General features: G+C 33.1%; 4 protein-coding genes across 6 annotated transcripts; 2 read left to right on the top strand and 2 right to left on the bottom strand.

Annotated features, from left to right (window-relative positions):
- Nucleotides 1–13,183: 13,183 nt before the first annotated feature.
- On the bottom strand, nt 13,184–29,465 carry LOC125828230 (phosphoglucomutase, chloroplastic). Its single transcript, XM_049507544.1, has 22 exons — nt 29,107–29,465; nt 28,957–29,022; nt 28,276–28,320; nt 28,093–28,185; nt 27,935–27,987; nt 27,465–27,516; nt 27,321–27,389; nt 27,027–27,095; nt 26,703–26,825; nt 26,564–26,616; nt 19,719–19,797; nt 19,566–19,630; nt 19,418–19,485; nt 15,599–15,717; nt 15,446–15,520; nt 15,251–15,366; nt 14,671–14,812; nt 14,443–14,524; nt 14,318–14,364; nt 14,160–14,237; nt 13,733–13,838; nt 13,184–13,655 (listed from the first exon to the last, which is right to left on the bottom strand). The coding sequence occupies exons 1-22, from the start codon at nt 29,335–29,337 to the stop codon at nt 13,588–13,590; spliced, it is 1,899 nt and encodes a 632-aa protein (XP_049363501.1). The 5' UTR covers nt 29,338–29,465; the 3' UTR covers nt 13,184–13,587.
- Nucleotides 29,466–39,728: 10,263 nt separating this feature from the next.
- On the top strand, nt 39,729–44,590 carry LOC125828282 (probable fructokinase-7). The gene is made up of 7 exons (XM_049507593.1): nt 39,729–40,104; nt 40,721–40,938; nt 42,002–42,214; nt 42,308–42,505; nt 42,584–42,724; nt 43,024–43,140; nt 43,863–44,590. Exons 1-7 carry the CDS (start codon nt 40,083–40,085, stop codon nt 43,995–43,997), a joined length of 1,044 nt encoding a protein of 347 aa, XP_049363550.1. The 5' UTR covers nt 39,729–40,082; the 3' UTR covers nt 43,998–44,590.
- A 1,042-nt stretch (nt 44,591–45,632) lies between these two features.
- LOC125828310 (uncharacterized) lies at nt 45,633–54,935 on the top strand. Of its 3 annotated transcripts, none has more exons than XM_049507622.1 (8): nt 45,633–45,887; nt 45,986–46,017; nt 47,049–47,146; nt 47,232–47,314; nt 50,045–50,122; nt 50,205–50,303; nt 51,440–51,749; nt 54,755–54,935. In XM_049507622.1, exons 1-7 carry the CDS (start codon nt 45,774–45,776, stop codon nt 51,722–51,724), a joined length of 789 nt encoding a protein of 262 aa, XP_049363579.1. In that variant the 5' UTR covers nt 45,633–45,773; the 3' UTR covers nt 51,725–51,749; nt 54,755–54,935. The 3 variants fall into 3 exon arrangements, with proteins under 3 accessions (XP_049363579.1, XP_049363581.1, XP_049363580.1); XM_049507624.1 differs by lacking the exon at nt 54,755–54,935 and adding an exon at nt 52,842–52,859; XM_049507623.1 differs by lacking the exon at nt 54,755–54,935 and having other exon boundaries at nt 51,440–51,891.
- Nucleotides 54,936–62,814: 7,879 nt separating this feature from the next.
- LOC125828233 (uncharacterized) lies at nt 62,815–65,924 on the bottom strand. The gene is made up of 4 exons (XM_049507549.1): nt 65,645–65,924; nt 65,377–65,498; nt 63,957–65,153; nt 62,815–63,630 (listed from the first exon to the last, which is right to left on the bottom strand). Exons 1-4 carry the CDS (start codon nt 65,922–65,924, stop codon nt 63,031–63,033), a joined length of 2,199 nt encoding a protein of 732 aa, XP_049363506.1. The 3' UTR covers nt 62,815–63,030.
- Nucleotides 65,925–72,089: the final 6,165 nt, after the last annotated feature.

Genomic DNA, 72,089 nt, shown 5'->3' with positions numbered 1-72,089 from the left:
GAATGTATGGTGGATGACGATGTGTTGGTGATAGTTAGTGACAATACTGGTGATGATGGTATAGGTATTGGCGGTAGGGATTGATCGCAATAGTGATAGTGAAGGTGGCGTCGACAGTGATACGATAGTGATGACAGAAGAATGTATGATGGTTAACAATGTGTTGATGATAATTGATGGTGGTGCTAATTATGATGATGAAGTTGGTTGGTAGTAAAAATTTACTACAATGGTGGCTGTAATTGATTGTGGTGGTGAAATAACCAAAAACTAATAAAGTAAATAAAAATACTTCTAAAAAGCTTTGTTTTAAGAGATAACTAGTATATTTCTCTGTGTTTTGCGTGGTTACAAGAAAAAATTAAATATTTTTTTCAATAATTAATATTAATGAATACCCTAATTATAAGCAGTGTAATAAAGAGAGAAATATATATTAAGTTATGATATTGAGATGGTATATTCAGAAAAACTGTTATTGAGATGCTCTGAAGCTGCAATTTCAACTTAAATTGCTCATAAAAAGGAGAAAAACACAAAAGTTAATATAAAAGGTTACAATTAATCGACCACTTAATTATCATAACTTCATAATAAATACAATAATATTGTAGCAATAATATTGGTTTAATAAATAATATTAAGTTTACTTGTTCATAAATTAGTGGCTTTCTTCATTTATAAATGTCTTTATAATAAAAATAAATAAATATTTTTAAGACAATTGAGGGAGTCTGGGAGAGGAAAATACTTGAGTTATATTTCAACATAGTTAAACATGAAATTTAAAAATTAGAGAGATATTCTTGCTTTTTGTCTCCAATATTTGATGCCCATACTAACTACTGAGGCTCATCTAATATGTATTTGTATCTTGTAAAATTCATTAATATTAGAGATCTCATATCTAAGCTCTTATTCTTATACGTGTATTTTTTAAGAGAGTATTGCAAGAAGAAAGAATTAAATTGTAATAGTGAAATATTAATTATTGTGGAGGTTATATTTTTGTAATAAAAAATTAAAATACATAAAGTAAAATGAGATGTATATTTTATTAAAATATAAGTCATGATATCATATAGCGACTTGACATAATGTTTATCTACTTCCATCTTATAGATATTATTAAATTAAATAGTGACAAAGAATTAAATTTTCGAAAAAAATACATACATATAGCTTCGAAAATGTAGAAAAGATATCAAGAGATGGATAAGTTTTTTTCTTCAAAGTAGATAGATATGTTGGGGTATCTGCAAACTTAGTAAAACCAAGAGCCTGAAGTAGTAGGATATATATATATTGTTTAGAAATAACTAAAATAGAAGGTGTCATAAACACATACTATATAATAAAATAATATTATAATATATGTTCCTTAGCTGCTTCTTTTTATTTTAATTAATTAATTAATATTCCTTTATCCACAACAGCATTCATCACTATACTTTAATGTCATTGTTTTGTTGGTACATATACTTGTGGTTGGCCCAATTGTCAAAATTCTACTAAGCTTTCTTCTCTTTGTTCTTTCTTTTACAGGCAAAATTAAAGCTACTTCTGTTCTAAGTGCCCGCCAGACAGATCAATCAAGAATCTCAACCATATCCCATTGAGGGGCCAACATTACAACTTAAAAGGTATCACACAACTCAAGTAAATGTTCTTTCTACGTTTAAGATTGCACATCTGAATTGTACGTAATAATAATAATATGATATGGGACTTTAATATTATCAAAACCAAAAATCCATAGATAACCACATGCAGTACATTCTCAATTAATTGAAGAAACTTAACAGAGTTTAGACCAGAGTGGACTCCAAATCACACACAAATGACTAGTGATCCTTAAACTAATTAATACTACTAGTAGATTTTGCATACTTAGTCAAAATCTACTTAATAAGACTTCAACACTTGCTAATTATACTACATCAAAAATAACAATTAATTAGCGATAATAACTTAATTGCCACCATATATATAGAACGGTTGAAATCTCAGATTGTATGCTTAACAATATAACAATAATAGTTTTTTTAATGGTAATATATATTGGTGTATATATAAATTGGTGTATATGCATTTTATTATTAAAAATAAAATATTAAGTGCATAAGTTAGTGGGTATAAATTGTGGTAGAAGATGACTATTAGTTCTTGTAACTTATATGATCATTAATTCTTGAAACTCTCATGGTCATTAGTTTCTTGTAACTTATGTAACATCTATCACATTTATCTTCTACTCACTGATTGTATGGAAGACTTCTTCACCTATAAATAGTGGTGTTTCTTTCTTTGTGAAGTGAAGTAAGAAAAATATTAAGTGTGAAAAATATTGTAATGGACAGTAGTGAAAGAGAGTGTTGAGACAAAGAAAATATTATAAATTTTCAACTATATATATATATATATATATATATATATATATATATAGTCGTTAAAATAGATTTTTGTTATAATGTAAAGCATACAATCTGAGATTTCAACCGTACTAATTAAGCATACAATCATTCAAATAATTAAACCAATCAACCATACAAATCTAATTAACAAGCAAAAAGCAAAGATGATGGCTATGCCCCTCTACTTAAAGTAAAAGAAGTTCAACACGTGCATTGTTTCCTCAATTTAACACATCATATATCATCAGTACATTTTTGTATTTTGGAGGAAGTAGACAAATCACTAAACAATTTATAGTGATAAATAATTAGATTCTTTTTTTTTCTTCTTTTAAGTTGATCAGAAATGCATTTAGCATAATGCAAAAAGGATCAAATCAAATAATTCACAAGAATTTAAAGAGTATCATTAGTAGATCAGCACAAATCTTCAAATCTTTTGGTCGTTTATCGTCCATTAAAGCACGTCAACTTTAATCAAACATAAATTAACAACTGACAAAGCCATCCATCGACTGTTAATTAATTTTGGAATAAAATCAAGATTATATTTTATGCTTATGGTGTCTAGGTCAGCTTTCACACACCTCGACTAATTCCACGGGATACTTGTCATCTCCAACCAGCAATAGGTACCAGGTAACTCTGTTCACCAAGGCTAGGACAAATGGAAAGAATCACCTACTGTTTTTTATCTCCGCTAAATTTTGAACGTGAGACTTCAGGATTCTTAAACATTTCATTGACCACTAGGTCACACCCTTGGATGCCACACATAAAAGTTGACTAGACCAATTAGTTGAATACAATCGCCAAAAAGCATGTGACAACTTAATTAACCCCTAAAATTCCATCCACATGGCAGTTGATCCATTAATATCGAAGTGTGCTATGATAAAGAGTTGGTGATAGTTCAAGTAGAAAATACCAACACATGATAGTGCAGATAGAAAATTCACCAAAAAAATGATATTTCAAGTATGTTTTTTATCATTACCTTTTTTTAAAAAAATAAAAAATTGTTCCTTAGTTGATATGGGGAAATTAAAACATATCTAGTTCCATTATCGTGCATGATTCTGAAAAAAGAGCAACATACAAAACTTAGGTAAAGGAAGGGGAGGTACAAAGTTCCATCAAAGGAGGCAAGTAACATGATGGTGGAATGGTCACAATGTCATCAAGACAAAATGGTAGGGCAAATTAATTAGTTTTCTACAAGAACAAAATCCCATGAAATTGACAGACTCTGCAAGGTTGGATCTTTAATGTTACAACTATACCTCTCATATATATATATATATATATAACTTCAAACTCATCAACTAATTATATTATGTATTTGCAGACAAATACAATTTCCTCTCTTTATACTAAAAGATTGCTTGGTTTTTTATCTACCCTTGTATACGTTCCACATTATAATTCATTGGTGGGTCTGCTGAGGGATGTTGATTTTATAAAAATGGGGAGCAAAGACAATCTTATCTTATTTTATAGTGTTGGATTTTTTTTTGGGATTACTGGGGTTGAGTTGGCTACATGCATGGGCAATTGTTTCAAAAGTTTGTCCTCATTAATTTGCTAGAGAATCATTCGAACTCATGTAATGGATTCAAAAAATATGATTTAGATATTTGACTAAATGAACTAATAAAAATTCGGATAGCAAAAATGACTTATTTCAAGATCAGATGATTCACCTTTTGTCCTCTTGTTAAGGACAGTGCGAACATATCAAATACAAGGGAAACATCCCACATTACTAGCTAGAATGTCATCTAAAGATTAAATTTGTAACGTAAAATAAATTTTGAACCCCTTAGGCTTTAGCTATGACAAACACTGGAATATTTCCTTTTATATCAAAGGTGATTCAACCGTTGTTATATATTATATAAAATAAAAAAGAATATTTTTACCTTATTTGCACAAAATATACTTTTCGTCGAAGATCATGATTCAAATGAATCCCCTTGCCTCCATCCCAGATCAGACCCAATTTGTTCGCAATCCTTAATTCAACTTCTCAACAACCTAATTCAAAAATGACTATAGTTTGGGCTTAATTAGAGATTTATAGCTATAGTTTGTTGAAGGTATATTTTAGAAGGAGGAGAGAAGCGAGCGAGACTGACAGAGGAAGGAAAGAGGCAGGCGATAGAGGGGCCAAAGAGAGCCGAGAGGCGACAAATATACAATTGTATTTGTATATCTGATGGCTAATTATATACATATAACCAGTATGTATATGCATTAACTCACAATTGTATAATTGTATATGATCATACAAATAGCCTATGATCAATAATTGTATATCATTGATACAAATCATTTGTATCAAGTGTATTAATGAATACAATTTATCAACAAATACAATTGTATCAATGTTATATCAAGTTTAAGTGTATTAACAAAATATAATTTGTATCAACGAATACAATTGTGTATTTGTATTTGTTGCCGTGTGTGTTTGCATTTATTTTCTACCATTTGTTACCTTGAAAAAGTTACCATTTGTATCATTGAAATATATCATTTGTATTTTGAATCGTAGACAAGACAAGGATCTGTATCATTGAAATATCTCATTTGTATTTTGCACCACTAAAAAGTATAAGTACAGTTTACAGCTATCATTTGTATTTGTATCAATGATTCTTGATATTGGCATTTGTATCATAGATTGTTACCAGTGCATTTGTATTGCAGAGTGAGGAGGCAAGCAAGAGAGAGGGCAGAGAGAGGAGAGAAGTGAGCAAGAGAGGGCAGAGAGAGAGGAGAGAGACGAGTGAGAGTGCAGAAAGAAGAGAGAAAAAATTGCTATAAAATCCTAACTATAGCTACAAATTATAATTAACCACATATTTATCTTACTACGTACGTAAATTTTCCAAAATATTCCAATTTACAAATCCAATTGAACTTTCTTAATGCTTACTACGCAACTTCAAAAGTAACAACATATTCAGTTAATTTCACGAGTAAAATATAAAAGAACAATATCAAATATGTATATATATCTTATTCCTACCTTAATATTTTCAAATTCCAATAGACCCTCAACTAAAAAAATAACAATTATATTTATGCAATTTTAATTTAGTTAAATTCTTGCACATTTTTAGAGATATCAAAGATGCTCAACATTATAATTATAGATGTTCTGAAATATTATCAAATCTATCAAAGTAATGCAGAGGGTCCACGAGATCATGAATAACTTTTTTCTACCATCATTATATTCACAAATCACCGGTAACAATCACTAATTAATCATCTTTAATATCACCATCACTATCACTATTTTTAAAAACAAGCAGTTAAGATTAAGAAAGGACTGCTTTAAAGGTATAAACATTAATAACTAAAAACAAGCGGTTACACCCCCAATGAGTTTAATTATAAAAGTACACAATTAAATATATAATACATTCTTAGATTATCTATACATATTATAAATTTTTATTTTTTTTTAAAGTTGTTGGTGCACTACGGTAACATCTCGCAACTAGAAAGAACTAGAAGGAAGTTTAAAATCTGGAAATAGTCATTTTTGGAAAGTATAAGGAAATCTGGAAAATGTTAAGCAAGTTAAAGTGAGTTTTTGGTCAACTTCAAATGACCATAACTCCTAGATCAGGATGATTTAGGAGTATTTCCAGATATTGTTGGAGATCTCTTGGAATTATCTTTCCAAGGCCGCCAAGTTTGCGCAATTCCGAGTTCGGATGAGTGAGTTATTCCCTTTGGAAGTTGGGCTGTTGGATTAAGGAAATGTCCAATCCGGGTTTTGGATGGGTAAATTAGTCTTTTCCTTACCTAATTTTTCTAATTCGTTTCTAGGAGTTAATTGGGGTAAAACAAGATTTTAGTCAATTTAGAAAAGTTAGAGTTCACGCTAGGGCTTGGAGAAAAGAGAAATGAGGAGAAAAGAGGAGAAATCAAGAATCGCCAAGAAACGTTCGAGCTTTGTGTGTGGATTTCGTTGGGGGTGATCCCTACAAGGTATGTGAGATCACATAGCGTTGGGTCAGTTCACCCACGCGCCAACTATAATTTAATTCAGTGAATTAAAGTCTTTGAAAGTTTAGAAATTGAGTTCGTGATGAACATTGTTGAAGTTTCGTTTGAATTTCTTGTGGGTTGCGTTGTTGATGGTTCTTGCAATTTGATTCATGTTTCCGGGTGAAATTTTGATTTGAATCTATCATATATTTAGAATATAAATAAATCTAAGTGTTTGGGAAAAGAACCATTGAAGTTCAGAAGGTTTAGAGTTGAAAAACGGAGAAGAAAAGTCGTCAAACACCTGGGGAAGGGGGTGGGGCGTTGCGCCAGCCAGCGCGCCCCAAAAGGGGCTCTGAAGTTTACCCCTTGGGGCGACGCACCAGCCAGCACGCCCCAGCAGGTCCTTTGAAGTTTGAGGGCTGGCGCCCCGCGCCTCTCAGAGCGCCAGGGACGCCAGTTCTCCCTATTCGTTCCTCACCTTTTCGTACTTGTTCCTTAGCAATGTACCTATGTTTTCTAGTTGATTCCAACACTCTAAGGTATACCTAAACATCATGAAATCACCCATAAACATGAGATCATGAACCTTGAATCCATAATCCAATTCAAGGAAAGTTAAGAGTCAAGTCAAGAGAAGTTCTTAGAGTTTTCCAAAAATCTTTTGCAAACGTTTTAACTTTGTTTTAAGACTTAAGTTTTTGAGTTCAGTAAAGAGTAAAATTGAAGTTCATTTCTTCAAAAGTATATGGGGACTAAGTATTCCCAAAGAGATTAAAAATGTTTTCACATTTAGATAAGAACGGAAACTGAGATTTCCAAAGAGCCTTCGGGCTTGTTTTCAGAAAAGTAACCGCTTTCTAAATGAAGCAAGAGGGGAAACTTTGATTTCCAATATAGCCTTTGAGCTAAGTTTTTGAGCACTAATCTCAAATCACAGAAGAAGTATGTTTTTAAACATAAGAGCTAGTATATTTTGAGAGTAGTATTGAGCACCGAATTGGGGGCGAGCATGAGTTCAGATAACTCACGTCTCCATAAAACCATGTAGCCACCATGGGTAGAAAAGGGTCATACTTTTTAGATGAACCCTTTTCACAATAGACTAGTGGATCCACTTAGTAGTTCAGGTTCTATACCTTTGGCTGGGTCTAGGATGCGCTGGCAGCGTGAGGTAGATCGTTGTATCATCACTATAGCTCTTATGTGATGATTGTCAGTTAGAGAAACTCCCACAAAAGTTATTGTATTTTTATATACATCAGTTTATTGTATTTTTACATGCATTTCAGAGTTATGTTGTATCCTTGTATATACATAGAGTTGACATCATATTTTTAAATAACTTTTCTTTATATTGCACTTGTTTTAAATTGCTTTATATTGAAATGAGTTCAGTTAAGTATTCATGAGTTGAGAAGAGTCAAGGTAAGTGTTTCTTTCAAATTCTCTTTCCAGCATATGTTGTTTTAGCATTCCAACTAGCATACTCGTACATTCAATGTACTGATGTCAGTTGGCCTGCATCATCTTATGATACAGACACAGGTAACTAGGATCGGCATTCCAGCGTATCGTTGATCCAGTGAGCAGTTCAGAGTCAGTCGGTGAGCCTCTTTGCATTCCGGAGGATCTATGTTCATTGCTTTCTAGTTAGTTCATTAGGATATTGTGGGGTTTGTCCCAACATCCATCTCAGTTGTTTTAAAGGCTTCATAGACAGTCAGATGTTAGTCCTTTAAGTCTTTTCATTATCATTTCCTATTGTTAAGACTTGGGTTGCCACTTTTGGCCAAGTTGAATGTTTAATCTTTAAAACATTCTCAGTTATTTTATTATTCAGTTCAGTTAAGTTCATTGATCATTATAGATATGAATATTGTCTTCCGCTGAGTTAAGTAAGTCAGGCCAAGGGTTCGCTTGGTCCAGCAATGGTCTTCGAGTGCTAGTCCCGCCCAGGGTGTAGGCTCGGTGCGTGACAACTACCCCCTCATAGCATCATATGAGTCCGCCTCTGCCTCACTACCACTTATTATCTCCATCATTAATTATAATTATACTAGTTGTTAAAGATGTGTTTTGCACGTATATCCTATATTTATTGTATGCAAGGACGGCTTTACATGTAAAATGTGGGGTATGTGAATTCTCTATGTAAAATAATGTTTTTATGTATACATTTTCTCTCAAATTAATATAATAATATATGTTGACATCATACTATAAAATGGCTAAATGGTGCACTTGATTGAATATTGAGTTATTTACCTAAAAGACTAGCAATCAATTCTCACTAAAGATGTTTTTTTCCTTCTCTTTTTTGTGGTGCTATAGAAACCATTGAACATACCTTTCTGGAATGTTACATGGTTAGACAATTCTGGTTTGAGATGGGACTAAACATGCATCATATTGCCAACACTCAAACTCACTGGCTGCAAAATGTTCATGATCTTAATGTCCCCATTCATCAATCGCCTTTACATTGGATAGATTTATTCCCTTTCGCCCTTTGGCATATCTGGCTACAACGAAATCAACAAGTTTTTCAAAATAATGCTAATCCCCCTTATATATTATCCCTTCCCATGATTCTTATGCGAGCCACTGAATTCAAATACATGACTGATTCTTCTATAACCTCCCCAAACAGAATAGACATTAAAATCCACTGGTTTCCTCTAACCACTAATGCCTTTAAGCTGAATGTCGATGAAGCTTTCTATAAAGATAACCAGATGGGGGGAATAGGTGGAGTAATCAGAGACTCCCATGGTAATTGAGTGGTTGGTTTCAGGAAAAAAATATATGCTCTCACTCATGTTATGGCGGAATTGAAAGCTCTTGAAACAAGTTTACAACTTGCTCTTGGCAGGTGCATCATTCCCATTGAAGTGGAAACTGACTCCATAGAGTTAATTAAATTTTTACACCATACGCAACCTATTTGTGGATTCCTACAGGTTTCTATTGAGGAGGTTGGGGAATCCAGTACTACGCCATAACTTCCGACAGGGGAATAAGTTTGCAGACTTTTTGTCTAAGGAAGGAAGCAGGCTAAATACTACTACTGAAACTGCTATCCTTGAAACCACTCCACCAGGTGCTACACCTATTTTGCAAGCTGATAAAGACGGAGTAGTAACTAATAGGCAACTATTTGTATCTACCTCTACTAAACTAGCAATGTTTGGGAATCAAAATGTTCTTAGTAACGATGTAACTAGTACTGATGCTATTACTACTTTAGATGATAGAGATGCTACTATATCTACTAACTAATGTTGTAATGTTCTAATTTATATATATAAATTATCTCCGTTTCTACCAAAAAATATTGTTTTTTATGAAATTTTAGATATCTTATATGTTTTCATCAAAATCTATTTATAATTTAATGATGTTTAAGTAAATAAATAAAAAAACTTAATAGTCCCTAAAGTTGACCTAATCATCCCAGATTTACTTGAAGAAGACATCCAATCAACAATCCCTACTATCAACCATCCCAATTAGCATTGTCGTTCTTACCACGAATACCATCGTCAATCACCTCACCACACATGATCTTCAGTCATTACCATCAACTGTCAACTATTAATATCAACCAACTCTATCACAACAATCATAATCAATTGTTATCATCACACCAGTTAAAGGTGTACATGGATCGAATTGGTTTAAAATTTTTAAATATCAAATTAAATTATTTGTGTCGAACCTTTAATCTATAAAACAAATCGATAAGATGGAGTTGCTCGGATGGTGAGTATCCCTCACTTCCAATCCGAAGGCTGTGAGGTTGAAGCTCAAAATACTTGTGAGATGCAATTAGGGGCAAATATAGGTGGGGTAGCAATTAGGGGCAAGTATGCTTAATTGTGAGATGGCATCAAATAGTATACAGTCCTTTCCATTCAAAAACACACTAAGGCTTTATGACAATCAACTAGCTTTTATTGGTTATATAAAGATGACACTATTTTATGCTTGTAAACAGCCTTTGATTATTTTTGAGATGACATCAAATACTTCACACAGTCCTCTCCATTAATAAAATATAATCCATAAGTAAAGCATATATATTTTCCTCAATTGGTTAAAAACTCCCATCATCTAAAAGCTTGCTCCTTACTAGAAAAGCATAAGACATTAGGGGTCCAGAAGAGGAGATATCCGAGGAGACACAATATCTCATGAACTAGCTAGTTCTGTGTTTTAGTGCATGCTGTGCCATGATATCACTTAGACATGTTGGATTAGAAATAGTTTTGTCTTAAGAGATTTAGAGTTCATAAAAGACAAAAATAATGTTGAAACATTTGTAAGAGGGGGTGGTTATAGCTCTTTCTTGTCCAAGTTGTACATTGATGTTTGATGTTTGATGATGGTAGGGACCTTAACATTGGGAGAGAATATGATAGTGGAACTACAATATACACAAGAAAGAACAGTTGAATTGACCCTCTTCCATTACAAGTGCTGCTGGATTTATCCCCAAGAAAATCCAAAGAGAGTTGCAACCAGCATGACCTAGCCAATAGCCATGTTCTTTTAGGAGGAAGTTTGGAGGCATTAGGCTGAGATGGGACATCGTGGAGCTGATGGGACAATGTCGTCAAGAACCAATTTCACTACTAGAGGTGAATCCAGGATTTGAAAATGATCACGGCACCACCAGGGGTGGATGCATGCACATTAATCGAAGTGGTGTCACATACTTTATCAAACATACATAGTCAAGGATCGATAAACTTTATTAAACAAATTCATTCAGTGCCTCCAATTAAATTTTGAGTTTAAGGGTGTCTAACTAAATATATGATCGTTTTTCAACGTATATATACATTTTTTTTTTCAAAGTTAACGGCCCTTTTCATCCATGTAAGTCCGCCTCTGCCTCTAACCAATTGGTTATAATACTGGTACATCATTAGTATATATACGTTAAATCTAAAAAAAAAAAAAAAAAATAAGGAGAAGGCTACATCCTAGACTTGAAGCAAATGACTACATCCAATTACGCAAAGTTTTGGATTCACCAGTCAAGCATATTAAGAATCCGGAGTCACTCGTTTTTGGACATAACCAAAACAGGCAAATTGCTCGTAGCCCAACAACATACCCAAAATACATATATTATTAGTTGTGTAAAAAAAAAAACATACCCAAAAGGAAACTGGAAAATATGTTCTATTCTTAACTCCTATATTTATGCACTCAAACGGGACTAAATATGCTTCAGATAATTTCACTCTTCTTAAGCTATCTGAAGCATATTTAACTCGATTTTAAGATACCAATCATGTATGTTTGAATAGAAAGGGTTGTATTGACATTGTATAAACTAAAAGGGCACGTTTGGTAGATGATTTGTACGTGAGTTATGCAGGTATTAAATTCTTTATAAGTAATAGAGATCTAAGTAATATCACATTTGGTAGCTAATACATGCATCATGCATAACTCTTACCAGCTACCAAACGACCCCAAGTGCTTAGTACCTATAACTTTTTAAGGTGGAGGGCAAATCTGATAACCCACTTTGGCTGAACCATGTATGTCATTGATTCAACCACATTAAGCTCAACATTCTCTAAGGTAAAGTCATATAATCAAATTCATCACTTGCAAGTTGATCCAAATGAGCCTACTAGCCAAACACACATTATAAGCTGTAAATATTCCAGGATTAAATTCCCCATGTTACAACATGACAACCTAAAGCACCTTTTTTCCCCTTTTTGGATAACTTTCCAACCTTCCCTGACAAGTTTACAGTGATCTATTGGAGGTAAATCCAGTCACAAGATTCCCCATCAATCCAGAATATGAACAATGACATCCGTATTTTTTCCGTATTGCATCCTTTTCTGGAACTAGCCGTAGCTAAAACTAGCTCTGGAATCTTGTACGCCATATGGAGCCAAGATTTCAATCAAGAAAACCTCTCTTCGACTCAACGTTTGCTTACTAATTTTGATCCTCTCTTGGATCAGCTTTTTCACGTTTGGTAGGTCCTTTTCCAGAAAAGTGGTACCTTGAAGAAGCAATTCATCAAGCTGTTTGGAGGACAAGTTTGACTACTTATCCCCAGACAAGCTTCAATTTTGTACCATTTTGAGTTACCTCATCAGTGAACTAGCTCTGCAGTACAACATATAATTAATATATCATAGGAAACTCCATCGAGCACCTCATTTCATCATGACCGATCCTTATTCTATTTACAACAACATATACAGCATAGTTCCACTCCACAAGTGAGGTCTGGGGAGGGTAGAGTATACACAAACTTTACCTCTACCTTATCAGGTAGAGAGGTTTCCCAAAAGACCCTCGGCTCAAAGAAAGCATCGAGGTTAGAGAGGAAGGGCAAGCTACAATAGTAAGATAGATTCAACCTTAACATTAATGTGATATTACATGGCTACCTTAAGCAAAGGTCCCATGCCGCTATGGATTTAAGGAAATGCTGGCATAACAGTATGTTATTCATGATGTTTATAAGCTGAGGCATTCTATCAAATTAACTACCACAATAGCAAAATTGATTAAATAAGTCCTCCCTATATAATTTTTCTTCTAAGAGAAAAGGAAGCCATTGTTTATGAAAAATGCTTATAGATATAGGATGATTAACCTTTCGAAGCGTGGTCTTCAAAAATGCACAATAACGCCAGGGAACAGATTTTAGTATATAAACTATGAAGATGAAGATCAGAAATACAGATGCCCAAAAATCTCACAGGAACCATCTGAAATAGACTAATCAATATAGAAGGAACTCGAGTGATCCCACAAAGATTCCATCACCAACAGCCAGTACGAGGCATGGGAACTGTCATATATTCTGGAATAAAATGTCTAGAGCAGGTATCTCACTTATTACAAATTTAACAAAACTTCTAGGAAGAAATAAAAATTCTAGGTGCTGCAGCTTTCTATTGATTAAATACTCCAATCATACGTTCTAAAATCATCAGATGATTATACATAATTTACATGATTTTAATTTTGGTCCTCAGAAGACTATAGCCACATGCAAGCCAAATGAGGATGAACCATGCATCACGTAAAATTCAGGAAGAAAGGAAGTGCCCAACCTAGCAACTGTCACAAGAAGGCTTCCGCTATGCAATTGTAGTTGCAGATATCTATGCCCTTATGTGATGACAGTAGGCTTTTCTCTTCCGGTGAAGTCCTTTAGCTTTGATACAGAAAGAGCGAGATCTGCAAAAGATATCTAGATAAATTTTCAAGGAAAATGGGAATATTTCATAGTTGACCTTGTAGATGAACAATCTAACCTATCAATGGTTTCAATGCAATTTGAGCATCTATGTCGTGTTTGGAAACATCCGGCTCAAACTGTTCGATATATATTCTGACTGTTGCACCAGCAGAACCAGTACCCTGTAAAATTGAGATCTCTAGTTGAATCCACTTAATAAATTACAGCGTGCAGTTTATGGATGAAATAGAAGAGAATGGTCACAAAACCCCGCACAACATAATAAGATACTAGTCCCTCCATGTCAATTTGAACATCTCATTTGTCCCCTTTAACATGCTTTTCAAGATGAAAACTTGATGGAACACTAGTTAGAAATCATACAGATTTTTTCAGAGTAGTTTGAAATATAAGGATTATGGCGTTATTTTTTAGTTTCAGTTATTTAGACTTCAGATTATACTACTGTTCTCAGAGATTTAACATAAGGACTCGTTGCATACCGATAGTCGAAAGATGATCCGTGACCCATCACTAAAAACAAAGCGAACCCCCTGTTTCGATGCAACACTTCCATCGACCTGAGAAACACACAACAATTAATTAAAAAATTCAGAAAGATGGTTAGATATTCTCATTCCTGAGAAATCTCAGAACTTACAGGATCAGTATAGGCGAAGTCATCAGCAAAATCTAGGCTATAACTTCCTGCAGGAGAAACTTCAGTACTTAAAGAACTTAAATGATGTGAATCTTGGCAACTTTAACTTGAAAATGAGAACTTACCATACTTATCACCAGCCTTGCTTTTAGAAATCAAATCCCGAAGATACTCAATCATGCTGTTTGCACCTTCTGATTCACACTCCTGGTCAGAAATTATGACAAAAGTATTGCAGTTAATCATCTGGCCGATCAGTAATCCACAAATCATTCCAGAAGACAGAAACTGAAATAACTGCAATAAGGTGTTTAATAGACACAAAAAGTGGTCACATAACAAAATGTGCTTGCCTCATAGTCATATCTCGAAAAGAAGTTCCTTCCATAAGTGGCCCAATGCGCCTTCACAACATCAGCAACAGAAACCAATTTCTCCCCTGATTTTTTGTCCTTGTTCCGATATGCAAGTATTGAAAGCCAAGCTAAAACAGCCCTGTCAGTTACAAGTTCAAAAATTAGGACCACAAAGAGTTGATAGCTGTTATACTACGCTAAAGTTTACAATGTAGCATAGAAGAGACTGAGAAGAGCAACAATTCATTTTGGTGATACAGATTAAGAGAAGAATCTCTAAGGGCGAATAAACTCTCATATCGCGAGGACACACAGCAATATCCACTGGCATCATTTAAATGAAATGGAAGAGTAAACCAACAACAGTTTCACAGGATGAGGGTTCAAAAAACGGGTACAATGAACAATACCATCACTATATTACTAACAGCGTAGGAGATAGATGTTCTCATTCGTATTTGCCTTTATGCCACAGCATCAAAATGAAACAAGGAAATGAACATATCTGAAGCAATGTTTAACCCGATTTGGCAGTCACAAACTACTTAAAGAATCACTGGTGAACATGTAAACATACCATATACCATCTTTTTCACGGATGTGGTCAGAACCAGTCCCAAAACTTTCTTCGCCACAGATTGACAATTTTCCAGCATCCATTAGATTACCAAAGAATTTCCAACCAGTTGGCACCTGAGGGGCATAACTTGAGAAGTATAGTTGAAGAGTGCAACATCATCAAAAATTAAAGAAACAGTAAACAAGTTCTAACCTCAAAAAAGGGGAGGTTTAGCTTTTGGGCAACGCGATCTAGAGAACCGCTAGTGGGCATTGATCGAGCCAAACCCTACAAGATAAACGTGTCAAATTTGTGATGTGTAAAGACCAAAGCCAGAGGTGCATAAAAGGCTTAAGTGCTTCATACCTTAGGCCCGGACTGGAAATATGGAATAGCATCTTGGGCATTGGCAGCGATAATTGCAACAGAATCAGATGGAGTAACAAAAAAGCTTCTTCCAAGAATCATGTTTCTATCACCATCTCCTGCGTAAGTGTACAAGTGAAAATCAGACTTTGGTTTCAACTTCAATATGGCAGAACAGTGTTGTGTTCTGTCGTTTTAGCATCAAGAAAAGAGCTATTGAGGATGAGAAGATTGCAGTGTATATGTTAGCCTAAATGCAGGGATTCTCAAAGGAATCCGAGGTTTAAGCAGCTGGACAGGAGCTTAGTGGAGAAGCTCGAGTTATTCAGCTATGGTGGATGAAAAGATAGAAGATGAAGAATGGGATTCCATCGGGAGGCGTACTTGTATATTCAATTGATGATTCAATCTGTAAATGATACAATGTCTTATATAGAAATGAGAAAGAATCTTATCTTGCTAACTGCTTCTAACTAATCCAACAGCATAGCTAACTACTCATAAGGCAAAACTAACTACTGATTCATTTATTGTGTAACAATACTCCCTCCTGCAAAGAGATCGTGCATTAAAGAATTCCCAAGTAGCATGATCTGCTGACTTCTGCTTCGACTACCATCAGCAATTGATTCGCAATGTTGTTCAGACTTCAGATGATCGTTAGCTGTAATTCTCTTAGACATTTTCCCACAACATTCATGTGTCTGTCCAGAGCTATTGATGACTGCAAAAGGTCGTTCATTCTTCCCAGATGGTGCAGTCACTTCAACTATCGGACTCGTATTCCTGAATAAAGGGCCAGGAGAGTGGAAAAACATACACAACTGATTGCCTCCATTCTCCATATTCCGCCCAAAAGATGTCGAACTCGTCTTTCCAAGTGAAGACGCAGAAAACTGCAACAGTGGAAACTGAGTGCATCCCTTCCCCTTGAGATCACCCTTGTTCCCAAGAGTGAAATATGAACTAGAGATTTGATAATTGATGACTTCTAAATGTGTAACACTGTGACAGTTCACAAGGTTCATCATATGGCATACATTCTCATCCTCAACATTATTGCTTTCTTGCTCCGATCACATCCCAAGGTGACAATGATAGAAAACCATCAATCGGTACTTCTACTTTTTCCTCTGCAATTAGTATTGGTCTTTCCTCTGCTATTAGAAAGAGCGATTTCTCAATCTCTTCATGTTGGCAGGTTTTCTTATTACTCTCCAAGTTTAACCATAAATTGCAGGAAGTCATGATCTTGGAAAGAATTATCTCAGAATGAGCTTGCCATGAGAGTACTTCTTTCCAATCACTATTCAAGGATTTTGTATCCATATCACTCTTATTATTCAAGAAAAGCCAACCAAGATGCATATTTTCAAAAGCCTCGATATCACTCCCATTATCTATAAAGAATGCATCACAAAACAAGTCTTCAAAAGCTTCAGTTTTATTGTTTCTTTCAATGGTGCCATTAAACAGAAAATCTATATCTAAATCTCTTTTAGGCATTTCATCGAGAACCTTGGAAGTATATGAGGCCTTCTTGATAGAAGTTTCTTGTGGCTAGAAATGAGAAAGATTAGAGACTTCAAAACTAACCAGCTTCTTTGGGGAATCTGCCCCCAAATCTTTCCACTAATGCTACCACATATTCATTCCAAGTTGGTGGTTGAATGTACTGCCTGTATTTCATAAAGTACAAGTGCCACCGAACAGCTTCACCTTCTAACTGTAGAGCAGCAATGCTAATCTTCTCCTCCATGGGAATGTTCTCCCTATGGAAGAATTGATCGATTCTAAGCAACCAAGATCTGACATCTTCTCCGGAAAACTTCAAAAACTCCATTGTCGACCCTCGAGGGTAATGTGAATTCTGATTACTGAAGCTACAGTGTGATTGTTGCTCTGACTGCCATCACCCACAGGTATTTTGTCTCCTCCTGTGGGTATTTTATCTCTCTAATTCGCTCCATTGCTTGCCATTAGCTCCTTGATTTCAAGCACCACTTGATCCAATTTTTGAAGATTTGAAACTTCTTTTGCTAGAGTACCAATTTCCAATAACATTTTATGCATCATTTCACGCAATTCCCTTACTTCACTAGAAGAACTCTCATTTGCTCTTGCTGATTTTGTCATTGCTGCCAAGGATTCGTATGGCTCCGATACCAATGTTAGCCAAAATGCAGGGATTCTCAAAGGAATCCGAGGTTTTAGCAGCTGGACAGGAGCTTAGCGGAGAAGCTCAAGTTATTCAGCTATGGTGGATGAAAAGATAGAAGATGAAGAATAGGATTCCATCGGGAGGTGTACTTGTATATTCAATTGATGATTCTGTTAATGATACAATGCCTTATATAGAAATGAAAAAGAATCTTATCTTGCTAACTGCTTCTAACTAATCCAACAGCATAACTAATTACTCATTAGGCAAAACTAACTACTGATACATTTATTGTGTAACAGTATAACCACCAACTTGGCGTAGACATGATAAGACTTTCTTATTATTTAAGATGCGAAAAATAGAAAGAAGTTAATGTAGAACTCTTAACTTACAGCTAGGAAATAGATAATTAGGGCACAACAATTTAAGTAAGCTGAATTCATCATTATGTTCTTTCCCATCCCTCAATATCCTCCATCTTGTTTCTTGTCAACATGAACAGTAATTAATCAAATTATGCCAGATTTCGATCCATGCCTGCTTTACCTTCACGCTCACTGGGTTTGAACTACAAACTATTTCCCCTTTCTCATTACAAATGTTCTTCAACAACAACAAATGGACACTTCAATGCTCCTTATCGTACTTAATTCCTTAAGGAACTACTCCAAATGAAACACCCTACACACAAATCCTAGACTAATTAGAATTCCTATTTATGTTTTCCATTGTATGAATACAACTCTCTGCTTGGCATTTTTGTCCGCATAGAGAATCACAAGCCCCACAACAGAGGTTCAACATTCAAACAAATAAAGATAAGATTTCAAATTGATCTCTTTTGTTTAATTTATGCAAGAGAACAGAATAAAGTTTCTCCATTTCTGTTACAAATTTAACATTGTTCTGTTTTTCTTTGTTGTAAAGGACATTGCTTTTAATTCTTTTTTGGAGTTATAATATTTACAAACAAAACATCATGATTTAGCTTATGACAAGCAAATATGTTTTGAACTTAATTATATAAGTTATACATGCCCCTTTTGTATAACTTATTAGCCAGAAGTACAAGTTAAGATATAGTTGAAATATTAAAGAGAATGTCTTAAAGGAGATAAATTAGAAAAACTGGAATAGTTGGGCTTCTAAAAACTCTTCTAAATCATTTCTAAACAATAATACGAGGAAATCTCCAGAGGCATTATCATGTTTATTCTCATGTGTAATAAATTAGAAATTAGAACTCTTAATTTGTTTTGATCAAAACATTTTCATTTTCATTCTCCATATAGAATCATGCGCAGACTAGTGAAAGAAAGAAGCAATCAATGTAACCAAGCTTTCAGCAATGGTATAAGCATGCAATTGAAAGAATATGACCATATGTTGTTGAGACTAACTGTCTAATTGCCCTCCTTTGTCCCTGGTCTCTTTTCATTTTAGAGATTTTGAGGTGGAGTGGGGTGGGAAGAAGGGTGGAGTATCTAACTCAATGTTTTTTGATGGCTTCTATCTTTGATTCTCTTTTCTAATTATTTTCCTTTCATCTAAGATTCAATCATTTTTTAACTTCAGCCAAGCATATTATATATGTTATCTGATTAATTGAAAGACAACTCAGGTGAAGTGTTGCGGCAGAAGGTTTTTGAGCATACCATCGCTTGCAGCACCAAAGTCAGGTCCATTCTCTCCATACAGTATATTCACCAAATCCTCAGCATACCTTGACCAAAATAACTAAAGTATCTTAGTTCTTTTCAAGAAGTTAAAGCACAACTACTTCAATAGATGCTCGTTACTTACGTAAGGTTAGGGTCTGGATGACCATGTCCAAAATCTTCCAGTGGCACTCCATTTGCAATAGACTCCTACACGACATACATAGATGATAAAGCTATAATCAAGAACACACAAGATAGTTCAATAGCTAAAGAAAAAACTCCAAGGCATACATACCAGGCTAGCTCCTAGTTTGTCAACAAAAATGGGCTTTGCGTAAGCCCCTGTAACTGCATGCATGGCATCAAATACAAACCTGTCAGAAGCATCAGACGTTAACAAGGCATAAGCATGAGCAAAGATATCCAGCAGATGGGGGACGTTATAAGGATACATTTATATATATATAGGGTCCTTCAGCGTAATCCCATTTTACTAAGCATTGAGATTAAGCAAGATATCTAGAAGTTATTGTGTTTGCACAAAATGCACTACCTACAGAATCACATTTGAACTAGTACAGTCAGTTAAACAGTGATCTCTTTGTAGTCAGTCAACGTGGATTTCCTTCCTTTATTTTTTTGGTGTGTGTTTGTGTGTGTGTGTGTGTGTGTGTGTGTGTGTGGGGGGGGGGGGGGGGGGGGGGGGGATCATATAGAGATAATAATAATTCGACTTCATTTGCTTTAACTGCTTACACAACTAAAATTAATTACCTCCAGCCCAAGAAACTAGTTGGAGACACAAGTCGAGACCCCAGATTTGCTAGTGTCTTATCGGTACAGTTGTACTCATGGATGGGAACTATTTTTTTGAACAAATTGTGAAGATTAGGAAGTTGAGAGGATAACTTAGACCTCAAATAAATTGGAAAGAAAACGAGTTTCACCAAATGTACCGGATTACCAGAAGAAGGATGGAAGAGTAGGGTATACACTTCTATCTTTTATCTTATGTTTCCTTGGTTAAATGGCCTTTCAAAGACATTAGGGGTGTCTGGTTTAAGGACAGGTTGTGCAGGGTTGGTAATCCGGAGATTATTTCTTGTTGAAGTTTGGTTCGTTGTATTAAAAATTAGATATACACAAAATAATTCTAAACACGTGGTTTTATTTTAAACTAAATGAAATAGATTTTATCATTATATACCCTTGACCTTTTGTAACAAAATTTTGCTTACAAGATTCCATTCCAATTCCTACACAAGAACAGCAAGAAACCTGCCATTCCTCACAAATCTTGCAGAATCCCAAAACTTCTCTTTCTGATATATAAATTAATCTCAATTTGTTGGGTCTTAGTCACCAAAAGAAAAAGGAAAAAGAAAAGAAAAAGGTGCTCAAGTTGGAAGCAGTGTTGTGAAAGGCAATCGCCTCATCACCAATGGCGAGAGGCGAGGCGAGGCGAGGCAAGGCAACCCTTCACCGCATTTTAACATTGTGGTGAGGCGATCGTCAAAAGGCGACGCCATGGCGACAAAGGCGAGAGGCGAGGCGAGGCGAGGCAACCCTTCACCGCATTTTAACATTGTGGTGAGGCGATCGTCAAAAGGCGACGCCATGGCAAGAAAGGCGAGAGGCGAGAGGCGAGAAAGGCGTCTCCTTTTGTATTTTCTTTAAAAAAGGCGATCAATTTAGGGTTTTAAATGTTAAAAGGTAATTTTAGGATTTTCTACTAGACTCCTCAGTCTAAGTATGTATTATCTATTTTCATCTTTTGGATTGAAAATTTTTCTTGTATGTTACTGCTATTGAGATTTTGATTATATATATATATATGCAATTAAATATTTAAATTATTTGGTATTAATTGGGCCACACTTCAAAAAGGCGAGCGCATCGCCGCTCGCTTTGCCTTGTGGCAAGACAAACCCTTGTCGCCTTTCGTCGTCCGAAACACTGGTTGGAAGTGAATCAGTTTAAGTTGCCTCCTTTACATGGGAAACTTTTCAAAGTCAAAACTTTATATTTTGGTTAGGACTATTATTGAAGCTTCTTTTTGTCTTGGCGATGGACGTACTAATGCGAACAAGGGGAGGTACCCTAGTGCATGTTATTCGCTAATGACATAGTATTGATTGACGAGACGCGAGGTAAAGGGAGGCTAGAGATTTGGAGACAGATCTTGGAGTCGGAAGATTTCAAATTGAGCAGGACCAAAACTGAATACATAGAGTGCAAGTTCATGGTTGTGCCCCATGAAACGGACGTGGAAGTCAGGCTTGATATAAAAGTCATTCCCACGAGAGGAAGTTTCGGGTCAATAATCCAAGGTAATAGGGAGATCAATGATGATGTCACACATTGTATTAGAGCACGGTGGATGAAATGGAAGCTTGCATTCGGTGTCTTGTGTGATAAGAATGTGCCACTGAAACTTGAAGGTAAGTTCTACAAAGTGGTGGTTAGACCGACTATGTCATATAGGTGAAATCTTTAGGAGTTTCTTGTTATTCCATCTGTTACTATTTATCATTTCTAACACTTTGATTATCATATTATTTTGTGGTAGTGACTGTTCTGTTTTTAGTATGCGGTGTCATGCTTTCTTTAGTATTTCGTTTTGACTTCTTAACTCCTGTTGTTTCTTTTTTGAACTGTTTTATGATGCTTTTACTTGAGCCGAAAGTCTATCAAAAACAACTTCTCTACCTTGTAGGGGTAAGGTCTGTGTACACACTACCCTATCCAAACTCTACTTGTGGGATTACACTGGGTATGTTGTAGAGTATTGGCAAGTCAAAAACTTCTACGACTACAAGAAGAATGTAGCAGAAATGAGCATGTTAAGATGGACCTGTAGGCACAACTGGAGAGATAAGATTAGTGATGAAGATATTTGGGACAAGATAGGAGTGGGCCCCGTGGTGAACAAGATGCTGAAATAAGACTAAGATGGTAGCGCAAATGCTCCAATAAGGAGGTGTGAGAGGTTGGTCATGATAGGCCTGAGGAGAGGTAGAGGTAGAGGTAGATCAAAGAAGTATTGGGGAAAGGAGATTAGGCATGACATGATGCAGCATCAGCTCACCGAGAACATGACCCTTGATAAGAGGGTGTTTAGTTCGAGAATTAGGGTAGAAGGATATTAGGTAGTTGTACGTATTTCCTTTCCATACCACGAGTATTAGTAATTTCTTATTCATAGAATTCTATTACTTCTATTTCTACACTGTAAATACACTCGGCAGCTTTGGAGGATTTTCTTGAGTCTTAAAGGCATATCCTGGACTATGCCTAGGAGAGTTACTGAGGCATTGTACAGCTGGGAGGAGGCAGGTGCCCTTGCAAAAGACAGAACTAGATGGAGAATTATCCCTGCTTCAATATGGTGGGCAATCTGGAAAGAAAGGAATTCCAGATGTTTTGAAGGCATAGAAAATAGTGTGCAGGATGTTAAACTAAACTGCATTTTGTTGTTATGTTTTTGGTGTAATCAATTATACTCAAATGACACTGCCTCTATAGTTGATGTTTTAGACTCAATATAGAAATAGAGTAGGAGTGTCTAGAGTGCATCTGTATATAAGGTTTGAGTACAACCCATGTACTTTTGTGATATAATACATCGTTACCATTTTCAAAAAAAAAAGAATTCTATTACTTCCTACAATTTCTTTTGCTTCGGTTATCTCATTATCTTGTTGTTTCTGCTTGCAACTCTTTTCTTTTTCTTTTACATTTGTTCTTGAGTTGAGAGTCTATCGAAAACAGCTTCGCTACCTTCTCAAGGTAGAGGTAAGGTCTTCGTACACACCACCCTCCCATACACCACTTGTGGGACCACATTGAGTTTGTTATTATTGTAAACGCTTTTTTTTTGGAGTGTAGAAGGGATTGAGAAGAAGAACTAGTATATGTTATCAAGGATATTTTGGTCTTTTAGTAATTGATCCCAATATAGGCAATACAAGGTAATTGAACAAGAGGTTAATCAACACATAATTTATACCATGATTATCATTCTAGTACTTCAAACCAACGGTCTCTATTCCTCCCAAAGTGCCTAGGTTTTATTGGATTGAATTTTGTGCGGTGTTAGATGCAAGCAAACTTGCAAAAAAAGGCTTTAGAGTTGTACCAGATGCCAACATCCAAGGGCGTGCCTAAATGGTCAATGAAGTGGGTTGGAAACCATAAGGTCTCGGGTTTAAGACCCGGGAAGGCTAGGTGATTTCTTTCAATTTATCCAAGTCATGGATAGAGTTATCCAATACATGTGTTGGGCTGGGAAGATAGAAGGTATTCCTTGAATTAGTTGAGGTGCGCGCAAAATGGCCCTGACACCACGATTATAAAATACTCTTTCTATTACAAGTTATATATGTTGAATGAAGATATATATTGGTGCATTTTTCACTAGCGAGGTAGCCCTGCATTTTGCTTTGATCCTGGATAGGCCGAATTGGGTGATCTAGGGAAATTAAGTTAGACAAGAAGAATAGTAGAGGAGTATGTGAAATACATTTCTTGCATTTTTAGGGTAGTTTGGACAAAAAAAAACCAAAGATACTTTTTTTTACAAGGTAAAAGTTTATTGACTAAGTACCAAGAAGATACCAAACCAAAAGTTACAAAAGATTGTTGGGAATATCCATGCGGTCAATTACAACATCTCCCTAGCAGCTCCAAAAACTCCATATGTTGATCTATATTATCAAGGAACTACTTTTACACCAACAAAACAAATTATGTAAACACTTGTTTTTAACTCTATAAATATGGTCTTTTTGTCCATCAAAACAAGCTTTATTTTTTTCTAGCCAGATAGTCCAGAATATGCACAAAGGTATAGTTCTCCAGATTTTGCTTCAAAGCTTTGTGTGTTCTCTGGTAGTGCCAACTCTCCAATAATTCCTTCACACGTTGAGGCATGATCCAAGATATCCCGCAAATACTGAAGAAAAATTCCCAACATTATCTAGCTATTTTGCAATGCAAAAGAAGGTGATTCACAGCCTCCAACTCTTCTTCACATAAGTAACATCTATTACTTAGTGCAAAACCCCTTTTTTGAAGATTATCCTGAGTAAGGCAAGCTCCCCATGCTGCAATCCAACCAAAACAAGCTACCTTTATAGGAGCTTTAGTTCTCCAAATCTCTTTCCATGGCCAACTAGTATTCCAAAATCTTGTTTGCTTCATTAGAAGGCTATAGCACTTTTTTACTGAAAAGGTTCCATCATTACTAGCTATCCATACTAGTGAATCCTCCTTACTCTGATCAATGTGGGTATAATCCAGTTGAAGGAGCAATTGACAAAAGTCGTCAATTTCCCAATCGTTCAAATTCCTTCTAAAATTCATCTGCCATCCCGTGTTGAGGTAAAAATCAGCCACAACTTCATCTTTGCTATTGCAACGGCTGAAAAAAAGAGGAAATCTTTGTTTCAAACACTCATCACCCGTCCAGAAGTCGATCCAAAATTTATTTTTTGCTCCATTCCCCACCTCCAATTTGGTGAATTGTTGAAACTTGGCCCATAATTTACAAACCTTTCCATATTCCCCCTCTAGTGTATGAAATATTTGAAGGGGGGTTCCAGCCTTGTCTGCTACCCTAGATTGCTTCAATTATTTTGATCCAAACCACCCTTTCGTTCCTGCTAAATCTCCAAAGCCACTTAAACAACATGCTTTTATTGTGCAATCTCAAGCTTCTAATTCCCAATCCACCCCCTTCCTTAGCACTAGTGACCACTTGCCATCTAACTAAGTGAAACTTTTTGTTGCTACTATTTCCTTCCCATAAGAATTTATTCCTCATTAAGCCAGAGATACTTAAGTTATGCTCATACATGATATTAGATAGAAATGCTTGTGTATTTTTTGAATTTGGTTGTATCTTACTAAATGTATATGATGTAGTAACCCCTCTAGAACTCTTCATATCTCTCAAGTTCTAGTGAGATGCTCTCTCTTCAGAAACTTGAGTTCCAATATTATTCATCACCTACTTTGAATTTATTAAAGGAACCAAGCTTATCAAGGGGAGGCAAATGAAGCCTTTGCTTTAGGCCCCCAAATAAAAATTTGAGGCCTCAATTTTTTTTAATCAATTGTGAATTTTATGATTTTTTATTTTCACTTAAATAATATAAAATTTAGATAAAAATAAAAAATAGAAAAATTTCTTTATGTTAGATAATATTTTAGAATTTTGAATTAAACGAATTGATAAATAAAATTTTATACAACATCATCCAACATATCCCCTCGAGGCTCTGAGCCAGCTCTAAGCCACCTACTCTTTTAATAATCCACTATAAAAGTCTACCATAGTCCTTCTACTTCCTTCTCTCCATTAATGATGTGTTATCTGATTTACTTGTATGGAATTTATGGAACTTTTCATTATATTTGCATAGGCAATATTTTATTACCATATCACTAGTCTTGAGCATCAGACTCATTATCTATTACACTTGCATGGATCACCGAGATGCGTTTTATACATCGATTTACTTTACTTAATCAATAAACATTCTTTCTATCCTTGTTCGATTTGAGAGAAAAAATTTCTAGCATTGTCTAGAATCTAATCTCTTCTCCATTTTATTAGAGGATAAAAATAGACACCTTACATAGATTGGTAGACTATCCAATATACTATTGATGAGTGTAATTTGTCAACCAATCCTTTGAAAGACAAACATTGTCGTTTATAATTTGATAGCTTCTCAAATTGATCATACAGTCCTTACTAAGAAATTATGTTCTTATGTTCATCCCTAAAAGACATTCCTAAATATGTAGTAGGTAATGGAAAAAATCAGACTTTGAAGACGAAGTCAAATGAAAATGATAATACTACAATTTGTTTTAGACAACACGAGATTTTGTTGTTCTAAGAGTTCCATTCTAATAAAAAAAATTGTCTTACAAACATTAGAGTCAATATCTGTGTGACCAAAAATAATTACGTTATAGTTCCAAAATTACCTTAGGAATATAATTATGCTAGAACCGGATAATAGAAATCATTATGAAACTAGGGATGAATAAAATCCAAAAATAATACAGGGAAAATATAATTTAGCAAATTAAAAAAAAAATTGAACAACACTAAGTAAAACAACACACCTGAAATCTGGTCGTGAAACAAGACTTCTAATGAGTGAAAAATCAAATACATTCTGCACGTTATCAGTAAAGTTATACATATGTATCATGGAGTTCATTTTTAAAAAAAACAGAAATTTAAACTTTTTAGGTTACTCACTTCCATTAGTTCCAAATAATCAGCCACAGGGTCAACCACCCCCACACTAAAATTTCCATATTTTGTAACTCCAAGTTGAGAAAGATCAACATCAGGAATGTCAGCAATTTTTATTTCAGAAATCTGCATAGCCCTTATGAAACAAGGAATTCAGATGTTGATTCATTTACCAATGAACTATAACAATTTCATACAGCTACCTATATTGTGTATGTCTATGCATATATAGCACTAAAGAACCTTGCGTTGAATCATAGCAACATTAAGTCTTCTAATGTAGAATAAGAATAGCATATTATTTAGCACAAGGTGATGGAATCGTACAGAAAGGGTATTTCCATAGATCTTGTCCGTGATAGACTCAGGAGCTGGTTGGCCGCTGCTATAATTGAACTGGAAAAAAAAATGATAATTAGAAATATTAAGTTCTTGGACTATTCAATTTAGAGAGGTCGCATATCAGAATTCAGAAACAGTCAATCTAAGAAATTCAATGTGGAACTGGCTTTTTGTAAAATAATAAAACAAAGTTTAACTGTGTATTTCAGCAGTCAATGGGACAGCTAAGAACAAGCAGTTCCAGATTTCCGGTACATGTTTTCTAACTAGATATTTTACCTTGATACCCCAATCATACTCGGGACCACCAGGGTTATGGCTTGCACTCATTATAAAGCCACCATTTGCCTGCGGATATAACTTTAAGTGTCATTCAAAAATAGCAAAGAAAAAGCAAATAAAAAATGAAAGCAGAATTGTCACCTCTCTTTTCCGTATCACAGCAGACACAGCTGGAGTAGACAGTATACCGTCCCTGCCAAACACAGATTCTTCATTTATATATATCAACTACTTTATTCTCATTTTTCGATAAGAGCACAAAAATATGCATAGAACTATGCCAGAATAAGGGAAACCCCAAAAAAAGAAATGAAACAATTCTACCTATATGCTAACACTTGAATAAAACGTGGAAGGATATGGACTCTCTGAACAGATAGCATTATAGAATATTATCATAAGGATTGATTGCAAGAAGATATGGCTCAGGGAGACTGTAATTTATTACAACATGTGAGTACAATGAGCTAAGCATTTCAAAACTAACATTCAGAAACACATGGAAACATAAAGCAATAAGTTGAGAAAAGAATTATTTCAAGCAACAATATCGCTAAGATGTGAAATTTGAAGAATTCATTCATGCTAAAAGTGTAACTTGGGACACTCACTTGCCAACCAATATTTTACCAACACCGTTACCCGCTGCAATTTTAATGATTATCTGCATTGTAGCTTAAGATGCATTAGAGATCAGAAAACCTCAGATAAGTCTTCAGGAATCAGGATACACATGAAACACAAAATTATATACAAACTTGATCACTACCTGTGCAGCTTCTCGATTGAAATATCGACCATCACCTCCTAAGACCAAGAGTCCATTCTTATAATCCTCTAACGGCAATGAATTAAACAATGCCTGTATTGAAACATCACAAAATAATTGCACAAAATTGAGTACACTTGGAATTCAATATCACCCAAGCTCAAAGAATGAGAGGAACCATACCTGTATCCAATTGGCAAGGTAATTGTCCTGCATAAACACTTTAACCTATAGACAAAAGAAGCAGAAGTCATCCAAATGAACAGTAAGCAATAAAAAATTTAATAAACCAACAACAATAACAAACCAGTGTAATCGCACAAGTGAGGTCTGAGGAAGGTAAAATATACGCAGCCTTAACCCTACCTTAAGTGGTAGAGAGGTTTTCCTATTTATTTTGGCACACCTTCACGCAGGCAGAGTTCACTCTGTTTGGAGGGTTGTTATGTATTATTTCATTATGTATCATATTGTGTTGTATTGTATCGTACAATATTATTTTAATAAATACAACATTTGGATAGATTGTATCATTCTCCGTCATTGCGATATGTCTGATAAGCCTACGAGAAAAGTAAGGCACGGGATGTAGCTACTACGAAAAAATAGGGTAAAGGATAAAACATTAAAATGTGATAAATGAGAAGAAAATATTAAAAGTAACTAAGGCAATCACACCAAATCAGTCCTTACACCAAAAGGGACTTTTTGTAGCTAACAATGAAAATGAATTTAAATGATACTAAACAACAAATTTATATAACAATCAAAATATACGTCGTATTTGAGCTAACAATACAATACAACGGGTAACAATCATCCAAACAAAGTGTAAAAATTTAATAAAACCAAAAGAAAAGGCACCTTTTTGCGTAGACCACTGGTACCGGTCTTTTGACCTTCAATAGGCTTGGTAGGAACTGATTTAATCTGGCATTCAAGTAAATCAAATTTTCCATTAAATCACATAAAAATATACACGTTATATAGTGATATTTGGAAGCAATTAGATACCTTGAGATCCTGAGATTGGGCAACAGATGTAGAAGGAGATGATGGAGAAACAGAGGATGCACTGACAACGAAAGGAACAGGTGAAATTGTTCGAAAAGAGCATTTGAATGAAGACAATTTGGGGAAATTGAGAAATGAGAAGGATCTATGGTGATGATGAGATGAACTGATCCCAGAACACAACGATGGAATTGAAACTCGTGTGGATGTCAATGCACTCTCCATAGCCATTACTGAAAACAGCAGAAGAAGAAATTCGAAGAAGAAGGAAGAACTATTGTATAGTGAATTCAGTTCAAAAATCAAAAATAGAGTATTCAGTATAGGTTGGAGTGAAAGAGAAAAATGTGGGGTATTTTTGAAAATCTAATAAGATTCAGCGGAATTGCATAGCCGCCACATGCTTTATAGATTGCTTATCGGCACAATTACTCATGCTTTATGACACCCGCTTCACGTGAACTTCCTCTTTTTTCTCAAAATAATTAAAATTTGCAAACAATTGTTCAATAATGAAATAAAATAATATTTCAAGTAAATAATTCCTTTTCCTTCATAGAAGTTTTCTTTTTTCCCATCTGGTTTTTTAGGTAACCATAGAAGCCTGATTAATTCAGATTTGTAAGAAAAGAAAATTATTTTTTTGATGTTTAACATTAAATATTAATTATTTGAATTTTCAAAATCTAAGACTAATATGAATTTTATGATTAAAAAAACTTATATCAATCATTATTTCTTAACATATGTGCAAAATTCATACTAATCTGAGGGAGTATGTCAAAAAATCAAATAAATGAGGAATTTTTTCAAAAATAGGAGTAATTTTTAAAAATATTTACATCACGTTGTCTAATATATATAGAATATATACAATATTATACCTAGAAAAACTATTTTATATAATGTATCACCTTGTGTAAAATTATTCTGAGTGAAATTATTTTTCTATGCATAATTTTTTTACTTTTTTCAAGTTAAATACATGTTCAGATACAATCTCAATTTTTAAATACTTACTTATTTTTAGAAATAAAAAAATCAAATGTTATCAAAAATCTGTTTTATACTTAAACGCTTACTAAATACTGTCCAAATTAAATAAGTTCATTATTGGTATTTTATAAATCAATTGAGCAGACATTGCAAATCTTTTTTCCTATATAAATGGACAATAACTGTACCTATTACAATTTATATTTTTTTTCATGTAATATTACATGAGAAGACTTATTCGGTTCCCATCCGAAAAATTATCAATTACAAATTTATTGGGGTTCAAAAAAACTATGTCTAATTAACGATCCATATTTCTCGATGGAACGTTCCAAAATGTTGACATAATCCACCAATGATGTACAAATTATAGGACAGTCAGTGAACGGTCCATATATTCACAACCCAACATTCCAAATTCCAATAATGATAAATATGATTATTTATTCAAACTACAATAGTTGAATCATTTTATCAATCAAATAGTAGCACTAGTGACCAAACTGTTTATGCAATATTCTTTTCTATTACCATTAGTAATAAAATAAATGACATCTTAATTTTCATGAACAATCAAATGATGTTAAATCAAGGGGATATTTGTGAATATACTATATATCTAACACATTTTAGTTGTTTACAAAGCGTAGTCAACTTTATAAGAATTTTTAAAATAAAAATATCGGTGAAAATTTAATTATAAATAAAAAATAAAATTATTTTCTTATATGTGTCGGAAGATGGAAGTTATGAATAAATGAAGAGACAATTCTCTTGAAAAGTGAAGGCATCTAAGTGATGAAAACTTGGTGAACTGCTTGATTTCTTTGCCTAGTGATGTGATTGTTTTTGCCCTATATATTATGTTGGTGAGTTGGCTATAAAGATTAGCCGTCTTAATATAATTGTATATTGCTAAACGTACTTTGTAATTTAGAATTGCTTTGATATTTAGAGTGTATTGGTGATCTAGGTAGGAGTAGACAAGTTTGATGGGCGTAATTAAGAGTGTGACATGTTTTAAGTGTTTAATCGGTTGTTTTAGGGCAAATAAAGGTTAAAGTGATGCATTTACACGTGTTTTAGTCAAGCTTTGTTAATTCATGATTATACTTTGTTCTAATTGAGAACAAATACGTTAAATACTCCCGAATTTTAATTGCTCATTTCTATTTTTTGGAACTAATTCAATGTGCTACTCGATTTGTAGGTGAAAAGATCGACTTAAAATATCATGCATCTGTGTAATCAATAAAGCCTTAATAACATTGGTTAGAATTTATAAATTCATATCAATATTTGATTTCACTCGATCAATATCTCCAAAGTGAATATCTTGCATGCACACTAAATAAAATATTATCTCATGAATAGTAATAGCATGATATATAAGTGCACCAATTGCACTAAGACCAGTAGTGGAGCCAGGATTTTCAATAAGGGAGTTCAAAATCTGAAAAATAGACACACAAAGTAGCCGAAGGGGGTTCGACATCTACTATATATACCTAAAAAATTATTTTAACCATATATAAATTATATAATTTTCTATCGAAGGGGGTTCGGATGAACCCCCTAATAGTAAGGTGGCTCCGTCATACTGACTAAGACGTGGTGCTTTCTAACCATTTTCACGAGATTTAATTAGTTGATCATTCCTTATGTTGAACAATCTCACAATCATTAGAATTAATCAATGAAAACTCTTTAAAACTCGATATCTTACCCTCTTGATGAGATGGGACTTAACTGCATTGACTTACCCTCATGAATCATTCGCATAATAGACTAAAGTGCTCAGTTCTGCAAACTTCAGCCCACGATAATATAAACAATTATATAAAAAATATATAATTTATCCTAAAAATTAGCGCAATCAAAACAATACTCTATCATTATTCACATTTTCCATTCTTTTTTTGTATGAATAAAATTGAAATTAGAGACACATATCATCAATTCGTCACCAATCACACAAATCAAAACTTTTTGCATCACAGGATTATGATAAGGTCAAGCAGTTTCTTTAGAATATTATAATATTCCTCAAGATCATTTAGAAGAAAATGAATAAAGATATGACTAGCCATATTTTCAATCTTACCAAATAACTTTTTTATTTTACCTGCAGTAAAATAACTCCCTCATTTAAGAAATTTCGTGGAGCAGAGAATATTCAATCAATAGTACTAATATATGTTATGAATTTTTTTGCAAGCTAAATACAGTGAACGCAATTTTGTATGAGTGACATTTGTGGTACTGATTGAAATATGATTAGAAATTCATGTTGATAATATAACGTGTTGTTAAATTAGAGGAATACAAGATAAAAAACTTTAAAAATAAAAGCATTAGAAATAAAAAGACATAATATAAGAGTTTTTTTTTCTTTCTTCCAAGTATTTTTCAAGTTTTCAACATCAAATATGAGTTCTTATGTCTCTATTTATAGTAATCACAGAACCAAACATATAAATAGTTATATTGATTGAACGTATGGTGAATTTGAGAGCACTAGTTTATTTATATATATTTAGAAACAAATAAAAGTTGCATGTTTCTGGACTTGAGATATGCATAATGCATGATTCCGTACAAAAAGATGCTTACTAATTAAATAAAAACATGTCAAACATCATTAGCAAATTTTAAAGAATGAAGCGAAACCATTTGCGCACAGCTGTAGAATTTAGCATTAAGAACTAATTATTTTTTATTCTTAACCGGAAAAAGAAAACATAAATTTGTCTGCACATATATATACACTAGATGGGGTTGCCCGTGCTCCGCACAGGCCAAAGTTCCAGAGAAGCGAGAAACCAATTTTTTTATCTAAAATAAATAATTTTTCATTTGTTCAATTATACAAATTTATGAAATTACATTGTTGGAGTCTGACATTTATCAAACAATGACAAAGTAAAAGTTGCTTGCCCTGCTTTATAAGATGAAAAAAAAACAATGAAAAATATGTTTCTTAATGCAAGGAGGAACACTGCAACATGTGTTTGCAATGACTTTTGAGTAAAATGTATCATTCCGTGACTTTGGCTGCAATCGAGCTGAGAAATGAGCATAAACTTAGGAAGAGTACCTGTGGTTTAAGTTTGGTAATTCACAAATAAATATAGTTTGGTAGTTTTTGACTAATTATTTGGTAATTCAAAAACAAATATAGACACGCAAAATGTTGTGCCTTCACAGGAGAGTAACTGGTCATGGCAAAGTAAGCTGCAACAGTGTAAGTTTCACTAAGCTTTGTGAAGAGTCCCTGTGAGCAATTCGATTGTAACATCTTGTATCAAGCTGCAGCAGTGTAAGTTTCACTAAGCTTTGTGAAGAGTCCCTGTAAAATAATTCGATTGTAACATCTTGTATCAAGCTTCAGCTGTGTAAGTTTCACTAAGCCTTGTGAAGAGTCCCTGTGAGCAATTCTATTGTAACATCTTGTATTAGATCATTATTTCTGCAACTTTGAGAAATTAACTAAATTAAAGGAAAGTAACCTGGGAGTGGGACGTGACTGTAGATATTGGGATCTAACCACCTCCTCTGTTTGATGTTTGATAGATAAGTACTTGAAACTACTTTTTGATAGATAAGTAAAACATAAGTTGGTGTTTTTCAATACTTTAAAAGAACGTGGCTATTATGAACTTAGCCTGGGAAATCAATGTTAAAATCTCTAATTGCATCACCTTCTTTGTCTAGCCAAATTTTGATAATGCCTAAAATGTGAAACTCATATATTTTCAAATTCGAAATTTAAGTAAGTAGCTCTCTCATCTATCCCCTGTTAGCTTGTTATTGTTTAAACATGTGATGCCAGTAGTTCCACATTATTGATTAACAAAGAATCAAAATCAATTTATCAATGAACAATGAAATGATATGGTTCTTACATATAAGCTAAAAAGGGGAAAATAAATTAGCAAATCATAAAGACTCAATTACCAAAAAAGCAACATAAATATCCAACTAATTTGAATCTACCATTCCAACCTCATATTTTTCACTTTGGTGGAATTCATCTATAATTTACATGGTTCCAACTTCACATTTGTTGTAGCATTTTCTGCTAATTCAACAGTTTCTTTTACTTAAAGTCCATGGATATAGTTCATATGAACTTACCTCATTTGCAAGGAAAATCAAAATAAGGAAAAACACAATTTTGTTGAGAAACAACAACCAGGGAAATCTTAGTAGATATCAGTTGCTACCTTCTACCTGAATTTTAATCTCTTCCTCCCTCATTTTATACTTTCACACTATTCCCAGTTTTGTTAAGAAAGGAAACAACAACCACAGATCAATTATATTAGACAGGAACCAGTATTTTAGGGACAACTTATATTTCTGTCAATCTGAACTACATTTAAGGTTCTTCCATGCTACCCCTAAGAAGGTCACTATGACAATTGAATGTTGTAGGAAGATATTAGTAAAAGTAGGAGTAAACAATTTGGAGAGAGCTTATTGGGAATCAAATAGAAAGTTGCACAATTGTCTCACCATGACTTTTTCACATACAAAGTTATCATTTTAAAGCCTTTATAAGACGATTTTATATATTTTCATTTTTAATTTAGCATGGTACCTTTTTATATGATGCTTCAATTAAGAATGAGAAAACAAGAATTTCAAATTACATTCATAGAGTTCAAAATACAGTTGCAATATGAAAACTCAAGATATATCAATGTAAAACGAACAACGACAATTTTGGCAACCTTTGACTTACTAATAAGGTTGAAATGCAATATATTAGACATTGCCTCATGCTTCTTTAGTTTTATTTCGTTTTCAGGGATTTATGACACCCGACTAACGTTGAAGAAGTGCAGAACTTAGTTGTGGAGTACTGTGTCTCAAATTATGCAATGAAGGAACTCATATCTGTTAAAAGATTACTAATTTTTGTCGAAGGCGAGGAGCTACCTGTAAGACATTAGAAATAAGCAAACTGGAATTAATCTTTAAAAGCCTCGACTGATGTGATAGTCACCCGAATGACTGAATGTTTTGTCTCCATAAATTAGCCTGCAATTTTTATCTCAAGACGGAAGGAATACACATACAGGTTGCAGCGCAATCACTGACTTGAGAAATCAGATTACTATTATATAAAATAAGCATATACCTGTCTACAATTCATCATCATAATTCATATTGGTCTTACCCTTCGGGCAGTGGTTTGGGTTTGGGACTTCCATATTGGAGGTCTCAAGTTCGAAACCCCTTGCCAATGAAAGAAAGCAAGGGGTTTGCCTTCTGGGTCGAGCTTGTCGCACCGGGCTTGCCTAGTACGGGTTACCTCTCCTATGTGATTTGCGAGCTATTGCATAGGAGCGGGGTTACCCTGTGCGCACCCAAAGGATAGCAGCTGCGCATTTCCCTTGTCATCAAAAAAATAATTCATATTGGTCTTTCATGAAAAACATCTTCAAGAATTTCATACTATGACCTCCTAATACAACATTCCGCACTACGATAGAATTTATTAGTCATTGTTGGACTTCCTTGCATATACTAAGTAAGCATACTATAACACTTCAAAGTACTTTAGAGAGCATCTAATTTGCATTAGAATGTCCATTTAATAAAAATCTATTGGAAACTTGGTAAAAGTATTAAAATAGGGCTCGAAACAATATGAAAGAACAATAAAACCAAAAGTCTCTCTTCAAATTTCAATAATCTTGAAACTAAAAAGGTTAATTTTCAAATAAAAACCTACATCTGGAGTCCCCAAAAGCAAGAGCAGGGAAAATAATTCAGAGGAATTAGCGACAAGACTCATCAATATTTCGTTTGTTCAGTATATATTGCAAAGAATCTTACCGAATTATTTAGTTGTTTCAGGCATATCATCGAACACCTTGGGTTCATCAATCTTCCCCCAAAATTATTGCAACTGAATAAAAAAATAATAATACATGCATACAGAAAATGTAGTAAAATATTAAATGGAACTATGAGTAAGATCAAATTCAGAAAAGAAAAAACAAAGAAGAAGAAACAAATCGAAAAGGGAAAAATGGAGCGCCATTTTTCCTCCTTTGGTAATTGTTAGTGGGAAGAAAGCTTTTCATTTGCAATAGCAGTGGCGAGAAGGGAAGCACACGCGTCAAACCCAAATGGCAAGCCGTTGGAGCTTGTTAATAGGTCAGAGTAGCAAAATGACGGAACTACCCTGATTGTCCGACGAAACCACCACTTATTAAGAATGATGATGATGATGTTTGATTGTACGTATCATTCGTAGTTGCAACTTGCAAGCATATTCCATTGATCATTTGAAGGGTTTGTTCCGAAAAGTTTTATGGTGGGAGAGGCACTTGGTATGTGAGGCATTATTTTTGAATTAAAAAAATATATGGGTTCACTTCTATCCTTCTCATTCTATATTGTTATATCTCTCTCTTACCTTTCCTTCTCACCCCTCCTTTTTGTCATTTCTTTCCTTTCACCTTTTTATTTTTTATTTTTTATTTTTCTAATTCTTTGTCTAATTTTTTAATCAATTTTTTCAATGGTTAATTTTATTCATCCAATTTTCTTATATCATTTTATATTTATATATGTTCTCCATTTGATAAATATCACGTTGATTATTTTTATAAAAAAAATATTTGAGAATACAAGAAAAAATATGGGAGGAAATTGCAAAATAAAAATTAGAATTTTCATCTATGAAAGAAATGTCTAGATAGTTAATCAATTAAGCTAAAAAATCATTTATTTGATATGTATATATACATTTGATTGGTTAGTTTTTTTTTTCACTGTCAAACCACAACGAATCAATAAAATCAAGTTTTTCAATTTTCTCAGTTTTTTTTAAGTTTCATTTGAAACATGTTACACTGAAATTAAATTATTTTTTATAAAATATGACGCAAATGTCACACTATTTCATACAATTATATCTACTTCAATTTATTATAAATAATTATATAAACACTATCATTTTAACGCATAAAAAAGGAAAACAATATTTTGTATATACAAATATTAATATATTTCCCATTTTTGTGGCATTATGGTTGATAGTTTTTTATATAACGGTTTACAATGAGTTATATTAAATAAATAAATAATGATACAAAATAGTATGATATTTACATTATATTTCATAAAAATAAAATTCATTTTATTGTAAAATGTTTCAAATCAAGATTAAAAAAATTAAGAAAATTGAAAAACCTAATTTCATTAATTTGGTATGGTTTATTAATATAAAAATTGATGAAATAATTCAATTTGATAAGTGAAAAATTAATCAATCATGCTTAAATACATGTACCAAATGAGGGATATTAATAGTTTAATTGATTGACTATCTAGACTTTTATTTCGTAGATGAAGGTTTTATTCTTCATTTTGTAATTTTCTCCACCATTTTTTATTCTCATATTTTTATGTAATTTAAAAAAATTAAAAGTAATATATTTGTTAATTATCAAATATGAAAAAAATTAATATACGAATGATATAAAAAAATTAAATAAATAAAATTCATAACTTAAAATTGATCTGAAATATTAGAGGAAAGAAGAATAAAAGATTTTTTTATAAAAAAAAGGGGCAAAGAAAAGAAATGGACAAGTGAACGAATGTGGAGTAAAATGTATGGGAAAAAGAATAACAATGCAAAATAAAACGAATAGGACCCACATAATTTTTTATTCATAAATTAAGACATACAGGAGAGAGAAACAACAATATTGAATAGGAAAGGTGGGACCTACATACTTTTTAATTAAAAAATAATGCCTCACATATCAAGTCATGTGCCTCTTCCCCCATAAAATTTTCGTTTTTGCCTATGGAGAAATATATATTTTAAAAATATACCTTTTAATATTAATATATGAAGCTATCAATAATTGTCGAGTGTTAATTAATTAAAACAGGGATCTAAAGTTATATTAGTAGTTATTTTATAATGGAAAGTGACTAAGTTATATATAGTATATTTTCACAAAATAGAGACAGGTAGACTATATTAAGGGTGGCAAAATCAAACTCATCTCGTCTAATCTGTTCAATTCAGTTAAGTTTGGATTGGTTATTGACCACCCATTTATTAGCTCAACTCATTTCAACCCATTGAAAATTGGGTTGATATGTAACCCGAATTGGCTCATGACAAATCTTATCCAAATATTTTTAATTAATGATATGTTATATATATAGATATATATATAATCTTATTCTAAAATACTTTAAAAGAACAAATAAGACAATTAGGCCTAGCAAAAATTGGGCTGGGTTGAGTCTTGACCCGTTATATAACTAACCCATTACCTAAACCATTCTTACCCAAGCAAATTTTGAATTGGTTTGAATCTTGACCTGATTATTATCTTAACCCATTATGACCCGCCCAAATTTAATCCAATCCGCCCAATTATCACCCCTGAACTATACACAATAACACAGACCTTATTAAGGGCTATTTCTGATGAACCCCCTTCAGTTTTATACTGGCAAAAAGAAATTTTATGAACAATTTTTTTTAGTAATGTTAAGGTAATTAAATCTTCAAAAATTATATTTTTAAAAAAAACATTTTGGGAGAAAACATTTCTGGGTCATTTTTGGCTGCATTAGGACAAATAATTAATATCCGGGTGAAATATCCGAAAAACTAATACGTATGACTTTTGAATTGTAGCATAACATTTTAAATTGCTAAGTTGATTTATTACGTTTAATTAATAGTATTATACATGTTTGGTTCCTAACGTAAAACTCTACGTAACTACTGCATAGTTTAATTTAATTTGGCGCATTCAACCCTGCACTGTGAATGCTAACATAAATTTATGTATTGTCTTTTTTTTTTAAATAATAAATAAATAGAATATGAAACAAAAGCAGCTGTGCCGCTCGTCTCCACCGCCCCGTTTATTTTCTTGTAGTACTATCTCTTATTTGCTTATAGTTATCTACTATATTTAATTTGACCATTTTTATTTTATTTTTGTTATTTCTCAGTGATAATAATTTTTAAGCCTATCAATAGTTTGAAGATAAATTAATTATCTGCACTAAGTTCAGAGATATTTTTAATACTTCTCTCTATATTTTTTCAGTGATAATAAAAAGAATGAAAGTTATTGTATGCTATCATTGGATCGAAGATCGGAAAATTTTGGATCATGTTCGCTATACAAGCTTTTACCTAATTGATAAATATTTAATTTTTCACTTTTTAATCGTCTCTCTATTTTTCCTACCTCATTTTTTTTAAAAACAAATAAATTAAAGTAACTTAAATTAGTTACATACATTGCTAAATTGTTTGAAGATAATAACTTTGTGATGATTCATTGCTAAAAATTTTAATAATAAATGCTATTTAACAAAATTTATGTGCGTTAACTATCCATTATGCAAAGTAGGCAAAAACTGTAATATGATGGATAAGACTGATCTTTTGTAATTATAGGTCTCAAATTAGAATGTAGAATAGTGGATGAGATTGTTACTTATTTTATACAGATTTCAAATTTGTATTTGGATATGAAAAAATTCTTTCTCTTAAATGAAGCTTACAATTTCAAATTAGTGAGACTTTAATGACTCAGGGGCAAACCAAAAAAATAAATCAACACCCCTCATGTCTTCCTAACCAATCTCTCTTTATAGAAGTAAAGTAATGCGATTTTGAGAAACAGAATTTTGATAATATCCCTCATTGCATAAGAAAATTCAGGTACATTTCATGCCGTGTCGGTGTCAGCAAGGTACACCAAAAGTAATAAACAGGGTGGCAAAAAAGAGGAGGATTTAGCAATTTGTTGATTTTTCTTTCTTTCTTGTCAACTTCAAAAGCCCCTCTTCCCAGTCGGCTCTCTTTCAAGATTCCCTTATACTTCCCCTTTCTTTCGCTATTAACGCCTCTTTTCTCTCTCTGAGTTCTTGTTGATATTTCCAAAGACCCCATTTTTAACACTGCTCACAATATGGCTGACGAATCCATTTCAGGTTCTGCATCTTCTATCTCTTCAACATATATTTACAAATGATGAATGCATGATTTGGCTTTTCTTTATTGTTTCAAAATTTTGGGTTTTTAGTAGCTTCTTTGTTACTATCTTGAATCCTGTTTAGATATTCGATCTTTGTTGTTCAATCATTGATGGTAGGTACATCATACTTCATGTAGTTGACAATGAAAATTGGCCAAATGGGTCATATTGAGTAGTAGATTTTCTTTTGCGGTTGTGTTCTGTTTTTAAGTTTTATTGTGTATCTTGGAATGACTTCAGATATTCACAAGATTGGACACTTTCTGCTAAAAAGAAAGAAAACTGCTTTTTTTCTGGTTGATCTAATTCTGAACTACTTGTTATAGTTTATGAAAACAAGGATTTATTAGCTACAGTTTGGTTAATGCACGCCCAAAGTGAAAGCTGCTACCTGCCTTCCTTTTCTTGAATGAAATTAGTGATTATATTTGTTAGCTGGTGAGGCTGTATATTATTTAAAAATAAAACTTTTGATGCTTTCAATTTAGAAGCTATCCTGATTTGATTTGTTTCAAGAGAACTTGATCATTTGGCTGTGTGCTCCGTTGACAGCAGAATTTGGATGTTTGCAGGCAATTTAAAAGACCTTTCTTTGAGTAGAAATGGTGTGGTGTCAAAGAAGTCTCATTTAGTTGTTTGTTTTGGAGAGATGCTCATTGACTTCATCCCAACTGTTGCCGGAGTTTCACTTGCAGAAGCTCCTGCCTTCGAAAAAGCTCCCGGTGGTGCACCTGCTAATGTTGCTGTGTGCATCTCAAAGTTAGGGGGTTCATCTGCTTTTATTGGAAAGGTATAATTTGTTTTCATACTGTTCTACTCATTAAATTCAGTAATGGGATATCTTGTTTGGACGAAGATGCTCCTTTTCTTTCTTTTGTTGTGGAGGGTGATAATGTTTGCTCTAGCTTTTATAATGTTCTATAAGCACACCAGTGATATTGGAATACAAATTTCTCATAACAGAGGGGTACCTACTTTGAATTGTTGAAGTTGTCCGTGTGCTTTTTTGCTTAGTGTATACAGTGCAAGAATATTCTTTGATTTCCTGGTGATTAAATAAGTACAAGAACCATGCAGTGCAAGTGTACTGTGTAATGTATAGCATGAGAGCATTGTTTCCTCTTCATGTAGTTGTGTCTTATGGATACTTAATTATAGTTCAAATCAGTAATTGTCTTTCAATTGTTGAATTTCAGTGATCGCTCGTAAAAATTTAGGTTTTGCTCACTCTGAAATAGAAAACTGAAAACAGATTACATGTCAGTATTTTATGCAAATCGCTATGCTAAGTTCTTTTTTTCTTTTGTGTTATGTAAAGAACAAAATATTCATAAAAGAAAAAATTCAAATCGCTATTTTCTATTTTTGAGAATGTTAAGAATTCTTACCATTCTTTCTTAGAAAATGATTAAATCCTCCTGCTGCCTTCTGTGAGTGGATAAATGTGTAAATGATCTTTCATACTATTGGTTAGGCTAGTGTACAGTCTGCTCAGTCATATAGATATGGGAAACTGATTGTGCAGTATATTGGTATCATCATGCTTTACATACATATTGCTATCCAACTAGCTCTCACGGGAAGAAGTTGGGATAGTGCTTGCATTACTATCTATATGTGTTGAGTTTCTGTATATGTTATTCATCAATCAATACAAGGCCCTGCACTGAATCCGCTTAGTCATGTTATATACTACTTTTTTTGCTTGTTCATCTTATGGACTGAACCTTTTTTTCCTTGCTTCTGTACTGATTGCATTATTCTTATTTGAAACCTTTGTGCTAAGCCTTAATTGACGATGACTTTTAAATGTGGCCTATAGATAGCTTTAAGATTTGTGCATCTTTAATTAGGTTGGTGACGATGAGTTCGGCCGTATGTTGGCTGACATTTTGAAGCAAAACAATGTTGACAATTCCGGCATGCGGTTTGACCATGATGCAAGGACTGCACTGGCCTTCATTACACTCACAGCTGAAGGTGAGCGGGAGTTCGTGTTTTTCCGTAATCCTAGTGCTGATATGCTTCTTCGGGAGTCAGAACTTGATGTAGATCTTATTAAAAAGGTGTAGCTTCCTCCTTATTACTTCAATGCATAGAAGTGTTTTCCATTTAGCTTCAAAGCAAAATTTTACTAAAGGCATATTAATCATGTCCAGGCCACCATCTTCCATTACGGTTCGATTAGTTTGATCGACGAACCTTGTAGGTCAACACACCTTGCTGCAATGGACATTGCCAAAAGATCAGGTAGCATACTGTCGTATGATCCGAACCTGAGATTGCCTTTATGGCCTTCAGAAGATGCTGCTCGAAGTGGAATAATGAGTGTATGGAACCTAGCAGATATTATTAAGGTATTATTTTTTCACAAATAATAAGTGCTTCACCTGCTAAGTTCTCCTTGACAATAAAATCTGTATTTCTACATGCAGATAAGTGAGGATGAAATTTCATTCTTGACTGGAGCCGATGATCCAAATGATGACGAGGTGGTGTTGAAGAGGCTTTTCCATCCTAATCTGAAGCTTTTGCTTGTAACTGAAGGTTCAGCTGGTTGCAGATATTACACCAAGGTATTCTTATCCTATTTTATCCACATATTTTCTTTAATTTCATATGAAAATGAACTTATAATGCTTAAAGCTGAAAATTTTACTACATATGACTAACATCTTTATTTACTCTGAAGATGAAAATGTCTCAGCCTCCCAGGCATTAAATTTTGACCAAATAGAATTTTATGTTATGTATACAGTACATTTTTGTACTTATATGTTAGAGTACTACTTTTGAAGTTAAATGCATGAACTACTGAGATTTTGTCGACTTAGTAGCTTTAATTTGCCAATGGGTTCTGACTCAATTGATGCAGAAATTCAAGGGAAGAGTAAATTCGATTAAGGTAAAAGCTGTTGATACAACTGGTGCTGGTGATGCATTTACCGGTGGAGTTCTAAAGTGTCTAGCTTCTGATGCTAGTCTTTATCAGGTGCATGAATTTTGATATGAGCAAAAAAGGCAATAGTAGTTTTCACATTATTCATGCAGAATCAAATTTTTTTTCTCTTGTCATACTTTCTTCCCATGTTAACCCTGGTCTACTATTTGGCAGTGTTAAGATAGGTAAAATATAAATAATTCTGTTCTTTCTGAGACCCGTTGTGAGATCTTCAACCAATTGCGCATTATTTTTTTCTTTTATTCCCCTAATTCTAAAGTCTATTTACAAGTTCCTAAATAGGGAGAACCCCAGAATTTTGATAGTTTCAAGTAGCTGCTTGCTTGCTTCATATACCGACTGTTGCAATTTGAACTGTGCCCCCTGGCTGAGGGGGCAAAATCACTGCTTTCACGGCTGTATAGTAATTTGATTGATGGGTGATTTGTCCGCTCATAGTTTTTGATGGTACACCCAGCAAGTAAAGATTGCTTTTGCTTTAACAGGTTTTAATTGGTCTTTCTGAAGATTGTCTTGCTTTCACCCGTGTAAATGGGAACATTGTGAAAGATTCTAACATTTCCTTATACCGGTCACTTTTTCTCGTTATTTATTTCCATTTTTAGATCTCATCATGTCAGCATTTCCATGAGTATGTCCTAGAACGTGGAATACCAGGAGATAGATTGATTGCTTCACTTGCATTTTAGTCCATTTCATTGATTGAACATCTAGTTCCTAACTCTAGAAATCCTTGTTTATATTCTTGGCAGGATGAGAAGCGGTTAAGGGAGGCTATCTTTTTTGCTAATGTTTGTGCTGCCCTGACAGTAACAGGAAGAGGTGGAATCCCATCCCTTCCTACACAAGATGCAGTTCAACGAACTCTTGCTGAGGTCACTGCATGAGAAGGCAGAACAAGTTTTGCTCGCTTCATGCTGTATCTGCATTATTCTAGATTTATTTTCACAATGGTCGATTTATTTTGTTTTTGTCTCTGGCATCTGCTGGTTAGTTCCTCTCTTTGGAAAGAAGTTGCAGCCAAAGAGACATTTAGGAGATGCAGGAAAAAATAGCTTAGCGCGTCTTCTGTCAGTCATGCTGGGAAATGCTGGAAAGCCTTTTTTGCTAGTCAAAATACAAGCTGTTATGTCTCCGGTACATATCTGATCCTTGTTACGGATCCATCAGAAGCCAAGATAGAGAAGGTTAATATTGGTTATTGAGATTTACTGCGTGTAGAGAGAAAAACAAAAGTGTACATGCATTTAACGACTATCCAGCTTTTGTTTGTTTAATTTGTTTTCTTTTCAAGAGCCATTTTGTTTTTGTTTCCTTTAATGTGTCTGTATTATAAGCTGACTTCATGAGAGGGCAGCTTCATTGAGTTGTGAGAACTAATGGTGGCATCTGTCTTAATTAGAATCAGCAGAACGAAAATATTATGTGGTTTGATGTGCAACTCAGAATAATACTAGTCTCAAATTGTTGATCTTTTCCATGATTTGTGAGGTTTTTTCTTTTTGTAACTTTATCAGATTAGTACACAGTATTTGTGCAAAAAATTGTTACCCACCGAATATCACCAAAGGCAAGTTCAAACACCCTCTTTTGTGGAGCTTGTCTTGGGGGGGTTAACTCTCTCATGTGGTTTATGAGCTATAGTGATGTTTACCTTTGGGCACCCAAAAATGCGGTGCGGTTCCGTTGTGATTAAAAAAATTAAAAATGGTCAGCCAAAAAGTCATAAAATTTGAGAAATCCCGTTTTATGACCAATTTACAAACTACAGACATTTGCCCAGTGCCAACGACGTGCAGACGCCGTTTGCTGCTAATTGCTATATGAAGCAGCAATACCCACTAACTAGGAGGGGTGGGCATAAATATCGAAAAAATTCGATTCTTTGGTGTTTCGGTTTGGTGTCGGTTTTTTTTTTCGGAACTTCGGTTCGGAGTTTGGTGTAAGGTTTCCGAAACTACAGTGCACCGAAGAACCGAAGTTTTATTAAATAAATTTAAAAGTATTTATTATATTACCTAATTTTTAACTTTACCTGGCCCATTTCAATTTTTATATTTAGATCATAAACTTAAATAGCAAAAATCTTAATAACAAAATAGTAAACCCTAAAGACCTAAAGTCTAAACTAAACAAAACTCAATTTAATTCAAGTTTCAGCAGCACTTGGTGTTTCTACTTTCTACTTTATGATTTTATCATTTTATGTTGTTACTTTGAAGTGAGAACAACAAATTGATGCTCTTACCTTCTATTGTTAGATGGTTAGTTGTTATTTTAAAGTTTGAAGTGTGAATTGAATAACAATTGTTACTTTATCATATTCTCTCTTTATTTTTGTTGATACCGAAAAATCGATTTAAAAACACCGAATTAAATCATACCGAAGTAGAAAAAACCGAACCGAATCGAACCGAACCGATCTAGTTTGATTTGAAATATGGTGCACACTTTTCTAAAACCGAATACCGAAGAGCCGAATCGAAATTTGATTAAACCGAACCGAAGAACCGAACGTCCACCCCTACTAACTAGTCCCCAAATTCAGGGAAACGCTTACTCCAAAACACTTTTTTCGGAATTAGGATTCCATCTACGTGAATACCTCTCGACAACTTCAACTGCCCATATCCCCTCTTTTAAGCAATCAGAGTGTTGTTTCAATGGCTACCGACGCCAGTTCAGATCGGAATGCGACAGCCAAACCTGTGCTGCTACCGGAGATTGGGTCCGATGGTATTGCTAGAGAATCACCGGTCATTGCTTACACCGAGAAGGTCCGTCTCTAATTTATACACTTTAATAATCTGTGCTTGCTTTCAATATACCATAAGTTACAGTATACACTTGTTGATTGTTGCAATGTTGTTTCCAGATAATTGAGGCAGAGCAGCTTCAATTAAGAAAGTGAGTTGACTACTTACTTTCTACTCTTATGGATCTCATGTTCAACTTCAATACTATTGCATTGCTTGTTCCTTGTGCCATTTCACTAGTAAATGCCTTTCAATGTTACTCAGTTATCTTCGTCAGAATGAGTTAGTGCTGTTTCAGTGTCAAAAGTTTACCAAGGATTGTTAGTTTACAAATCTGAAGTAACCAATATCAGACGGTTGAATTGGAGGAACACAAATGATTATGAAAGAAGTTCAGTGGAACATTCTGTAATCCAACGCATAGCTGGATAGTAAAAGATTCTGAACTTGAATTTTACTCTAATGGATTTGACAGTTTTCCTACATTGATTGGGAAAGCGAATAAGTGGATAAATGCACGACTAAAACATCTGTTAAATGTAGATTCTGAAGGTGATTATGGTGGTAAACATGAAAAGGAAAACACACAGACAAATTATATTGGACCAGGCTAGTATGTAAAGCTCATCTATGGCTAATAAACTTATGCACAAACATGATCCAAAAACCTTCTTTCTCAAAGAGAATTTTAATGAAGGAGCATTAAGAAAAGAATTACTAAAATTCAATTGCATATAATTTCAACAAAATGGATTCCATGAAAGAGCTTTTCCTTTATTCTCCCAAATAAGAACATCATGGGATGTAGAGATCTTGAAAATTATTGTTTAAATCTCTTGTATCCCAGGAAATCCTTGTTTTACAGATTCTGAATGTTTTGCATGTTTTTAGTCCATGATCTCAGGAAATCTCTTGCATCCCAGGAAATCCTTGTTTTATAGATTCTGAATGTTTTACATGTTTTTAGTCCATGATCTTAGTTCCATATATCCAGTGTATACATTGTCAGCGGTAATTGATTTAGAGCAGAATGTAATAGGGACCTGAGATACTGTGGAAGTCATGGTAGTGTATATTTGCTTGTAATCATGTTATCACCAGCATTAAAGTTCTTTTCACATCAGATACGCACCCTAGGTTTTCTATGCATAATGATTTTTCTCCTCTGGTATATCCTGTCAGATATATAGATGAAAATTACTCCAAGATTCGTGATGTTGAGAAGGAACTGGCAAACCTGTCAATGGAGATGAAACTTACAGCTGGGCCTAAGAAAGCAGGTCTGTGCCTTGTCTATGCTACTTTTTTATGCATAAGTATCTTATAATTGCACAGCTGATTTATGAGCTTTCCTGTAACCTTCAGCACTTGAACACATGAGAAAGAAAATAGAAATGTCAGCAGAGAAAATCCGTATTGCTAAGGAGAAGGAAGAACAAGCACGAAAGGTTTGTCTCCCCTTTCTATTCTTTTTGGTTTTACAATCATTTATCTATTTAAAAATAATACTGATTGAATCCTTACCTCTCTGTTTTCTGTTTTTCATATTTAACACTCAAAAGCACTTTTAAGATATATTAACAAAACACCAACCTGTTTCTCTAATAATAAAAAAAATGTTTCTTAAAAGCTTTAGCCAAACACAAATTACTACTCTTCCGAATTTGAGAAGAAGTCATTTAAAGATTAGCTGATATTTGACACTTTTCCAAACGTGTGAAGTTGGATTTGTATCAAAAGTGCTTTTTGATTTTGAAAAGCGTTACTTATGTGGAGATTTCATGTTCTTTCCCATGAGAAGTCTGGGAAGAAGCAAAAAAATGGTGCCTTGGCATGTTTAAATTACTTGCATTTTAGTCCTTTCCTTTTCAAGCTTGCATTTTAATCAAAAGTGACTTTTGGTTTCTAATATTAGTGCTGGATTCTTCTATTCCTTATCCTAAAAGGTCAGGGAAGTAGCAAGATAATGCTTTCACTTGCTAATTATCTCCACTTTCTCTCTTTTCCCCAATCAACCTGACACTTCTAATTGTTGTGCTTCCTTCCACATTCTGTCTAATGCTTAATGAAACAACTTCTAAAATAGACTAAAGTACTAGACTAACTAAAGTTTCTTAATATATTTCCAGTTAGAGGCGCAGAAGGCCTTTGACTAAGAACTGAGCTGATTTCTTCAAAAAAAAATTCAGTCCTTTAATATAAAGATTTCACCAATCAGGCAGGTTGTTGGGCTTTAAAACATAGTACATAATTTGAAATATCTGCTTGGTGGCTTGAGTGCTAAAGGAGAAGGTCTGTTGAAGTTTATTAGTCACTTGTATATATTGCCTTAGATGTAAACAATGCAACAGTGGAAGATATTTAGTTGTTCAACAAGCTGGTTTTGAACGGTGAATGCATGAAATGTGAAGGTGAAAGAAACACCGGTTCTCTAATAATGGCTTTTAAATATTTTGTTAAATTTTCTAGGCACCTGAGATTTGAAATATAAACTAATCGTGGAAGCAAACAACTTTTGTTGACTACGATTTTCTAATGCATCTCTTTACATATTCTTAATTATGAAAAATTGTTACTTAGTGACTTATATGTGGTTTGTAAATGTGTACATTTTTTGTCAAATGGAATTAATGTTCCAATTGAGACCCTGAAACTGAATGGTTTGACTCTCATACGAATGGTTTGACCTTCATTAAGATCTTTGCTTCTGAAGAGGTCAACATAATCTTACCAATAGCAGATATGCATTTTCTGGAGTCATCATACCTGTTCTCTCTCTAAAGGCCAGATGAATCTTTTTTTTTTTTTTTTGGTGTAATCTCTAAGCTGTAGATGACGTAGTTGAACTTTTGATATTCCATCAAGTCCTTCCGTTTTTGATAGGAGCTTGCTTCTGTAATCCTTTACATCTTCTGGATGCATTTTTTGCTAGTGAAATTCTTACTATAAAATTTGTTGATAGAACATGCCACAGCCCACATGCCCTACACCATATATGGTATTGATGTACTATTTTGCAATTTGCATGTACTTGATGCCAACCTCATGGGAATGAGCTTGTGTTTGCAAAATATTTACTCATTAAAGAAAAAAATGTGGTACCATCCATCTGATGCCTTTCGTGTTGTTTATTGCACATCTTGGAAGAACCTCTCACCGACACTATCTATTTGCAGACCGATCCCAAGCAAGTTGGGGTCGGCTATTCGAATCCTCATTGACCATGGTGCTCCATTTGATTTCATCTTAGAACTCATTGAAATATTATAATAATAAAATTCCATATCTAAAATTCTAAATAAATGCCATGATGATGACTGGGTATTTTACAGCTTTGTCCCGACTTCCAGTTTGAGGGTGAACACGTACGTAGCACTCGCAACATCCCTCCCTTTATCTCATCATTCCCTATCTCCTCAAGATAACGCGCTTTGTAGAGCCTCCAGTGACTATCTAACCAACTACCAAATCCTGCCATCCATCTCTTTATCACCCATTGACTATGGATTTTCAAATTATTTTGGAATAACATTCAGATAAAATGCCACTTTTTGTTGGTTTGGCATAATTTTTGTTTTGCCTATTCGTTCATAGAAAGCTATGGTCTATCTACAAGGTCAGGAGGCAACCGCTATATTATGCTGTTTCTTTTTTGTTCCTTCTCACATCTTGGTTCCGTCCTTGAACTTCATGGGTGTTTGCAGAGGAAAAAACCAGGCTGCAAATCTGTTCTGTGAGCAATAGATGATAGTATCCTCTATAAATAACTAGTTATTCATTCCCAAGAAGATCAGATATAGGATAATGAGTGTCGAGTGAAGTCTGTTCTCAGGCTACTTTATATCCTGTACTTTCCTGTCTTATTGATGACCTAGAGAAGGTGTTATCCTCCTCTCAGTTTCCTACATTTCAGCTTACAGTGAGTCTAACGAGTATTTGCTTGTTTTCATCTCTTGCAATGATTTTGCTTCCATAGTAGCAGCCTTTCTCCTGAATGTGATATCACCAATCAAAAAGAAAAAAAGAAAAGAAGGAAAAAACAGAACAACACATAAAAAGGGAAAAACACTAAATGGAGAGATGGAAGAAGAGCATTAGATCTGTTACTTAAAGGAAATTGCAACGGACTTCTAAATTTGGTATGTGATTTGCTTCTTCTTATCTGATTTTATCTCTAGGCATGGGAAGCAGCATTAAAAGCTGTTAAGGATGAGGAGGATTTCAAGCAAAAGCTTTGTGAAGACTTGAATAATCTGGTATTTTGGTTTTGCATATTTCTTGTTTTCATTTACAGTGTTAGATTGTGTGAATCTTTTCAAGCGTCATTATCTTTTATAGGTTCGTGAAAGTAGTAACACTCAGCTAGCTAGATTGGAGGAACTGAAAAGGAAGCTGGAAGCTTTAAATCCAAGCAGAGCATCCACATCCTCTGCCTTGGTAAGAAATACTTTTTGGGAATCTTTATGAGGAGTTCACTAGCTCTGTATGGCTACTAGATATGTTAGCAGTATGATGTCACCTTTTACGCTGTTGTATTTTATCTCCTTTTGGATGTGTGTGAATTGAGGAGTTGATAATGTTCTTGGCCCTCTATGATCCTCTTAGTAACTCAAAAGTCTTCGACTAATTTAAGAGTCCAGTAACAAGCAACAAGAATTAGTATATGTGGCAGTCAACGTGCTGATTCAATATAAGAATGCCTACAAGAAAAAGGTGGCAGAGGGGAGTTCTTGAAGCTTTTGGAACTTGCTTCTCTATTTAATCAATATGGTAATCTCAGATTGAACATGTAGAACTCGTGTAAATTTTGGACTGGAGCCAAAGTATTTTACTTGATTTTCTCATTGCTTATAAAAACTGATGTATTTTTCAACTGAATGTAGAGAATTATGATTTGATTCTTCTTGGTTTTTGTCAAAGCTTCTGCTACTTTTTTGTTTCTTGATGAACCTTGTCATAGGTGGTTACTCTGTGAAAGCAGTATTTATTTTTAAACCTGAAGAAAGCTATTTGGCAGCATTGAAGATTGAACCAAGTCCAACTTATTTGGGCTTGAAGGACAGAGTTCCCAAGCTGGCCAAATTGGATGGATTATGAGATTGGATGAGCTTGTGCCTAGAAAAACAGTCCCCAGAATGCCCCAATTTGGTCAATGCTTTAACCCATTTTATCAGAAAGCTCTAATATCCCTGTGTTTGTAAGATGTGAGCCTACGTTTTGATACTTAAAGTATGTGAAGTGTGAATAACCTTCACTTGAACACTCCCTTGTGAGAGGGATGACAATGTTGAGGGAGAATGAGCACAATGTAGGCCAGATAACATACTACCACGCTGTAGCCAAAACTAGAAGCTGAAACAATCCCAAATGTTTGATTGAAACCTTTATCCTTCAAGATAAGAGTACCAGAGTTCCTTGTGCTTCTTTTTGCTCCTTCCATAATCTTGTTTTTGGAGCTACAAGACTAAAAATGTCCCTGAGAATCTGAGATGATATGATGCTTCTCGTGTTATCTGCTTAATAATGCTTCCTAACCAAAGCTGCATAAAACTGATGGCCCAAAATGTTCTTAGGATCTGAATTCTGTGGGACCTGCACCAAGCAGTATGAATCGAGATGTTCCCTCAGTTCAAGGTTCACAAGAATCATTAAATGGATCATCTGAAACTACATTGAAAGAAGGAAACACTGGAAATGCTGCAGCAGAAAATGGACAAAACCAACAACGTGAAGCAAGAGGAAAGAAGAAAATTAATGCCCAAGGAAGAGAGAAGGGAATTGGCATAATACCTAAAAGTAGAGGTGCAGCACCACCTGGTTGGACGGGGTCTGGGTTTGATGTGGATGGTAGAAGTTGATGACAGTTCAGTTTCGATTTAAAAGGTACACTTGCTGATCTTAATTGGTATAATGTCTAGTACAAGCTTTGAAGTAAAGTATCTTTACTCCCTTCTATTATGTGCTGTTTGTAAAATGATGATACACATATTCAATTCTGAAACATTTCTTAACATCCCATAACTAATGCTTTGAGTTATAACATTGCTGGGCCGACACTACACTCAAAGACGACGGAAAGCCGAAAGGCAGTCGATTTCCTCTGTACAGGGTAGGTAAATCATGCTATAATTCTAAATTGTTTTTAAAAATATATGGACATTCTCGAAGGCGGGTGATGCCCAGAAAGAATTCAAGTCTGAAATCCCAGTATTTGTCGGGAAAGACCTCACTCACACGTAATATAGTAATATTTAAGGCTCTTCGTGAAATAGGTCGGCGAATAACCAATCCAATAAATCTTTCTGGTTGGATTTTATCAAATCCTCCCTCTCTTTTTTTTTTTTTTGGAAAGGTAACAGCTAAGTCCCTTTTGTTTAAGAACTTTTCTAGTTTGTTCTCAACCTAATTCTGCCATTTTGGAAGTCTAACTTCCTGGATAAGAAAGAAAAAGAGAAGTTTTGAATAGTTAGTCCCGACAATCGGGTGGGAGAGGAAGAGGAGATTAATGATTTGAAGAATGTTGCAACTTAATCTCATTTGGGAATGACTTTTGCTTGGTTAGTGTGGATGAGACAGAAGTTGACTTCCCATCTAGATTACTAGAGTAGTATCACTCATGATATGGGTGATAAATGTCCTTCAAATTGGGGTTGAAAGGGAGTTAACTGATGCATACAGCTCTTAGTCACTGATATTTCAGTATTTTAATATACTCAATTATTGTTAGGAAGTATACATCACAGAACACCATTTGAAGTGTACTTTTAGATAAAAGGAGAACCAGATGATTTTTTTATTCTAATAATCATGTAGCAAATACATTGGTGAATGTATGCAAACAAGACATTTCTAGAAATTCATGACTTCACATTCTGAGTATATTGTGGTAAAATATGTCTGATTATTGCATACATTTTGGTTAAAATATATCTCGCATGGATATTTGTAGCATGCGTGAATAAATCCTGTTATTAGGACATATGCACCTATATGGCATGCAAAAGCATAGAAGCGGTAATATATATGGATTAGTAATTTAATTTAACGAGGGTGATCGTTACTTTTATCTCCTCCTCATTTTTCTCTTTATTGTTTTGTATCATTACTACATGCCGTCCATGATTTCATTTCATTGATGCAACTTATAATAATTGCATCTTCTGGTCAAGTAAAATCGCAAGACATTTAGGGCTGAATGTAGAGCCAAGATGAGCTTGAGCTCGAGAGGTACAAACTCAGTTTGGGTATTTGTTACGCGAGGCAGGAGTTGAATTCAAGCTTGGGTAAATAAATTTCTACGAAGCCGATTCAGTTTTAGTGCATGCATGAGGCCAGTTAATATCGAGCTCATCTATGAACTTGTCCTTGAGTTTGTCTAAGCTCTAGTCCAAAATTTACATGAGTTCTACATGTTCAATCTGAGATTACCATGTTGATTAAATAGAGAAGCAAGTTCCAAATGCTTCAAGAACTCCCCTCTGCCACCTTTTTCTTGTAGGCATTCTTATATGTTTGTAAATATTTGTGAAAAAACGTATAAATATATTAAATGGAACCCGTAATATTATAAGCAGCTCCGGGTGCCACTGATTCATGTAGTCTGTTAAGGACTTAAGGCTCTTCATTTCTTTATGTTCTGAATTCAATTCCCAGTGCAGGCATTCAAGTAATTAACTGATTTTATCACCTACTCCTAGGCCCTCACCTCACTTTCCTCTTTTTGTTCTTTTAATTCTCCATTATTGTTGCTTAAAAAGCTTCTCCAATTTCTCCTACTTCATCATTGTGAGAAATATAAGGGAAGAATATTATTAAATTGTTGTTGTTTACATTATTACATTGAGACCCTATTTATAGACCCTAGAATACAATCATTTACCAAGTAGGATACTATTTAGTATTCCTATTTCTATTTCTATTACTATTCCTATTCTAATAGAATTGTATAAACCTATTCCTATTCTAATAATCATATTTTCTTTTTCAATTTATTTATACGAACCTTATTTTGTTTCTACAGTTAAAGTTACTTCATAAGAAGCTTCTTTTGACAAGTAAATATGAATCATTTTATTTAACACATAATTTTTTTTCCTTTTGATAACGCAACATTGATCTATCTTGGAATATAATTTGAGTTCTCTTTTTGATGACGCGACATGAAATATAATTTGAGCAGTATTTTTTTAACTTTTGAAAGATTGAAACAGTTTGTTTACTAGACATGTTGGGTTGATTCTCATAGATTGAAAAAATGAAGCTCTTTGTTTTGCTAATAATTGTCATTAAACTTGATAATTAAGATGGAGAGCTTAGTCAAGAATATTGAAGGTAAAATAATCTAAGCCAAAACAAAGAATATGTTGAAATTAAGCTATATTTTTAGCAAATCATCTAATTGGATGCACTCTTTCATGAGTTTGGTTTTTGCAATTTTCTTCTACACTAGAATTTAAATATTTAAATCAGGTGTGAATAAAAGCTAAACAAAACAAAACTTATTTGTCTATGTACGAATAGACGACCTAATCGAGTTAATCCACAATTTATTGACTCGACCCATCCTCTCTATTCTGTCTTTGTGACTAATGCTACGTATTGCATACATAAAATAGTGATACCTGCAACCTTCAAATCTTGAATCTGCCTCTGGTCACAAGCAATAGTGCCACAATTTATTTTCTTGAGAAAACATCCTGGGCTTTTTCAATTGTCTCATGAAATCAATGTTTTGGTTTCCAGAAACTATCACAACCTGCTTTTGTTTTCAAAACCAAAATACTTGATTCCAGAATTTAAGTGCTTTAGTTGTGTAGGAAAAAAATGTGTCCTTAAGGGTTGGGAATTGGAAACCTTTGGTTAGAGAGTGACATTTTTTATGCTTGCAGAGGAAAAAGATTGGAGGCCATGTTCGTGACTGAATGAGTCTAGTCGAGCTTTGCCGATTGGATTAGTCTAAGAGCTACATTGTGATTTCAAGTTCAGTTTATTTAAGGACTAAACTGGTTGAGTCAAGTGGTACAGAAGGCCTTCCTTGTGAATATGGTCCCCGAGATGAATAAGATAACCTTTTAGATGTTACTCTTGTTCGGAGCTCATTATCTGCAGATACAGTTATACTTGGAAAAAATCATGTGACCATACATCAAACTAGCTGCAAGAACTTCTCAGCTTGTGCCAGTAGAGGCTGTATTATTTGAAGGTGTCAAATAAGAGTGCTAGTTAAGACTCTATAATATGCAGTTAGTAGCTGATAAGTAAGATATGTTTTTGGTCAAGGCACAACAAATTTCTTCTCCTTGTTTTCTGTTGATTTGAGCTATCAATTTCTTTTCTTTTTAAGGTAAAGGAGGTACTATAATATTACACTATACTGTTGTTTTTGTTTAAGCATATCAATGCATGACTAGGCTCTGTTGCTACCCACTACTGCAGCTGTCCTTGTCCCATTTATTATAGTGGTCACGTGCAAGTACATGGCATTGTTTTTGTTTCTGTTCTGCAGCTTGTGAGGCAAAATCTCGTCAATTTGGTTGCTATTTGCGTACGCTAGTTATTGAATTCCTAGATTGGTATACCATCCAAAAATGCTGGCATGGTGGAAATGATTTGGTAAGAAAACTTTATCTTCCAAGTCAGTAACCTGACTGTAGGTGAACCTTGCATTTCCATGATAATTGCTAAATATGAATCTTGGATATTGTGGAAGCCCATATCTTGAGTAAACTGAGTAGTCCTTTTTCTGGGTAACTTATAGTCAAGCCCACTGTTTTCTAGTACGTAAGTGGTTTGCCTTAGTTATGACTCATATGAAGAGTGGACACACACCAATGCTTAATGACGTTTCAGGCAGTTCTCCAGTCTAGTAATTTAGTGATCCCACTCAGATGTCAGTTAGTAATGATAATAAATTTTGTCTTATTTGGGTTGAGTTGGGTTGGTTTGTGCATTTACATGGTAGTACCTAAACTAGTAAATTCATGTGGTACGACCAAATGAGTTAGAGTAGAAGCTGAGCATATACATTAACAAAAGTTAAATGTTTGGGCTGAAGGAAACAACTTTTTGTTTTTGGTGTTTGAAGTTTACTTTTGGACGACTTGTTTTTAAGTTTCTTGGAGTGATGGTTCACAGTAGGGTTCATTTCTTATGAATAGATGTTTGCTTTTGCTAATATTTGTTGATCTTTGTCACAAGGCAGTCTTACATCAGTGGGCTACTAGGATTTCTTACTAGCAGGGCAGAAAAATTAGGATTAAGCTTCATTACCTCCATTTCATAACAGTATTTATTCAAAAATATTTGACGTTTCAAAAAAAACAAAAGTACTTTTCTCCAAGACATTATTACTACTTCAATCAGTTGAGGTTTACTAATTAAGACACGTAAGAGAGAAATGATAATTTAGATAACTACTACCTCCGTCGCAAAATAAGTGTTATTTTAGCTCATTTTTAGTTCATTACAAGGTGTAGTTCACTAAAATTCCCTTTTTATTAGATGTTATTTTGAGAATTGAGCACTATTAAGATGTAGTTCTTTAATGCAAGGGTGTAGTTGGAAACAATTATGTGTCTTGAATTTCTAAAACGATACTTATTTTGAGATTATTATTTTTACTGAAGCGACACTTATTTTGGGATGGAAGGGAATATTTACTAACATCTGTCTGGATGGGAAATTAAAAAAAAAAATACTCTACTACATAGTTTTGGTGAGCCAAATTACATTGCTTGGTATGGTAGAATAATATTTCAGTGATGGTACCTCAGAATTCAAATTCACCCATCAATTACAGGACCACTAGAAAATAGAAATAGTTAATGCTTTATGTTTATAGTGGAGACATTATAAATAAATAAGATCGTCCTTTGTCATCTACAATCTTAGCTTCTGTTGCTGCCAATCTCCCGTAACTCACGTTTTTTTGCCTCCCTAACAGTAGTGCCTGTTCTCTGCTCTGCAAATATTTCAACATCATTACTGAAAAAGCTTTAAACTGCAAGTGTTTCTCCAAAACTATTCCAACAATCTTATTAAATTGAGCCTAAGGCCATAGATACAGGCATGAAAAAAAAGAAAGGATTGATGGTAACACTTTCTTGTGGATACACTCCCCAACTTTTCATTGAGAATTTGAGTGGTACTATACCCAACCAATCCATATCCTTGGGTATCTGTTCCAACCAGTACCTTTTTGTCAATTCTTTTACTCCTACAAGAAACCATCAATATTTGCCATGTGCCTCCAATTCAATGAGCTGGGTGTCATCCCACTGCCACTTCTGCCATCTGCATTTTGCATTTAATTAGACGCTTTAGTGCACATTTGTTTAGGGTTTCTCTAATCTCCAACGTCTTTATCCAAAATTTGATTAATAATTGTTTAATGGGAATCATTTGTGCTCTAACGTTCACTGAGAGAGGTGTCCTTTGTTTGACTGACAGGGTTGCAACCCTAGAGATTATGTATCCCACTATTTGACTAAACCCAGCTCCAAATTAACAAAGACACTATCTATTTCTCTTTAAATTTTAAAAATAATCTGAATGAATTAGGTTCAAATAAAGAGGCCATTTTAATTTCTTTGTGAATTAGAGATTTGTTGGTTGACTGAGCTAGGTTCTAGTAGTGGCATGTGGGCAAACAAAGTCGACTATGTCACTACTGGTGTAGTACACAAGTTTGGATATGAAGTTGAGTTTTTGGCAAGGTTGGAATTTTTATTTTTAAGCTTGTTTGGCCAAGTTAACAGTCAGTTTTTGAGAGAAAATTAATGTTTCTTGAGACTAGCAAAAACTTTTTTAGAAGCTAAGAAAAGTAATTTTTCCCAAAAAATATTTTTTAAGGGTAAGAAAGTTTAGTCAAATACTACCTGCATTCACTTTTAATTGTCATGGTTTCTTTTTTTTTGAGTCAAACTTTAAGAACTTTGAGTAATATTTTATGATATATTTTTTCATCATATTGATATGTCAAAAATTGCAATTTATAGTACTTTTCGTATAGTTTTTGAATATATAAATATTTTGCTTTAAATATCGAATTAATGTAATCTAATTAATCAAATTGACTTTTGAAAGTCGCAACATGACAATTAAAAGTGGATGGAAGGAGTATAAATTATTGATCAAACATATTTTTAAAATTTATTGGACAAAAACAAATCGTTCTCAACAAAGGTATTTTCTAAAAAATAAGTTAAATTTAGAAGCTAGGTGATAACTATAACCTCAGAAAATTTATCCTTATCTGATAGTAGTATATAAATTATCCAGAAACTTTAATTGATTTCGTTGTAGTGATCATCTGATAGTGTAGAGAGGTGGGATGAAACATTTCGTTTTGAATTATAGAAAGAGGGTGACGTAAGGTGGGGGAAGCAAGAAATCTTAAAATGATACGGTATGCATTTTTTAAGTCTAAAACCCTTCCCAGGAAAATGGACCTAGAACCTAGGAGACGGCCAAGGGAGAACTTTGGTTTTCGTAGGACACAAATTGTTATTTAGGATGTCACGTAGGATGTATATATTTATTTATTTGATTTTATACAAGTTTTAAGTGTATATATTTGTACATAAATTGAAGGACATAAATATGAGATGCGGTCAAATTAAATGATTTATTTATGTAATTTGTAAAATAAACATAATATTTTATTCAAATGTGAGATTATTTCCTGCGGGGAAAATCTAGAGTCAATTGAAGTTATATGTTTGGTAAAACTCAATTATTTTGGTAAATTCTATATATGTGTAAATAATATATACGACATTCAATAATGAAAATCATTGTGATTTTTCGAAATTAATAAATATCAAATTCTCATCCGGTTTTAATTTGGTGGAAGAAGGAGATCGAGGTGGGGTCAAGTGGGGAGGATTGGGGCAGAGTTGGGGGATGGGGAAGTTGAAAGGTACTTGGGTAGAATATTTAATATGTATCAGCTCCTTCATTATACTGACACCTGGTAGTGCAGTTCATAAATATTTTTGTTAAAATGTAGTTAGGTTGGCTATAGATTTGTTTAAGTATACGTTGAAGCCTCAACTAAATTTGGATCCCTCACTATAGGGTTTAGTTAAGGTGATGATTTCAATAAGATTTTTTCCATATTCATGACTTAAACTCGAGATCTCTAATTAAGAGTGAAGCAGTCTTATCACTATATCACAATCTTATCTTAATTAGGTTGGCTATAGTTATGCGTTTGTGTTGAATGCTAATTCCCTCTTTTGGATTTGTCTTCATTTGAAAATGGGGAAAAAATGGTCATACATAACTCAAATTTATTGCGTAAAATACCCTCTTTGGAGTCTTCACCAAAACTGAAACTCAAAAATGTCCAATGAGCATGGCAATTCTGTCCTGAAGCATGATGCAAGTTCAAATGAATTCCATTTTGGTACTATTTGCTTATTACGAGTGTGGGGTGGGAGCACCTAAGAACAAATTTACACATGAAAAAAAGTCATGTGAATACAGGCTATTCAAGTAAATTCGATATCGTATAATTCAAAAAATATATTTATTATTATTATTTGAAAAAATTCGTAATTGAAAAAGATTGAGTGGCACACTGATTGAAAGCTAGTTTTAATTTCACTTATATTGCACCTTTCATAAGTTAATTGGTACATGTTGTCTCTTAAATCACCATCATAAATAATGTCAAATTGATATTTCATTCTTACCTTAAAAATTAATGGTGCATTCATTATTTTGAAATTTTGAATTCGTCTCTGTTGTGTATACTATACATGTTATAAGTTAAATTCCTTTCGAATTAAAATGAGGCAAGGGAGATAGCAAATTGGAAAAAGTTGAAAAGGAGGAGAAAAAGAAAACCTTTAAGTAATCACCCCAAAAAAAAAGGTTTTTTTAAAAAAAGAATAAGGACAAGAAAGTATATAGAATTGGCTTGTAGTGGTTGAGGAATTTCATTTTGAAAGAAAGAAGAGTGTACTACTGAATTGGACCTATTTCAAGAAGAAATTTTCTTCTATAGTATGATGAGTAACTTCTTTTCACTTTTGACAGATTCAACCAAAAAAAATAAACTTTTGACAGAGATAGTTGATGAAAAACAAAAGGCTTTTTTTTATTTATATATTTTCTTTCTTTTCTCTTTTTTGTAAGGCTAGGACTATGTATGTGGGTCAAAGAGCAAGTCTTTGAGGACATAATTAGTGAAAAAAATTATTGTTTTCTACTATCACATCTCTATTTAAGTACACTAAAGTTTGCTAGGGTGTTTGTACTTTTGTGGCAAAAGTTTTTAGGGAAAATATTTTTGAAAAAAAAATTGCATCTTCACAAAAAATAATTCTAATAATTTGAGTGGTAGATTAGTAAGTACTCCTTCATCTTGGTTTTGGATTTGAATCTTTCTGGGTACGGAGTCGCCTTAGTTTAGTAACAACGGGACTTTTTGATGCTAATTCAAATTTAATTAGGTTTCAATGTGCATATCGAACATAAGGTGAAAAAGAAAATTTTGAGAAAACACACCATCTTAAAAGCAAAAAATAACCGTACACATGATTTCCCTTTTTGTAGTAAAATTTACCAGAAGAAGTATATATATATATATATATATATAAAATAAATAAATAAAAGAGAACGTTCCCTAGAAAAAAACTATTCTAAAAAGTTGTCAAAATGAAAGTAAAAGTATATTGTGTTTCGGTGAAGTGAGCAAGAAAGTGTACATGAAATTAAAGTTTATAAAGATTTCAACTTTTTGTAGTTCAAAAGCACATTTTCAATAATAAAATACTGTATTAAAAGAAAATTTTACGTACTACTTTTTTTTTTAGGGGAAAGCAAACACAAATTGAACTTCAAAGCAGAAACTGTGTTTGCAACGATATAAAGTTATGATTTTAAATTAATGTTTAAAAATATAATTTGGAATAATGATTTCAAATCTTAAATTTTCAAAAAAAGAATTATTCGAGATTTCAAAAAATTTTAAATGTAAAACTTGACTCATAGGTTTATATTTTGTAAAGATTCACATACCACATTAAAAAAATATATTAAAGAATAACTCGTTACTACTAGTGTTGACTAGTAGATCTTTATAAAGTTATATATATATTTAAAAGTTTGTGAATTACAAAATTTATTTTTTTAAAAAATGGAAATATGTAATTTATCAATATAGTGTCTTAAAATATTTTGATATCTTGTTTATGAATTTGTTTAAACAAAATTTCAATTTCAAATCAATCTAATTCTAAATCATGATTTTATATCGCAGGTTGGATGTTGAGGTAAAGCCTAAATAGTTAAATTCGATTACATCTGTTGTTTTGTAAGTGGATTTTCCCATTTGCAAAGGTTAAAATCGAATATATGTAAATTGGTTAGTATATATCAGATGTATGCACAAGATACAGAACAATTCAGATAATGCATTCTTATACTTCTTTTGTAGTATTAGGTTTTTTTGTATACTAATTATATACTAGTACTAATTAATGAATTGAACTTGTACATATTAGTTCTAGTAGCATTATTGTTGTGTTATTATGAGAAACTTTAAGCTCGTTTTTTGATAAAAAAAAAGTTTAGGAATCATATCGTAATGATTTATGATTTGATACCTCTTTTTGATGCAAAAGTGAGTGGCTTTACCAAAAGTAATGACATAACCTTTTATTCCTTGTCTTGTTATTTTTGTCTTCAAAATTGTCTATTGTACTACACATCCCACCATGCAACTCTCCTAATGAGGCCCCTTTTAATTTGTTAAAACCTCTAGCTACCCATTTTACAGTTTTAAAAAAAAATCTTTTTCACTTGTCATAATTTTTTTTACAGTCAGAATGGTATAAATTTTGATTAATATTTTTAAGATATATTTTTTTATTATATTGATATGAGAAAAATTATATGAAATAGCTAAATTTTAATTTTAAAATATCGAATTAATCTAACCAAGTTTAAGCTTTGATAGTTTGTTAAATTTGACTCTCGAAAAATGAAACATTACAACTATTTTGGAATGGAGGAAGGGAGTAACTATCAACCTAATATGGTCCCATATAACTTGTAATATTTGAAAGCAACACGGGACTAATTCGTCTATTTTTTGTGTGTGTGTTTTAAGGGAAGTTTTACCCCTTTTTAATCGAAAAAATACTTCTTTTAAAATATACTTTTTTAAGAGTTTTTGTATTTTTTTTTCTTAAACTCAGAGTCTTAAAGTTTGAGGCGAAAAACGCTTATCATTCAAGAAAACCCCATTTGAAAGATTTTTTTTTTGTTTTTGCCAATAGTTCAATAAGGAATAACAAATTTGCAACTGATAAGATCTGGTGTAACTTGTAAGTCATTGGAATTTGAACAACATGACAGTTGAAACATTTTGAATTTAAACTAGTATTTTTTACTGTCAAATCAATTTTTGAACAATTTTAAAAGGATAACTACTTTGACTGAAGCAAAGCTTCAATATTATACATATATTCAACAGAATCAACAGTTTTAGTCCAATTTTATATTCATATTAAAATATTCACTAAATATATCTATAAAAAATTTATACATATTTTAAAGAACTCATATAACCGTGGGAAGGTCTATTAAAAGGGATAAACTAATTAATCAATTAGGTAAGAGTCCTTCAAGTCTTAAAAATTGGGTAGAAGTGACAAATAATATTAATTATGTTAATAGATGTTTTCTCAATAGTCCCAAACTTTTAACTTTTACACTTTAGTCCAACAATTGTCGTAGTTATAGGGACAACTTTAGCAGTTGTCCAGTTTAGTCTTTTTATTAATATTAAAAATAAAAAAATAGAGGAAAAAGTAATAAAGCCCACTTATTCCTTTTTATAATTGAAAACCTATAAGGCACTTTTATCTATTTTTTTCGATTATGAGGGAATTATTAGGATGTGTTGATGTGACTAACCTCCAAAAAAGATTAAAAGAAAGCAATTTAATATGAGTTGTTTATTGAGATATAGTAATAGTAATTACATTAGAAAAAGTAAAAGCAACAACTCCAATTATAGTTTTATCACTACACTTTGCAAGTAGAATGAGTCCAACAATGACTAATAATATTGGTCCTTAAAAATGAATGGCATCTCATCACGTGAATTACCCATGTGACCCAAGTCAGACCTTGTTCCTTTTTTCAATCATCACACAGTATCATGCACCACTTCTTCCATAATCTCACGTTCAATCTCACACACTATACTTTCCACTTCTTCCTCAAAAAATACACTTGCACCAATTTCCATATCTTTGTCTATCAATGCATCAATATCTTCAAGAACTTGACAATTAGCTGAAGGAAAACTTTGTATTCTCGAGCACAATGTGTCAATCAATTCCTCCCCATCCATCGATCGATGCTTGAAATTGTTGTTTTTTATCAAGATATCGACGAGGAGCTCGTCGACGAGATGGAAAATTAACTTTCGATTGTATTTGAGGGTTAAATTATGTGTGGTAGAATTGAAAAGTTCTAAGTAGTGAAAAATGGAGGGGTCAAGTGGGTGAGAAGGAGAGTACCATTTGGCTAAGGAGATTGGAGTAGTTTTGTCAAGACCCGTACGTTTTAGTATTCTCTGAATGTACTGATGATGAAAATTGAGCCCATCAATGGAAATGACACCGTTACATTTGTCGCGGTTTTCTTGGAGTGTGGTGAGTTTGTAGTAGTACGAATTATGGCTCGAACTACTAGATAACTCTCTGCTGCTCCTTTTCGATGGATAAGTATCTGATTCCTGAGACTGTCGCACAAACAAACATGACCAAATTTACTCATCTTTCAAATTCAACAAATACAAATATTTAACTGTCTTCAAAATTTTCAAGTTCCATAAATTGGGCACAAAAGTTCAAACAAATTACAACTCAGTTTTTCAAATTACAAATATAAAAATCTATTGTCAAACGGGGTTTTTCACATATTTAGATATGAAATTATTATAAGTCACAAATGATTAAAATTCAAATTATTTTGAAAAATCTTGCTATTTTTTTAATGTCTAGTGATAATGCCATGTAAAGTAAAAGTGGAACAGAGAGAATAACATTAATACTATTAATTTGGTACCTGCTTAATGAGTAACTTGGTGGTTGGAGGAGAAGGGTCTTTCCTTAATGGCAAAATAGTTGGAACAGTACTGGTGTTAACAAGTTGATTTGACAATGGAGTTTTCAGCTTGCATTTCTTCTCCGCAAAATTTGCTTTATTTGTTGCTACTGCTGAACGAACAAATAGCTCTTCTTTCTTGCTCCGAATGGCATCGCAAGCTTGCGGTGGCTTCTTTTGAACAAATTTGTCACCTTTTCTTTGTTGCACTTGGTCTTTCGGCGAACTTTGAGGCTTAGGCTTAGTGACAATTTTTGCTGGTAATAATAATGTGGTAGTCTCTGAAAGTGGAGATAATGGTGAAAATTTGGGTGAATGAGAATTTTGATGTTTAGTACCAGTACTCTTGGGCTCCAAAAATCTGAACCTAGGTGAGCAAGAAGGAGTTGTTTGTTTGCTTGGTCTAAAATCATCGTCATTTCCATTTGATGATTTTTTTGGTTTGAGCAACACAACTTGATCATATTTAGCAGCTAATTGATCATCTTTTCTCCTGATACTAGTACTACCAGTGTTGGTAATGTCATGACCAACTTTTCTGCTGACGCTTTCTTTCACTTGCTTCACAATCTGCCTAGCATAGTACCCTGGACTTCTCGTTTGGTTATCATTTTCTTGTTGATAAAAACTCATCCTATTGTTCCTCGCCATTTTCCTACCGACACTGGTAGTTGAAGAAGAATCTGAAAATTCAAATGCATCACCCATGTTCTCTTTATTAATTTGAAGAGATAACCTGTGATGCTGGTGGCGTTGATGATGATCTACATCTGACCTTCTGGCTAAAGATATTCTGGGCGTCTCTGGTAGTGACAGAGTACCTGTAGTGATATAATTAGTATCACTACTTTCAAAGCTACTGAATCGTCTTCTGTTTTGACTGCTCAACTGATTATTATTATTATTATTAACCAACACATTCTTTGACTGTGACTTTGTATTGCAATTAGTTGAAATTGAAATGCGAGGAGAGTTATTGTTTTCAGGGAGGAGATCAAGGCCCATTAGCCTAGCTACTAGAGTTGGGGTCTTGGTCCCCGCTGGTGAGCTGCTGCTACATTCTGATGATATATCATGATCTGTCCTTGTTCTTGATCCTCCTGATGTTGACACTCGCGGTGATCTCGAATCACAGCTTGTTCTGATTTGAATACCTACCTGAAATATAAAATACACAAACCATCTCTATTTTCAAATAAAATTTGTGTCTAATATTCAACTTTCAAAGAACATGAATACTTACCCCACCCCCACCCCAAACAAACAAAACAAAAAAATAGAGTATCTTCTCTCTCTCACTCTACATCATTGGGAAGTGAAAAGCTTATTATAATAATATTTGAAAGAAGATAATGAAGGTAACGGTTACAATTAGACTAACCGGGATATTCAAATTTTGTTCGTCTACTTTCATGGTTGATGAAGACGACAATGAACTTGATACCGATTTCCGTTCTGGAATAGGCTCATCTAATTCCAAGCTGTTTCTTGGTGCTTCAACTCCTGCATTTATCAATAAAAGTTGAAATTAATCAACAAACTAGAGAAAAGAGTTGGGCTGAATGAACCAACTTTTATCAGAAAACATCATGAATAATAGTCCGAGTAAAATTTCTAGATTTGCTACGAGTGATTTTGTTGAGAGTTACCTTTGAGGAGAGAAGGTTCTTTGTGTTGTTGAAAGAAGGAAGGATGATGATGATGATGATGTTGCTTGAGAGAGCGAGATTGTTGGTTCAAAGCTACTTGAAAATGGGGTAAATCGAAGATTTGGAAACACATGCAGCCACCAGGAGGAGGTGTAGCTTCTTCATTAATAATATTATTGATGACTTCTTCTCCTTTTGTTTTTCTTCTACTTCCTCTTTGAGTACTGGATTTATTACTAGTACCACTGCCACTACCCCAGTATAACCACTCTCTACCCATTTGTGTGAGAGCTTTTTTTTTTCAAAAAGCTGGATGCACACAAGTAACAGAAACAAATAAGAATCATGAAAATGACAAAACTAGTATAGTAGGAGTAATAGTCATTACTGAAGAACAAGAAGCGGAAAATGCGGATCCATGAAAGGGATGATTTGAGTATACCTTTTGATCCTGGTGAAGAAAAATTTGCTTTTTATCTGTATTTCTCTTGTCCTCCCTCTGTCACTCACTCACGCACTCCCAAGCAAGTAAGGGAGGAGGAGAAGACCAAAGACCAGAAAACTAACTCTATCTAGTCTTGGGAATAGAAATTTGAAGAGATTGCAATAATAAAGGTTTCTCTTTCTCTCTCTAGTAGTAGTGTTGGGTGAAGAGATCGATATGCGGTATAACAAGGCAATGGCCACTATTCTTCACTTGCGCTTTGTGGGGTTTTAAATACCCGAGGTCATGTGGTTTATTGGGGATCTGCATCTAATCTAATACTCCCTCTACCTTCACTCTTCTTTTTCAAATCATGACGTACTTTATTTATTCCCTCCTATTCTCCTAACCATGGTTAACACCCTCACTGCTAGGTGACCTCCTATTTTTAAGTTTGATTTTGCATATTTCTTAATAAATTATAAATAAAAGGGTAATTTTATTTTATCGCCCTTTGAATATTAATAAATATATTGTCTTGAAAAATGTAATAGAGAAATGACTATAATTAATAATAAAGGTAAATTAGGAATCAAGTGGAAATTATTCATTAATTTCGTAAAGTCGACAAGTCTTGTTAGATATCTCAAAATAATATAGTGGACATCTATTGTTGGACGGAGGGTGTACTAAAACGAAGTGAAGGGAGTATATGTATGACTCTTTTTATCTTAATTTGTTTGTCTGATTTTTGACTTGATACAAAGTTGAAAGTAAAAAAGACTTTTGAATGTGATTTTAGACTAAAATTATGTAGAATGTATCAAAATATCTTTTAATCTTGTGATTATAAACATATTATAAAAGTTGAAATTAAAAAATGATAAAAAGAAAAATCAATCTTTCTTTTTAAAACAAAAAGTAAGACAAGCAACTTGAAATTGTTGGAGTAATAATTTGAGGAAAAAAAATGTATGATATCAATATAATTTTTAAAACACACTTCCATTGTAACTAATTGGATGAACTAAAAATATATATTCTATTACATCCGGGAAGGAACCGAGAGGAGAAAAGAAATAGGGGATGTCATATGCTACTTGCTTGTTCACTTTTATTTATTTATATTTTAAACTTCATAAGTTACCTGAGAAATAATGAATGGTATATATAGTTTATCATAATACTTCTTTCGTTCACTTTTAAGCATTATTTTCATTTTTAAAGTTAAATTATAAGAATTTTGACTAATATTTTATAATATATTTTTCATCATATTAATATGCAAAAGATTGTAATTTATAATACTTTTCATAAGTTTTTAATTATTCATTCAAATACTGATAAGTGTATTTTAAATTTATTAACATAAATAAATTATTTGAACAAAAGCTAAATATGCCCTGCCTACGCTTCAATTGTGAAAGGGATGGAGCAGATATGTTTTTTTTTTTTTTTTAATTTTGTGCTATATGAACATGTATTGAGATTTTGATTATTCAAATTTGCATCGTCTAAAATTTATTTAAAAGGAGACAATGATCACGAATAGGATTTGTTTTCATCCGAAATATTAATACTAAAAAAATACAACAAACTATATTATTCTATCATGATTCTTATTAATTAGTATTCCTTCCGTTTAAAAAAGAATGATCTCCTTTCATTTTTAGTCTGTTTAAAAAAGAATGACCTTTTTCCCTTTTTGGAAACATTTTAATTTCAGCTTTTCACCTGGCATGTTTATGGCCACAAGATTAAAATGTAATTTTATACATTTAACACAACTTTAATTTAAGACCACAAAATTTAAAAGTCTTCTTTATTTTCTTAAACTTCGTGTAAAATCAAAGTAGGTCATTCTTGTGAAACGGAAGGAGTAATAGTTATTTAGAATAATTATTGGATAGCTATGTGGGGAAGGGGAATTTTGTCTCTTACAACAACTAGCATGAATATAATTTTTGAGGTTACTTATGTGAGACATACTATTAAAAGTTGCCTATTTTTTTTTATAAACAAAAGTTACCTATTATAATAATGTAGGTTGTCATTTTTATCTAGTGAGGTAAAAAATCTACACTATCATTGTCAAAATTCAAACTCTATAAATCCTTTTCTTTGAATAATAATCCAAATTCCAAACCTTGAATAGACAAAGGATGATACATCGTCTACTTGGGCGTATAGTTTTCGAGTACTCTGCATAATAGTGACGTAGTATAAAATTGCCAGTATGATAACAAATATACACTGTTCTTTTCAGAGTATTCAACAAAATAAATCTAAGAAATTCTGGCAACTATCTCTTAAATTTAAAATTGAATTTCTACACTTGTCACAAATAATATAAACTTTTATTTTTGACTATATTTATAAATATAAATCCAAAGTTAAATAAAGTGAAAAAGAAAAACCTACTTATCTTATCTACACTTGATGATATTTAATGCTACATTATTTTGAAAAAGTTTAATTTCAAGAAATGGGACCAAAAGTACTTATGGGACATGAGATACGGACTACTTATTAAATTTTTCGAATTGAATAAGAGAATTAATAAATAATTAAAATGCTATTCATAATTAACCACGTAATATTTTTCCCCTTCACATGCTATATAATCATTATAATCATTTACTCCAACTTGTAGAGTTTGCCATGAATGCTCTCTGCTAAGCAAATACATGTTGAATAAAATTCATAATAATTGTGTCAAGGAACAAAGAGAAAACATAATTAACGGCGTGCATAACATGTTTGTAATTGTGATCAAGATAAAAGATAATCGCATTGATAGAAAAGCTTGCGTAACAAAAATATGAATTTCTTTAAAAGTGAATAAGATATTCACACCTGAATCTAAATAACAATTTAGTCATTTTTTGTTAATTTTATTTCAACACGTAAGGCATATATTTTATATAAATATTTATTCATGTGAATACTATTTTATTTTTTTACTTATTATTAATGGTAAATTTTATTTGATTTAATCAAAATTATGAGAGGAAGATAAATATTTTCGTCACGTTACTCCCACAAAATGTATAGTAAATTATGAATATATAGATTAAACTGACACGTTTGCATGTGAGATTCCCGACAATTACTAACTTTTATAATGACAAAAGTGTCCCTGTCACATTGATGGGCCACGGCCCACAGTTGCGAAGTCTACTGATGTGCGCGGCTTATTCTGGGCCTCTTTGGGCTTCTACCAATAAACTTCCAAAAGGCCCCACTTAGGACCACAGCCACGTGTTTCAACACTTCTTTCATAAATGCGCTCCTCCCAATTATCACCGCCTTGAAATAGAATAGAGGAGTGTTAATAGGCCCGTGTGAATTTATAGGCAGTATAATCTCTTCGTAAAATTAAATATTTTATGTATATATTTTTTTTATATGAGTATATTTTTAAATTGTTGATTCACATTCTACAAGAAGATTATTTGATATATTTGATTAATATATATCAAATTCTATATTTAAATGATATATATTTAAAGTTGAACACTTTTGACATAAGCTATGTCTTTGGTGAAGCGGCAATAGATATCCAATTGAATGAAAGAATTCAAGGTTTGAACCCCAAATAGCACAATATTTTTTTGTTTTATTTTAACAGCCACACACCATTATTCTTGGACAACTTTAATAAAATTTCTGGCTCTGTCACTGTTGATAGGATTCTTAGGGATTAATTCACACTAAATACATTTTTTTAAATTTGGTTTGTGGTACATCTGTGTTTTTAGAATTGCTTCTGGATGGAAGTTACTATGAATTCAACAAAATATAATAGGTTTATTTCAAACTCTAGATTCATAGTAAGGAATTCACTTAATTTTTATGAACAAGTTGATCAAAAACTTGTGATTCAAATGCCATAAATTTAAAAATTCTTGATAACATTCTAGATCTTCCTTTAAACCGTACCATCAAGAAGAAAGATTAAGATAATTTCTATCATTAGGCTTTGAATTTAAGATTAAGATTTAGCTTCTTTTTTCAGTGAAGTTGAGCTCGTCGGATCTATTGTCCGTGACGTGAATGATCCTTAATCATTCCCTTCTTATTGCTATTAAATTGGAATATAGGATACGCACAAAGAAAAACTTCATTCGTTGGTTATGAAAACGTTCCCCTCAAGATGTTCACTATTTTATTATCCGGCAAGTTAAGTCATGTTTATTTGACTATAGTTTTTAATTAGTAAGTATCAAAAGATTTAAAATATGGAAGTTGAGATTTTCTATACTTTTTAGATGGTTTTTGAAACATATCAATTTTATTTTTAGAATTATAAAATTGATTTCAAAATTCAATACTATAAATTCGATGCATTGTTCTCATATTTTAACGACAAATTACTATATAGTATATACCCCACTTTCAATGAAACGCAAGTACGTAGTACAAATACCATCACTAGCCCACTCTCCATTGTATCCTCCTTTTGGACAGCAACTTAACGATGTGTACCAAATTCATCACAGAAGAACAATATTGATTTGAAATGTTTTTTATCATTTTTTTTATGACAAATCTGGAATAAATAGTTTTTGGTGTAAAATTTTACTGGTACCTATTTATAATCCTTTCAGGAATAATTAGCTCTGCAGCTTCAACATGTGCCATACGATGTTCTTGTACTATTGGATAAGAGTAAAAGGTGTTCACAATTATCTCTTATATATACATTATTTTTTGAAAAATATAAAGGTCGATGATTAAGATAGACAATTAATAATTAGGTAGTCAAGTGATTTCTTCCTTCAATATAGGAGAGCATGGTTCTAGCTTATTAGAGCACTAAGTTTTCTCGTCTATTTATTATTATTATTATTATTATTATTATTATTATTATATTATATGTATTCTATAATCATATTACCATTAATGTTGTTACTCTTGGATTTTTTTTGTTGTGATCAATATTTTTTTTTTCTACCGTATTTTTATCATAGCTTTTATTTTTATATTAGTCTAACCTATTCTTAAAATATTTTTCCTGAACTGAGGGTCTTTCGATCGTAACCAACCTCTCTACGTACACATCATACTATCTAAAGTACCTCAGTTATAGGATCGCACTGGGTACATCTGTTGTATATTGTCTTTGAAGGGACAACTCAAACTATATAATCATTTTTTTTCTTTCAACTTTTTTTCTTAAAGAAAGATTAACAAACTTGATCAATTATGCCGCGAGAACAAAATACATGAATTTAGTTTTTTCTTAATTAATTATGATTACGATAAAGCGAAAGAAAAAACAAACTTTTACATTGAATAATAATCATATTTTAGAAGTAAGTGTCAAAACACATAATTTAATAATTTGTGCTTCTTTTGTAGTACTTGATACAAAAACTTTATAATAAAAGCCTAATCTAGGTTGGAACAAGCTACCAAAAATCCTAAGATAAGCGCCCAATTCAAATAGAAACAGACACAAAGCTCCAAAATTTCATACTATAATCCGTTGAATCTGGAAAAACTTTGAAATTATTTGACTTAAAAATAGTAGTATATATATAAAATAATGAATTTGGAACCTTAGGATATTTTTTGTTCATATATATATATATGTGATATTAATCATAGATTTGACATAACATACAAATTACAAAATTCTACCGACATAGGAGGATGAGACTTGACGTCTTTACTATTTGATCTTCTTGTCTGGCTATCTCTGGACCATCTTCTTTGTCCATTTCAATCACTACACAAATAAATAAATATCAACTACAAACTTGAAATTTCATAGCTAATTCAATAGTTTATAGGTAATAAGTTTTTTTATATATTGCTGAATAGAATTAGCGACAATTTTTATTGTTTAACTATAAAATTTAATTTATCGATCACCAAGGTTCAGTGAACCTTTCTCGAGCTGCAATGTTAAATTATACAACATTCATGAAGGGGTTAGTGTGAATAATGTTGGGTATTTTCCCTAAATTTTTTTTTATCATAATTGGATTTTTCTTTTTCTAAAAAGAAAATACA

Source organism: Solanum verrucosum, unplaced genomic scaffold, assembly GCF_900185275.1.
Source record: "Solanum verrucosum unplaced genomic scaffold, falcon-dt-bn FXZP01000047.1, whole genome shotgun sequence".
Taxonomy (NCBI): Eukaryota; Viridiplantae; Streptophyta; class Magnoliopsida; order Solanales; family Solanaceae; genus Solanum; species Solanum verrucosum.
This window is presented reverse-complemented; position numbering and strand designations above follow the sequence as displayed.

Excerpts from the sequence above, each read along its gene's own strand:
- LOC125828230 (XM_049507544.1), bottom strand. The coding sequence starts at position 29,337 with ATGGCTATGGAGAGTGCATTGACATCCACACGAGTTTCAATTCCATCG. Across the intron at positions 26,826-27,026 it reads TCTATGGAAATACCCTTTCT|ATTTCTGAAATAAAAATTGC; the intron begins GTACGATTCCAT and ends AGGGCTATGCAG. Across the intron at positions 19,798-26,563 it reads GTTTCACGACCAGATTTCAG|GTTTGTATTTGATGCCATGC; the intron begins GTGTGTTGTTTT and ends TGCTTCTGACAG.
- LOC125828282 (XM_049507593.1), top strand. The coding sequence starts at position 40,083 with ATGGCTGACGAATCCATTTCAG. Across the intron at positions 42,215-42,307 it reads ATGTAGATCTTATTAAAAAG|GCCACCATCTTCCATTACGG; the intron begins GTGTAGCTTCCT and ends AATCATGTCCAG. Across the intron at positions 42,506-42,583 it reads ACCTAGCAGATATTATTAAG|ATAAGTGAGGATGAAATTTC; the intron begins GTATTATTTTTT and ends TTCTACATGCAG.
- LOC125828310 (XM_049507622.1), top strand. The coding sequence starts at position 45,774 with ATGGCTACCGACGCCAGTTCAGATCGGAATGCGACAGCCAAACCTGTG. Across the intron at positions 45,888-45,985 it reads TCATTGCTTACACCGAGAAG|ATAATTGAGGCAGAGCAGCT; the intron begins GTCCGTCTCTAA and ends TGTTGTTTCCAG. Across the intron at positions 50,304-51,439 it reads CATCCACATCCTCTGCCTTG|GATCTGAATTCTGTGGGACC; the intron begins GTAAGAAATACT and ends AAATGTTCTTAG.
- LOC125828233 (XM_049507549.1), bottom strand. The coding sequence starts at position 65,924 with ATGGGTAGAGAGTGGTTATACTGGGGTAGTGGCAGTGGTACTAGTAAT. Across the intron at positions 65,499-65,644 it reads AGAACCTTCTCTCCTCAAAG|GAGTTGAAGCACCAAGAAAC; the intron begins GTAACTCTCAAC and ends TGATAAATGCAG. Across the intron at positions 63,631-63,956 it reads CCAAGTTACTCATTAAGCAG|TCTCAGGAATCAGATACTTA; the intron begins GTACCAAATTAA and ends TTTGTGCGACAG.